This window comes from Panicum virgatum, chromosome 4K (assembly GCF_016808335.1).
Source record: "Panicum virgatum strain AP13 chromosome 4K, P.virgatum_v5, whole genome shotgun sequence".
Taxonomy (NCBI): domain Eukaryota; kingdom Viridiplantae; phylum Streptophyta; class Magnoliopsida; order Poales; family Poaceae; genus Panicum; species Panicum virgatum.
This window is the reverse complement of record NC_053139.1, coordinates 10,132,214-10,198,937: the sequence shown is the minus strand read 5'-3', so window position 1 is coordinate 10,198,937 and position 66,724 is coordinate 10,132,214. Positions and strand designations below refer to the sequence as shown.

Genomic DNA, 66,724 nt, shown 5'->3' with positions numbered 1-66,724 from the left:
CGAAGAAGTCGCTTGCGCCATCTTCTGACGATGTACCGCACCGGAAAGCCCAGCCAAGCTGAGCAGCCCGCCGCGATCCGTTGCAAGCCAAATTGTCCCATGATGCCGATGCCGCAAGCGCCGTCCTTTGACGCAATCCCACGCCGCACTAACGGTTGCCAAGCAACGCTAGCCGCCGCAGTCCGCTTCAAGCAGCAACAACCGACAAACATGCGACAACCTCCGGCCGCCACCATAGCTGCGAATGCCACCACGAGAGCTCGGTCACACCCATTTAGCTTGCCACATGACGGAAAAGCCAAACACCATCTGAAGCTGCCCATGGCCAATGGATTAGGAATACCTCAAGCCTAGATGGACCTCAGAAAACGACGCCTCCAAGGAGGACACGACGCCAAAGGCTCCGCTGTCGCTCGTCCAAGAATTGGACCGGGTTTTCACCCCGAGAGCCCCATGTAACAGGGTTGCAGCTCCAAGATGGCACCCCCAACAGGGAAACGACGCCCTAAGGCGCCGCTGTCATCTCTACCAACAAGAATGTCGGCAAGGGCTTTCGCCCATAGCTTCCAATCCGCGCTACACGTTCATGGCTTGGCACTCCTAGACCACTGACACCGCAGCCCACCTGGGACGGCTCCACCACTGCGCCTCCACAGACCATGTCACTGACCTCCACCTCCGCTGCCCTCCACCTCCGTTGCGCTCGTACTGCAGCACGCCCGCCGCCGCCACGACACTGCCGCGGCGCCCGCCATGGCCCGCACAGGCCAGCCGCCAGCACATGGTGCCACGCCCACGCCGAGGCCGCCGCCGTCTCGCCGTCGCGCCGGCCTGCTCCCCCAAGGATCCTCGCCGCCTGGAGCTCGTGCCCTCGGCGGGGCCAAGCATCCCCGCGAGGCGCGAGGCGTCCACGCTGCCACAAGCCGTCGTCTCCGGCTCGCCGTCGCCGGGGACGGGCACTCCCAGCCGCAACTCCACGCTGCCGCCACACCCTACGAGCGTGGCCCCACACTCGGTGCCGCACCACGCCGCCGCTCCACGCCAGCCTCACCTCCCCCCTTCTCTCCAACGCAGGGGACGGCCACCGCGTAGCGCCGCCCGACAGATCCAGCGGCGAGGAAGCTGGATCCGCCCATGGCCGGGTCAAATCCGCGCCGTCGTCTCCCCGGTGCACCATCCGGCCAGGGCCCCCAAGCGTCGTCCCGCCCCGGCACAGGAGAACCCCATCGGCCGCCTTGCCTCGCCGTCGCCTTCCTCGCCGACTGCCGGGCTTCCGGAGGTCCGCTCAGGTGACGGCGAGGGAGGGAAGAGGAGGTGGTTGGGTCTAGGGGCGGCGGCGCGAGGCAGCCCCCCCCCCCCCCGGTCGCTTTGCGGGAGCGACGCCGGGGGAGGGGGACCTAATAAGATTTTTTGTGAAGCCGTTTTCTAACCTCACCGGCTACCAAATAGCCCCAACTCTAAATATTCTTTTTGCACTCACTGGTCATCACTAGTAGTGTTCATCGTTCCATTTTTCATTGCAGATGCAGATCTTTCAAGAAAGATCATGCGCGGTATTGCCCTGGCATTGGAAGGGGCAATTCCACCAGTAATGTTCATCGTTCCATTTTTCGTTGCAGATCTTTCAAGAAAGATCATGCGCGGTATTGCCTTGGCATTGGGAGGGGCAATTCATGCGTTTGAAGGGGAAACAGCTGCAGACCCTTTCTGGGTGTCGAGCATCTCCAAGAGTGCCTAAAAAATAGAGTCTAAAAAAAGAGAAAATTGTCTATTTGACACTAGAAAAGATGGAGTTTGCTCATTTGATACCAGGAGATTAAAACTTGCCTATATGTTCACATCTAAAAAGTGTGTTGCCCATTTGACACTCCGTCCACTTCTGTTAGTATCTGCTGTTATAGGTGTGGGCCTGGCTGCACCAAATGACCAAAAATGCCCTTTTCTACCTAGCTTAGCAACTGTTCTTGATGATTGAGATCATGCTGATTAATAAGGCACCGTATCCTATGGAAACCAAGGCTCTTATGGAAACTTTAGAAACTCCAATCTAGACCACAGGATTCTCATCCAAGGGCTATGAGCAAAGGTGTGTTGTTTTAGCACTTAAACCACCCCCCCACCCCACCTCATCCATCCTAATCCCAATTTTTCCAAATCACCCCCTAATCAAAGTAGCGCCCAACCCACCCTCGTCGTCTCGTCAAGTCGCCGCCAGAGGCGGACGGACGCCAAACCCTCGCCGCTCGTCGCAAAACAAGGGTCTGTTCGCCTGCAGACCATACCCGGCGTCGTGAGGCCGCCGCCTACTCGTGAGCCTACGAAACGTCGTGGGGCCGCCCGTTCGCCTGCGGAACATCATGAGACAACAAGGGTCCCCGGCGTCGTGAGGCCGCCGCCCGCCCGTGAGCCTGCGGAACATCGTGAGGCCGCCTGTTCACCTACGGAACGCCGTGCGCCGCTCGTTTGCTTGCCGATGTCGTGATGCCGATGTCGCGGCGCAAGTCGACGATGTTCCAAATCAGGGCGGCGGCCTGAGATGAGGGCGGCGGCGATTTTGCATCCGCCTGCTGAAGCGTCCCCTCATAAGAGAAGACTTAAATGTGATACAAATATCAGTCCTAGGAGGCTGATAATACATTTATTACATCAGATGGTCCATCATCGTACATCTCTACGCGGTAATGGGCAGTGAAGCACCACTATCGCGAGGATAACTAAAACCCATACAACGACATTAACTACGAAGCGGTCATCAAAGTCTTGCATCATACGGAGCTTTTTGCGGGTGACCCTATCCACAGACAAGGTTGGGTGCAGGACGGAACCCCTACTCAACGTCTTCGGGAACGAAGTCTGGATCTTCCTCTGTAAAAATTAGGAAAGGGGTGAGTACAAACGTACTCAGCAAGTCCAACCACACCCACGGAGGGGGTATAAACAGAATATAATGCATATGGTAAAACAAGGATAAGGCTAGGGTTTAATTTCCGGAAAGCAATTTTTTTATGCAGGGGTTCATTTGCAAGAAAAAGGATTTTCAAAGCAACTTTCTCGCACCGAGTAACACGTAGTGTTGATCCACACAGGATCCAAGTTTTAAATTTGCTACCGGACTCCTCATCCGCCATAGCACACGGCACAACTGCTGGACAATTTTCCAAAATAACTCACGCCAACCCATCCATTACCAGAAGAAATACTAGTTGTGTGAACAAACCATAACTCGCCCAGTACCGTGGGTACGGCTATTCGAATAGATTTTAACTCTGCAGAGGTGTGCAACTTTACCCACAAGCGGGGTACCACAGCACGATCACCTTAGTGTTGGTGCAGATATGTGATTCCAAACTTGGGTGCTGTTTATATGTCGAAAATAGAAAAAGGATATGGGTCATTCGGCTGGGCTTTAGTTTTTGGACTGGTGGGGGTCGTGTTGGGCTTTAAAAACTCGAGTGGGCTGCTGGTTGGTGACATGTGCACCTGGGCCTCAAGGCCTATGAGCTTTATGTGCTCACGGGAAGGGAAACAGGGGGCAGGGAGGCCGTCGACAGTAGCGCTGCCGGCTCCCACGATGGCAGCTCGCCGGAGCTCCACCGAGATCGAGCTACGGTCCACCGTTTCCAAATCCGAGGGCATGGGGTGAGAGAGGAGAGTGAGGGGGTTCAGTTTTGGAGACTCCGGGCATGGATGACGGGGTGGAAGGTGGTCGTCCATGGGCGGCTGTTGATTGCGGCCATGGCAGTTCGTGGGGAGCTCGCTGGTCGCCGGGAGATGGAAGGGCTCGGCTTGGGCTCGCGTTCCCACGTAGCTTCTTCTACTCCGTGTCTGCTCCATTGCACTCTGCAAATTTGTACTTTTGAGTTCCTTGTTCTTTTTGTGACAGTGTCCAGAATTTTGACCGGTATCTCCTGATATCGCAGGTCTGGCTGCAAATCTATTGCCTCGGCTGGCACGTGCTCTGTCTCGGGTACCCTCAAACACCTTCTTAACTGTGAGACATGGAACACCGGGTGTATGTCTGACATTCCTTCTGGTAGCTCCAAACGGTATGCTACGGCTCCGACTTTCTTCAGAACTTGGTACGGTCCAATATACCGAGGGGCCAACTTTCCTTGTACCTGAAATCTTCGAGTTCCCCGAATAGGTGAAACCTTACGATAGACAAACTCTCCCGGGTTGAAGCTTATTTCTCGTCTCTTCTTGTCTACGTGGCTCTTCTGTCGAGACTGGGCAGCCTTCAGCTTTTCTCTAATCTCGGCCACTCTTTCTTCTGCTTCCTTTATGAGTGCGGGTTCAACCAGGGCACGTTCTCCAACTTCTGACCACATCAGAGGAGTTCTGCATTTTCTCCCATAAAGAGCTTCGAATGGTGACATGCCCAAGCTTGCTTGATAACCATTGTTGTATGAAAATTCCGCGTAGGGCAAACTCTGCTCACAATCCTTGCCATAGGTAGGGACACATGCTCTCAACATATCCTCCATAATCTGATTTACCCTTTCTGTTTGGCCATCCGTTTGTGGGTGATAGGCGGAGCTGAAATCTAATTTAGTGCCCATGGCTTTATGAAAACATTTCCAGAACCTAGAGGTGAACTAGGTCCCTCTATCTGAAATAATTTTGCTAGGAACACCATGCAGCTTTACTATATTTTCCACATAAAGCATAGCTAGTTTTTCTCCACCGTAATTGGTCCGCACGGGTATGAAATGAGCCGCTTTAGTGAGTCGGTCCACTATTACCCATATGGAGTCATGTCCTTTCTATGTTCTGGGCAAACCCACTACAAAGTCCATTCCTATCTCATCCCATTTCCAAACTGGGATAGGTAGGGGTTGCAACAATCCTGCTGGCTTCTGATGTTCGGCTTTGATCCTTTGACAAGTATCACAACGGGCGACAAACCGTGCAATATCCGCCTTCATTCCCTTCCACTAATATTTTTATTTTAAATCCATATACATCTTGGTGGATCCTGGGTGGATGGAGTAGGTCGAGTTATGGGCTTCATCCATAATTATCTGCCGGAAGTCTCCTTCCTCGGCACACAAATCCTATTTTTATACCATAAAGTTTCCTCATTATCCACTCTAAAGTCCGGTGCCTTATTTTCTCCAGTATGCATTCGATTTTCATCAAGTCCTTGTCCGAACTTTGGGCCTTTCTAATTTTATCCTCCAGAGTGGGCTGAATGCTCATTTTGCGAATGGAACCTCGAGGGACAATGTGCACATTCAACCGTGCCATTTCTTCCTGCAGATGGGCATCCTTGGGTCCATAAGATTTCCGGCTTAAGGCATCAGCTACCATATTAGCTTTGCCAGGGTGGTAATGAATTTCCACATTATAATTTTTAACCAGTTCTAACCACCTTCTTTGGTTTAAGTTCAAATCTGGCTGGGTGAAAATATACTTCAAACTCTTATGGTCGGTGTATATCTCACACTTATTTCCAATTAGATAATGTCTCCAAATCTTGAGGGCATGCACTACGGCTGCAAACTCCAGATCATGTGTTGGGTAATTCTGCTCATGAGGCCTGAGCTATCCGGAAGCATAAACAACTACCTTCCCGTCTTGCATGAGGACACATCCTAATCCTTGTCGGGATGCATCACAATAAATGATAAAATCCCGATGAATATCCGGTAGGGTCAGCACTAGGGCGGTTGTCAACCTATTATTCAATTCTTGAAAATTTCTTTCACATGACTCTGTCCAGGTGAATTTCTTATCCTTCTTGAGCAGCTCTGTCATGGGCCGGGCTATCTTGGAAAATCCTTCAATGAATCTCCGATAATACCCCGCTAATCCAAGAAAGCTTCTGATTTCACTAACATTGGTCGGTTGTTGCCAGTTGGAGACTGCTTCGACCTTCTCAGGGTCCACTGCTACTCCTTCTGTGGTCAGAATATGACCAAGGAAAGCTACTTTCTCAAGCCAGAATTCACATTTGCTGAATTTGGCATATAACTTATGTACTCTCAGCTTTTTCAATACTACTCGCAGATGTTGCTCGTGTTCCTGGACACTCTTGGAGTAAATAAGTATGTCGTCGATAAAGACTACGACAAACTTATCTAACTCGTCCATAAACACCTTGCTCATGAGATTCATGAAATAAGCAAGTGCATTGGTGAGTCCAAAAGACATCACCGTATACTCAAACTGGCCGTAACGGGTGACAAAAACTGTCTTTGGGATGTCGCTTGCTTTAATCTTGAGCTGAAAATATCCTGACCTCAGATCAATCTTGGAGAAGTACTTGGCTCTTTTTAGTTGATCGAAAAGGTCATCAATCCTGGGGAGAGGGTACTTATTCTTGATGGTAACTTCGTTCAGTGTCCGATAATCTACACACAACCTCATACTCCCATTCTTCTTCTTGACAAATAGGACTGGGGCTCCCCAAGGCGACGAGATTGGTCTGATGAAGCCAATTCGTTGTAGTTCTTCCAGTTGCTTCTTTAATTCTGCCAATTCAGAGGCTGCCATCCTATAGGATCTCTTGGCTATAGGAGAGGTTCCAGGGACAAGGTCGATGACAAATTCTATATCCCTATCTGGTGGCATTCCGGGAAGTTCTTCAGGGAAAATATCTAGGTATTCGTTTACTACCAGAACTTCTTCCAAGGACTTGGCTTCCATGCTAAACACCATTGGGTCTGGTCCACTTCCCCGGGTATGGCAGGTCACTCGTACTCCTTCTGGGTTCGTTAGGTGTACCACCTTTTCAGTACAACCTATGAGACCATTGTGCAGGCTTAACCAGTCCATTCCAAGGATCACGTCTATTCCTTTAAACTTAAGTACTACTAGGTCTGCTAGAAATTCTACCCCACTTAAATTGATCCTTACCCGTAGATAACCTAGTACTTGTTGTCACCTCCAGGTGTCCGGGTTGATAGGGGTGTTTTTAGTAGTACTGTAGGTATTTTATGCTTATCCATAAAACTTGACGATATGAATGAATGTGATGCTACAGAATCAAATAATATTGTTGCCAGATTTGAGCTGACTAGGAACTCACCAAGTACCACTCCTTGTGCACCCTGAGCCTCCTGTGCGTTGATGTGGTTGACGCGGGCTCGTCCATACGGCTGCTGGCTGTTGTTGTTGCCCTTGTTGTTGCTGCCGACGGAAACACGGTTGGCTCCGGACACTGGTGGCCTAGGCCCATTCACCGTGTTGGAGAAGGCTGATGCAGCAGGCTTGTTCTTGGCGTATGGGCAGTTGGCAATGTAATGCCCTGTCTCTCGGCAGTTGAAACAGGCCCTAGCATTATTGCTCTGCGGGGCCTTCATGGTGTTCTGGCTCCTAAACTTTGTGTTAGGGGCATGAGATCCTGTCACTTGTGACTGGGTCTTATACTGCATTGGGGCCTGAGATCTTGGTGCAGTATAGCTGGAGCTCCTTGGTTCCTGTAAGCGGTCCCGTTAGCGGGCCTTGCTTTCCAGGAACTTGCGCTTGTTTTCCTTCCTTTCTTCAGCTTTGGCCCTTTCTGTGAGGGTGGCCATGTTCATCAGAGTATTGAAGTCTGGGTATATCTAAGGGGTAAGCAAGGTCCGGAGTTCTGGGCTCAACCCCTTTTTGAATATGTCCAGCTTCTTCTCATTCTTATCCACTTCCTCTGGTGCGTAGCGAGCAAGCTCCATGAACTATACTGTTCCACGGACATGCTCCCTTGCTGCAGTGCGCGGAACTCATCCGCCTTGCGCTTCATGATAGCTGCGGGGATATTGTAGGGGCGGAACTCTTTCACAAATTCGTCCCAAGTGATGGTGGTGGCATCTTCGGCAGCGGCACAGTAATTCTCCCACCAAGCTAAGGCAGTTCCTGTGAGTTGGTGAGCTGCCAGAAGAACCTTGTCTCGGTCTTGGCATTTGAACGGCTCGAGCTTCCTTTGGATCACACGCAGCTAGTCATCTGCCTCCAATGGGTTGCTGGATCCTGCAAAGGTGGGTGGCTTGGTCCTCAAGAAGGCTGTCAGCTTGTCATTCATGGTCTGCTCTCGTGTCCGCTTGTTGATGAGGGCATTGGCTAGGGCTTAGAGTATGAGGGTCTGATTGCTTATTGCCTGTGCCAGGTCCCCGAAAGGTGGAGGAGGTGGCAGTGGCGCTTCTCCTTTGTTTCCTCCTCCGTTCTGGCTCACTTCTTGTTCTCCCTGAGGAGGGTTCTGTCCGTTGAGCGGTATTCCCGCGCCAGAGGCTGCAGGGGTCCGACTGTGGGAGCCTCTTGAATCACGTCGGGAAGCCATCTGTAGATCCGGTAGAGTCTTTGTGAGATTGGGTTTAGGATTAAGTGATGTCTAAGTTGTTTAATTCGTATTTTTGAAAAAGCAGAATCTACCTTCCGCCGAAAAGCACACTAACAACAAGCACACAAACTAGCAAGCAACAAGCACAAATAACTTTATTACTGCAAGGGGGGTACACACTGGAACAAGGCCAAACACGTACTACACGTCCAGGTACAGGGTCACACTTAAGTGTATAACTTAAGCCAGAGGGACTGGGGGCTTCTCCTAGGGTGGCTTCGGGACATGCTACTCGTGGGGCGAGCCTTCTTCTGGGGCGGAGTGTGCGAGTAGTCCTTGCTCGCCGTCCTCTAGGTTCACGTTTTCCAGGGGTTGCCCAGCAGCTTCCCCTTCTTCGGCGGTGGTAGACCCTTCAGGGTTCTCGGGCGGGGCTTGTGGGGTCCCCAAGAGTGGTCCCCATCCTATGACGGGCGTCACGAGTAGGACATGGTCTTCTCCAATTGCCGGGACTGGCGTTCCACTTCTGGTCCATTTTTGCATACGCTGGTCCCGGGCCTGCCTGAGGTTCTCCTGGGCAACCGCTTCGCTGCTGACCGCGGTTGCGGCTCTTGCCTCGGCTTGGGCTGCCCGGATCTGTTGCAGTCTTACCGCGGGCTCTGCTTTCTCGGCTCGATGGACTTGCTCCCTCAGGATGTTGGCTTGCTCGTCAAAGAGCTGATCCAAGGAGGCTAGGTAAGTAGCCACTTGGTACAGGGGGTCCTCTTCATGGCGGCATCGTTCCAGGATTCTCATGCGAGCCTCCCAAACTGGGGTTCTGATGGCCGGGGGAAAGAACCTCATCGGTGTGGGGGTGAGGTGTCCCTCGAAAATCCGGCATAGATAACAGAGTACCTTCCTAATGGCCAAGGGATAGGTGTCTTGGTGCCTAAACCCCATGGCGGTCACTCGCCATGGCTGGATGTCGGGGTAGCGGTCACTTCTGGCGATGACCAGGATCACCCTGCAGCGGAGGGTACCATGGTGCTCGTACTCTCTGCTGTAGTACCTTGGGCGTTCCAAAACACCAAGGCTCTCCAGGGCGTTGATCAAAAGGCTGGGGAAGTCAGGTGCAGCTTGGCAATTGCCTTGGGTCCATCCTTCCTCAGCCATCTGAAAACAAAGATAGGGTGAATAAACTTTGCACAAATTTTTAGGTACAAAGGGGATAGATGGTACTTATTATTACAACATGGTGGGGTACAGTTTCCATGCATACACGATTATTAGGATAGGGGTTCTAGCTTAGAGTGCTACTCCTATCATGGGGACTCTTACTCGTTATGGATAGTGCGCTTCTTTGGTGGAAGACACTGCTCCATCACATCATCTTCGGTCTGAGTACCCCTATCCCAATGGGTTTCTTCGGGTTCCTCTTCTATCCACACACCTACTCCTCTGTGAGCCTCGTGGTTTTGCCATTGGGCTTCGAGAGTGGCTAGAGAATTCTCGGCTCGTACGGCTCTTATCTGTTGTTCCTCCATTTCTTGAATTGCCTTTTCTACCCTGTGGATTTGGTGCTTCAGTTGTTCCGCCTGTTCGTGGTAGAGTTCATCCAGGCTGGTGAGGTAGATGGATAGGTGGGAGACTGTATCTTCTAGGTCTTCTTTTTCTCTCCCAAGTCCTCTCATCCGGGCAATCCATGAGCGTCCTCTTCCTTCAGTAGGCGGGAAAAATCCCATAGGAGTCCGCTGAAGATGATGCTTGTAGACCACACGCAAACGTTGCAGGGCTTTTCAGACGGCCTTTCGGTAGCTGTCTGGGAAGCGAAAGCCAGTGGTGGAGATGAACCAGGGGTCCAAGTTAGGGTAGCGGGTGCTTTTTCCCACGAAGATCATCATGTCGCACCGAAGAGTGCCCCTGGAGTCGTACTCCCGGTAGACGTATTCTGGTGGGTCCACAACTCCGACGCGTTCCAGACTGAGTAGCAATAACTTAGGAAGGCCGGGCTCTGCGTGGCAGATTCTGCCACTCCATCCATTGTCAACCATCTGGAACAGGGCAAAAATCAGCGGTGAGTGTTTGTGTGGAAAAAAGGATTAAGCAAGGAAAGTCCTAATGTGGACAGACTCGAAAAAGGGTCTCGGTCCTAGGGTCGGTGCAGATCCCAACAAAGTCATTACCCACAGCACGATCATCTTAGTGTCAGTGCAGATCCCAATAAAGTCATTACCCACCTTAGCTAGACCTGACTAGCCACCACCGAATCCATCAAGGGGTCATTGACCTATTACCGAGGTTGAACCGGGCATAAGTCACATAAAGCTTATCCCTTCTCCTTGGTCATCCGTTGCTCTCAGCTCTCTTGATGGTTATCAGACTAACTAGTGGGGTTTATGCTAAGTTGTTGCCCATATAACGGTCGAGTGGTTTGCACGATAGTGGAGTTAGGCAAGATGACACATCAACTCGGTCCTTAATTGTGATAAGATAGATATCTCCCAACCTTGCTCAACCACACAGGTACGAGCACACCATTCGGCAATTTACACAGAAATGCCATTCATCCCGTCTAAATTCATCCTTTGAAAATTCCACATTTTTTCTTCCCACACACTCACACGTTTTCCTTTTATAAAACAAGTTGTACCGTGTTTAAGGTCATATGCGTTCTAGCAGTGATTAACGTCCAAATAGATCACATTTGGACATTAATCTAGGTGGTTAAGGAATAGTTATAACAAATCAAGGGATGGCTATCCAACCATGTTTTCAGCAGTCAAAACATATGCAGTTTTGTAAAACAAGCCAATATGTTGTGTTTATAAAACTGGAACAAAATATGCATCAAAGGATGAGATTGAACTTTCCGTCTTCAAAGCCGAGCTCCTGCCCGCGGTACTCGTTCTCGGGCTCCGGCTCGCGGTACTGCTCCGCGTACTCCTCAGCGTTCTCCTCCTCAGTCACTCCGTCGGCTACGGGCGAGAATGGCACCACGACAAACAAGCACAAACATAAAATAAAATAAAATAAGCTCAAGAGGATATGAAATTTTGAGGAATATATAGTATATGTTTTTAGGAGAATTTAGGAAGAAGAATCAAGTGATTTGGAGCTCGGATGGTGAAGATATGTGATTCCAAACTTGGGTGCTGTTTATATGTCGAAAATAGAAAAAGGATATGGGTCATTCGGCTGGGCTTTAGTTTTTGGACAGGTGGGGGTCGTGTTGGGCTTTAAAAACTCGAGTGGGCTGCTGGTTGGTGACATGTGCACCTGGGCCTCAAGGCCTATGAGCTTTATGTGCTCACGGGAAGGGAAACAGGGGGCAGGGAGGCCGTCGACAGTAGCGCCGCCGGCTCCCACGGTGGCAGCTCGCCGGAGCTCCACCGAGATCGAGCTACGGTCCACCGTTTCCAAATCCGAGGGCATGGGGAGAGAGAGGAGAGTGAGGGGGTTCAGTTTTGAAGACTCCGGGCATGGGTGAGGGGGTGGAAGGTGGTCGTCCACGGGCGGCTGTTAATTGCGGCCATGGCAGTTCGTGGGGAGCTCGCTGGTCGCCGGAAGATGGAAGGTCTCGGCTTGGGGCATGTTGAGGAGAGTGTGGGGGTGCTCACCGTGGAAGAAATCAAACCAAGACGGCCTGGGAGAGGAGATCGACGCGGTGGCTTTGTTCTCGGTGGAAAACAGAGAAGCGTGAAATTGGAGCAGCAAGGAAGACGAGCAGCGGAGCTGCCCAGCTCGGCGTGCTTGGTGGTGGCGAGGCGAGCTCGTGGAGACCTCCACCTATTTATAGGCGAGGAGAGGTGGTGGAGGGGAAGGGGCAGTGGTGGCCGACCGGACGACGAGTACAGCGGCCATTAATGGCGGTGGGGCGGCTCGGCTACTTGCCGGCGTCCGCTAGCGGCGCGAGCGTCGAGGGCGACGGTGCGCAGAGGAGGACGAGCAAGTGGAGAGGCTGCAGCCAAAGGGGGCGCCGCACAGCGGCGTGCTGTGCAAGCTGCTGCTTGGGCGCGTGCGCTCGCATCGAGGCGGCACAGTCGACGGGACGGGTCGGGCAGCGGCGAGCATCCCGGCCGCGTGGTGCGCGTGGGTGCACAGGCGCGCGCTCGTGCAGCGCGTGGAGGGGGGTTGTGCTCTGCTCCGTGCTTGGCTGTGCTGCGCGTGGGAAAGTAGAGAGGAAGAGAAGAAAAAAGAAAGGAGAAGGAAAAAGAAAAAGAGAAAAAGAAAAGGAAGAAAAGAGAAAAAGAAGAAAAAGGAGAAGAGGAAAGGAGAAAAAAGAAAGGAGGCGCCGGCGGGATTCGCGGTGCCGGTCGTGAGCCGGGCGAGGTGTCGATGTGAAGCGACGCGCACGAGAAACGATGATTGATTTCGGTGTCGGTGGATCGCCGGGAAAGATTTGGGGAATCAGGATCTCGAACAGAAAAAGATTTTGGAATGATTTGAGCTCAGTGTCGAAAAAATTTTGAAAAAAAAATATTTTTAGCGAGTCATTTATTTGGGTGAATTTTCGGTATGCTACACTTGCGGCGGCGAATCGACGAGGGGGGCGGCGATTTGGCGTCCGTTCGCTTGGCCTCTGGCGGCGACTCGACGAGACACGAGCGTGGGTTGGGTGCTAAGGTGGTGATTTGAAAAAATTGAAATTAGGATGGATGAGGTGGGGGGAGTGGGGGTTAAGTGCTAAAACAGCTCATAGCCTTTGGATGAGGATTATGTGGTCTTGATCGGAATTTTTAAAGTTTTGGTCTTGATCGGAATTTTTAAAGTTTTCAAAAGAGTTTTGGTTTTCATAGCATACGATTAATAATGGATTTTCTGGTTGCTTCGTCGTCCCAAGAACTGGCGGCCAGGTTGCAAGCCGGCTTCCAGTACGGGAACAACGCTCACCTGAGCGGCACCAGGCTGCCCGCGCTCCGCCCGTGCACCCCGGCGGACCTCATCGACCCCGACCGGCCGCAGCCGTTCAGCGCCGGCATCGCGCCGCAGGTCACGGCCCCCGGCGGCGGCCACGGGCACGCGCCGTCGACCAAGGCGCTCGCGACCGTGGTCGTCGTCGCCGTGGCCCTCCTCGCGGCCACGGCGGCCGGCCTGCTCGCACTCTCGTGGCGTCGGTGCCGCACGCAGAGGGTCGCCGGGGGCTCGCCGCCCACGGCCGCCGGTGGCCCCGAGGCCGCCGCGGCGAAGGCATCGTCGGCTCGCAAGAGCGCGTCGTCAGCGCTGGCGAGCCTCGAGTACTCCAAAGCCTGGGACCCACTCGCCGACGCGCGGGGCGGCGGCGCCGCCGCGTGGCTCGGCTTCTCCGCGCGCCCGCGCCGGCCCCGCGAGACAGCAGGCCGCGACGCGCCCAAGCGCGCCTGCGCAAGCCACCCTTCTGCCGCCGCCGCCAGCCGTGGGAGCCACGCCCCGGCAGGAGCCCCTTCTCCCCACGCGCAAGCATCAGCCATGGCCGTGGAGAGAGGTAGAAGAAAGGTTGTTTTGCCACAAGACCCCTACAGTTTCTTTCTTTTATGTGTATCTTTTCATGTGTCTTGATCTTTTTGCATACAACCCCCTGTAAAGAATCTACCTTTACACTTAAACCAAGCCCGAGTGCCTCCTCGCCATGGCAACCCCTATTTCTTCACGTGTGGCCCAAAGGACATTTTGGTCATTTGATGCAGCTGGGCCCACACCTATAACAGCAGAAACCAGTAGAAGTGGACTGAGTGTCAAATGGGCAACAAAATTTTCAGATGGAGACATATAGGCAAGTTTTAATCTTTCAGTGTCAAATAAGCAAACCCCATTTTTTTCTGGTGTCAAATAGGCAATTTTCTCAAAAAAAAATACAGGTTTTAACACTTTGTCACAAATGCAAACAGTAACCGTGCCACAGTAATGTACACGAACAAATTCCGTATTTACACTAGCCATCAGCCAATCGAAACAATAGACACCCACACATTCTTGGGACAAACAAATATATATAGCTGGCCTACAGTTCGCAACATATAGAATCTTACACAAGCTACAGAAGACACCAGAGTATTTATCCTCTTAATCTCACTCCCATGCATCATGGAGTAGGGTCCAGTGGGGGGGCTCTAGATCCAAGCGATGTGCAGCAACTTGCCAGTGCACGCTTGAGAACATAAGCTAAAATGAATTACTTTACATCATGCCTCAATTCTCCGGCTCACATATATGATCTTTACAGGAAATAATATGAGTGGCATTAGCAATGGGGACGGAGGCTTAGTTTGAGAGGGCACAGTGACAATCATCTGTATATCAATTGAGTGGTATAACAAAGGGGAGAAGAATCACCTACAAAATCATCAAAAGCGAAGGATCAGCTGCGGATGATGCATAGAAATGTAGAATAGCTACAGAATATATAATACATTGCTCAGCATGACTTTCTCCTGTCAAGTTTGAATGGAATGTTCAGCCACTTCTTCCTTGGAAACCGCTCTTTTGGTTTCTTTTCGCTTGAATTATCACTGTCACTTCCATATCCCTCCAAACAGTGATCCTTCACTTTCTTTTCCTTCTGATGATGCTTATCTGCATCGTTTTTAGGCATTTTCGAATGTGATTTCGCTTTATTCCTGCTGGAACTCCGTTTCAGAGGTGGATTGTTGGTGTAGGAAGCATGGATCTCGTTCCTCTCCTTCAGAAGCTGGTCAATCTATAATAGCCCGCGAAGAGTTAGAATGTTGTTGAAAGTCATCAGTGATTACTACTACTACTGTACTACAGCAATGCCTTTAGTCTCAAGGAAGTGAAAAAATGACTTTACTAGAAAAAAATAAATGTACCGCTTGCATTTCTTCTGTGTATTTGCTGGTCATTTCGGTGAACTTTGCCAAAACCTGAAAATCTCAGTGTTTGAGAATGTTTTCTTAGAAACGACATATGCAAGGGAAGAATCTGATAAGGTTAAAACAATACAAGACAACTTGAGCACTTACCTCCCTATACTCTGACTCAAATTTGGACAGCTCAGCTCGTTTTGTGAGTATTTTTGCATCTACATTTCGTAGCATCTCCTTTTCGGCAGGGAAAGATTCGGCGGACACTACCTCTATAGTATAATTTGCACTCTTGAAGAAATTGTCACCTGAGAGAGAGGTTTAAGATGTTTCACACTGCCTCAATAAATTAGAACTGCAGCAATTATCAAAGTGATATACCATAGACAGCAAAAAAGTGCGTTCCAGGTTTCAGTTCATGTATGTCACACGGTTGAAAGCTATCCAATCTTTTAAAGAATGCACCATCAGAATCCTTTGCAGCAGCTCCCTGAAATAATTGGATCTTTTAAAGAGGAAGATCCACAAAAGGAAAACTTAGACAAGAAAACCCAACCAATCTTGTAAACTCACCAAGTTATTTTGTTCAAAACGGTACACAGGAAAGCCAAGGAAATACATTCCTGCAGCAGTAACTTTCCCAATTTTCACACTGTCTTCCTGCAACAGGCTGCACATTAGATGAAACATACTCAAGCCATAATGCATAATCTTAATAATTTATTGCTCACATCTTGGATGATGCGAAGGTCAACATTGTGGAAACATATTCTACTCATTACACAGCAGTACAGTGACTCCACCAGAATCCTCATACTTATTGGTAATATTGTAATGATCATGCTATGATGTGCCACGTCTAGAGTCATTAGAGGTAATCATACTAACACGAATAAGCTGCAAATTCATTTTCCTCACAGTAACGTATAAACAGTGGTGCTCTATTGATCAATGTGTATAGAAGACCTCAGTATGATATTATTCCTACAGCTGATTTAACTATTATACAAAAATGAGGTTTCAACATACTTATTTTCTTATTTAGTCAGAATCAGGTTAGGAACAAAAGAAAAGAAGATTCTGGTGCACATACCTGCAATGCAAGACTCAGCCCACCATTCTCTTCGAGCTCAAAATAAAGCAACTGAAATCAATGGAAGAAAATATATGAAATATAGGGATAAGGAGGTAAAAGAGATAAGTTTGGAGCAGTCCAAATAGAGGAAGGGGGGGGGGGGGATCCTTTGTGTGTTAGAAGCAGTGCATCCAATCCAAATGGTTATTCTGGAATGAGTACTCAGACCTTAATTTCTTGGTTACATACAAGGAGTATTTAGAATCACCTAGTTACATATAGTTTGATGTCCAAGACAATATCCATTTTGGAAAAATGGTGGTAACTAGTAGGTCATACCGAAGTTTATGAGCATTCATATCATATTTGAATAAAAGAACCAAGCTTAACGAAAATATGTATGTAAACAATAAAAGTAGAAACATAAAATTACGATATAGGAGAGTAACATGGGAACTTTCTCAAGTTTACTCATGGTATCATTAGCTTTGCTCAGATTTTGGATGCCTAGCAAATCCAAACTCACAAACCAGTAGGGAAACCAGTATGGGTTGCTGAAAACTACCAGAAAGCCTGCTAAGGATCATAACATTAGCTTAAAACTGGCCAAATAGCCCAGAAAATCATGCGGATAGATTTGAAAATACGATTGCATTAAGTATTAAATACTCTAGTGCCAGTGCTTTTGATTGGCAACCTGGTTGTACTAGTTAACAACTACAGTAGCTCTAAGATCAGGTTCAGATTTTCTCTTAATGAATTAATGAAATAATTTCTCAATGTTTCATTCTCCGCCCCTCTAATTTTAGCGCTATTGAGATTCATCGAGTCGCATAATCCAATGCAAGCCCAGAGTAAATAAAACATCTAACCCAAACTCTGTATGCCAGCCCATCATTAAGTTCCAACCCATTTCAGCCACTGTTGGTACAAAAAAAAATATTATGACTTGTCATTTCACAATAGGGTGTTGACCTGGTTATTCGATGATATATACAACTCCATATTAGATATAAACCTCCGAATATAGTATCTAACCAGACATATGTGTGGGATTGGATGCTAATATGTTAGTATCACAACTTCAAAACATTAAAATTTAACCAAACAGAGGACATTTATTCCGCAAGAATAAAGATACGGAACCAGTAAAGATAAATATTAGAAAAGGCAAACGAAGAATACAGGAACACAAGGACCACATTAAATGTACTTCAATACTGCAGATAAATGGGGAAAAAGGCATTTGGTTGTAAACCTTGAATTTGCTTTTATCGTTTGAGTGAACACGACAAACAAGCCCCATCTTCGCTTGTTTTTCAGTTATGTCCACAGAATAGAAATGGGCTGTTTGCTTTTCCACCTGGCCACATGCGATAATTAAGCATTTAGTTTAATATAAAAAAGGAAAAAGGAACATTGCAGACAACTGGCTCCCAACCTTTCTTTGCACCGAGTTTCCTAGCTGGAGCTGAGAAACCATAACAGAGCCATTCAATGCCTCCTCCAAAACTGTTGCTGAAACAGTTGTTTTAATTGGCACACCAAGCTTACTGCATATATTGTCAAAACACAATCAAACAATAGCAGAATACAAACTAACAATTGAAGAAATATTGTATTATTTAGAAGCTTTACCTAAAAAGAGCTGCAAACACAGTGTTTACAGTATTGAGACTCGATAAGTCCAGCTCCAACTCCTGACTATCGTTTTCAATTGCCTGAGGGAAACACAAAAAATGACCCCAAAACTCAAATAAAAGGCGTAAAACACTCCATGCTGCGTGAATTACCTCAAACCCTGATGTATCGTACTGCCGCCTCTTATCAGGATCTGACAGGATGTTGTAGGAGAATGTGACTTCTTGGAACCTATCAGATGCGACAGGGTCATCCCCATTCTTGTCCGGATGGTACCTGCCGCAATTTCCCGGAAGAAACAGCAAAATGAGCGGTTCAATCCTACATCAGGGTACTGCTGCGCAGACTGCAGAACTAATGTTCAGACGAAAATGGCTCGCAAGTCGCAACTGATGAAACGGGTAACCGAAAGTGCCGAAACATAACTGGAAACTCCACTTAAAAGTGCACACGCAACTCAGGCGACATAATTCGCCAAAAATGTAACTGGTTTCGCGCAAAATCCAAACAAAATATTTCCAGCGAACTCCTCACGAGACGGGGGAAACCAACAAAAGCAACACAGGTGCCTAAATCTGAGCGGGAAGTGACTGCCTTACTTGAGCGCCATGCGTCGGAAGGCGCTCTTGATCTCCTGGTCGGTGGCGCTGCGGCCCACCCCGAGCACCTCGTACGGGTCCCTCCTCTGCGCCGCTCCACCCGCGGCCGCCGCCGCCGCAGCGGAGGCGGCCGAGTCGCCCTTCTCCGACTTGAACGACCCGAACCTGGACCCCGCCATGTCCGCCCCCTCCTCCTCACCTCACAGCAGCGGCAGCTGCAACGAGACCTCAAACCCCCCCCGTACAGCAGCCGCAGCGCCCTCGGATCTCGCCGCGGCGGGGCGTCCAGAACCACAGGCTCCCGCCCGCGGCCCCTCCCGAGCGCCCGCGGCGGCTGCTGCAACGTAGGCTACAGTTGCGTCATGAGCCTCCTCCCCTCGTCGGAGCCCCGGCGGCGGCGGCGGCGGAGCGCTCAACTAGTCGTTGAGGCCGAGGGACTCGGGACGGGAGGAAGCCACGCGAGGTGAGGTGGCCGCCGAGTTGAAGACGGAGCTGGAGGTGAGGTGGGCCGGTGGGGGAGGTGGCATATTAGGTGTACCTCGTGGCGGGGCCCACGGCGCAGTGGGCGCTGGTGGCGAACTCCGCCACGCTGGGCCTCGTACTAGTGGATGGGGGCGACGGCGACGGCGACGGTCCGGATCCGCTCTGCCCGGGAGCGGTGGTTAAACTGAGCGGTAGGATGGTGACGGTGGGCCCCGCGAGGAGCGCACGTGAATGGCAGTTGGCCACTGTCTTGTGGGGTCCGGATGTCAGCGAGAATTAACTACCGCGCCGGGATAGCTGGTTGGTGGTGACAGGTGGGCCCGGAGCCCTTGGATTAAGCTGGTGGACCCCACAGGCAGTGGCTGTCCCTACACCAAGCTGCTGTTGCACACCACCATGGCACCATATGATCTTTTTGTTTACGTGGAGTGTAATTTTGTATGCAATCAGGAGCTTCCAGCTCTTTTTTTTTTATCATATCATATCACTTGGCGTTGTCTGCACTTGCACGGCTGCGTTGCACCTGACCTGAATTTGGGGATTCTTGGGAAACAGACAGGGCCAAACAAAAAGAAAAGACTTTTCCAAAAGAAAATGAGAAGAAAAGACAACGTAAAGCGCCTTGTCTCCATTAGTTTTATTTTCTCAGACATTCTGAAGCAGCAGAACTGCAACTACCATTAAAGAATCATCTCAGAAGTGGTCTGGCAGCACTTTCTTCAGTTGATGCTATGCTCGACACTGGAAGCAAAGATGATATTAGTGGATCGTGATTCATGAGCGGCTAAAGATTCACTCCAAAATACAAAAGTGGCGGTTACTTCTTGGAGAGAGGTCAAAAAGCGTTGGACTTTCACACCAGATGTTCCCAGCAACACAAGGCTCTAGGATTTTAACCTGTGATAGTGCATTACATTAAAGCACAACAAAACTTCTAGCTGCAGCCGGTGATGCCGGTAGTTAAGCTTCATGTGAGCATGAAGCAAGCCGCCTGGCCAATCAGATCACATGGCAGCATGGTATGGCACGTTGCTCTGCTTCAATTCAAAGTATGAAGTACGAAATGTCCATCAATGGTCCACATCCTGTCCATCCAAAGCTCCCAAGTTTCCACAGTTGAACTCAAGTGCATTCATCCGCTTCAACTCTTCAAGCAGGTGGGATGGGAAGGCTCAGCTTAAGCTTGCAACCATCAAAACACAGCAGAACCTTTTGGACAGTGTCAGCGAATGCCTGCTCTGAAAATCACAAGCCACCCCATCAGGCACTAGAGACCGCGTGCATTAGAAACTTGGGAGGGACCATGTGCATACAATAGGTTGGGTCTACACTGTTTGCCATTTTCTTCACGGTGTAACCAGCATGATATCTTTTGGTAAGTCACTAGTGCCATCATTCTGTTTCTCGTTGGAACTTCTCTAGCCGGTTGTATGTTTTGATAAGTAGATAATCTCCAATTCTCCATTCTTCTGCTTCTCGTTGGAATTTCTTAGTTGGAAGCAATGAGTTTGCAAATAGCCCAATACCATTGAGCTGGAAGCTCCCCAATGGCAAAACCTGAAACATCAGGATGAAACTATCCATTCTGCTTTTCATTTTTTTAGAGGAAAACCATTCTGCTTTTCATTTAACCTCAGCTTTGCAAAATCCTTGTGCTGCTAGCGCTGTTGGAAGGTTTTGCAACCCATTATCAAAGCACCAACAGCCATTAATGATGCCTGCAGAGGAAAAGAACATGCCAGGAAATGGTTCAACACAATATCACAATATGCAACAGTTAGGTATAAACTTTCATATTGTGATAGCATGGGACACATTATTTTCCTTCTACACTGCCCACAATAAAGAAAAAGGGACCATAAGGCCCAAGCACCAACAGCTAGACAGAGAAGTTCCCACAAATGAAAAAGGAAAGAAAAGAAAACTAGACAGAGAAGATTGAGGTCGCAGATAAAATCAACACAGTCAAAAGCTCAGCTACTTCTCAACTCCTTTTAAGATGCAAAACTGGTAGCGCAATTTGTTAAGCAAGAACAATTTCTATCATTTCCTTTGCAGAATAATAAGAAAGTATGAAGCAACCACTTTGATAAAAAAAAATCCATGCCTATATTAGCCGCTTCTATAAGTGCAGACGTGCAGCAGAACTGCTACACTTACGAAATGTCAATGTAGAACAGTCAGCATTTGTTCAGTTTTGTAAAGAAAATAAGTAAATAACTCGTTAAGCGGAGTAACTTATATCAGAATGGGTGATCAGACAAGAGTTAACAGTAACAGAGAATATCCACTTGAGATATGAAATTTCACGAATTTCATAAAGGGAGCAATGTTGTTATAGTCACAAACCTCAAACTACTGCTGAAGCTTTTCACCAACACAATAGTAACTTGCTAGTGGACAGGCAGCATTGGGAACCTTGCTTTTCTCACCTCCCATCTTTTTGGCACATGTTTGGCAAAGCTTCCCATGAGTTACAATAAGACAATTCAAATCAAATTTCAGATCATCTGGGATTTTATTATTTAGATGAATGTATGCCTTCTCCCTGCTAGCTGTTACAGGAACCCAACCCATAGCCTTTGTAATGCGAAGTACCTATTTGCAGAAATATATTAGCTGTTACATATACATGATACACACTGAACTGGGGTCTACATTAGATATGACAATGATAACTGAAAAATGAATATTCACTTACATGAGTATCTACTGGGAAATCATCTTTCTGAAGATAGAACATCAGCACGCACGCCACCTGCCATACGACAGATATTTAGAAAATGCATGAATATGTGCTTGCTTACTCCAGCAGCCTACCATGACAGGAAATCATCCAACTAAAAAGAATGCATTAGCCAGCTCATGGCACATCACAAGAAGATTGTGGATCACAGAAATATATAAGTAAAACATTGCTTTCACTAGTTTCAACAAGTATGTTTGAGTTCATTCATCATGGGGCTATAAACTTTAAAACGCTGCCACTGACAACACGGGAAACTAACTAGCGTTATTTAAGAACAAAAAGTTTAAAGTAGCAGTGTACTCTGAACCTTTAACAAGGTACACATCATCAGCTGAAAACTCAGCCACCTGTTTTGGTTAGACATTCAATGCAAGACAAAATTGGCTGTTGGTGGCAACCACCAGCCACAGCAGTAGTTGTCCAAGTGTTTAACCAATCCAACATAAATTGCTTCTGTAAGGTGCAAGGCTACTTTCCCTTTTCTCAAATAAGATACTATTTTTTAACAGCAAAAATTTCAATCACAAGAAGCTGAAATATACTGTCCTGAGTTTTTACTCTTTTAGCACTATATCATCAAAATTATTGCTCTTATGTGCATTTGTAGCCTTCACAGCTTCACTGAAAACATGTAGATCAAGCTAAATAGGCTGCAAGAATATGCAAAAAAAAAGGACAAATGGAACATCCAGCATTGCCCTTCCATCATTATCTCGTGTCTCTCATCATTCACCAGCTAACCACTACGTAGTATATTTCAAACTTCAGTAACATCTCATCAGGTCATATTTTACATCAAATCAAATGATGCGAAACATTTTATGTAGAAAATCATTTAATTGTTTCGAACTGTTTCCTGTGCAGAGCACAAAGTCCAAACACATACAAAAACAACTCCAGCAGCTTAGGACAAGGGATACAGTATCAGCAACAAGCTTCTGGTCACCTGTTTCTGTTAGCCATTCATTGCAATATGAAATTGATTGTCAGTGGCACCAGCCACATCAATATTTGAGTTCAACCAATACATATATCGGATATCGCTTCCATAAAGGCACAGAGCTCCTTTAAAGATTTGAGATTTGCTAATCCTTTTGCACATTTGCAGAAAATACATTAAGATTTGTTGCATGATTATTTTCATAGATTAGGAGCATCTGATACTACATTCTTAGTGCCCTTTATCACCTCACTACACGGAGAAACTAAGGGCAACTTTAACGTATAATCGTGAAGGACGAACTATACTATGACAGATCAGATGGTGCTAGCTTGGTCGGTTTTGCTCCAGCGTTTAGCAAAGCCTAGCACCTCCTGCGGGACCCAAATGGGAAAGAAAAATAATCCGTCAGCTAGTTTTTTCTTGGACTTTGTGCCACTAGCAGGTTACTATGCGAGAAGAGAATATTTGTTTAATCTTAGCTCCGGGTGCTGAATTTGGCCACCGATGCTATGAATTTCTAGCTTAGCACCACTGCTCCAACTTTGCCCCCAGTTCATCTGCATTCTCTCTCCTCGAAGCACCTTCTTAGAATACACGTTAAAGCTGCCCTAAGTCTCACTTGGGGCAGATGGGAATAGGGCCAATAGAAATAACTTATGGGAGTAAATTGAGTCCAAGTTTTTCTGAGGGGTCAAATGGACAAAATGGATTGTTCTGGTAATAAAATAGACTTTCCCATAAAAAATAATGGGAATTTGCGTTTATATTTTATATATATTTTAGGAAAATTTATGGCATCAGAACTACTCCTTTTATCCGCATTCGCGATCTTCCCAACAGAAAAGCACATAATTGAAGTTAAATGCCCAGAGAAAAGACCTGCATCGCCCTTCAGATTGCCACCTCGTGCCTCTCATTACTCATTGGCTAACAACTCGCGCTCAAAGTTGAAGGTTCAGCAACTCTCACCAGTCCCCCTTTACAACAAATCGAAAGCAATGTCTTGCTTCACCCATGGCACGCACCAACCCTTTGAACAGCAAAATCAGTTCACTGAAAACTGAAAAGAGCAAGAAAGATGTCAGACTCACGGTCTTCGGCCCGATCCCTTTGAAATGCGACAGCTCCCTCTTCACCTCATCCACCGACAGTTCCCGCAGGTACTCGAGGCAAATCTTGCCCCTCCGCTCCCTCACGCCCCTCAGCATCGCCCGTATCCTCGCCGCCTTCGTCGCCGCCAGCCCGCCGCACCGGATGGCGTCCTCCAGCCTCGTCCCCTCCTCGTCCACCACCTCCAGAACAAATCGGAAAGGATAAAAGAGACATTCAGTCTCCGGAGGCTGTAGAACCTTCACGAAGGTGGGGCTAGTGATGGGCAGCTGTCAACTGGCAGGTAGCAAGCTAGTAAGCAGCAACACGCACCTGGTCCCAGGAGGGGAATGCGGCCTTGAGGGAGGCGAAGGCGCGGCGGGAGATGGCCTCGGTGGTGTTCTGGGAGAGGAGGGTGGTGACGAGCCCGTCGAGGACGGTGGGGGGCGGAGGCGGCGGAGAGTCACCGCTGCCACCGAGGCGGAGGCGGCGGAAGGGCGCGAACTCCTCGGGGAAGCCGTGGAACCCGAGCAGCGCGTCGCGGACGGCCAGGCACTGCGCCGGGGAAGGGGAGGCGTGGGTGGGGTAGGGTTCCGGCGAGGCGTCGCGCGCCGCCGGCGAGGCCGGAGCCTTCCGCTTGGGCTTCCGGGGCATCGTGGGAAAAACGAAAAGAGCGGTTGCTGCGGCGGCGGTCGCCGGCGCCGCCGAGTTGGTGGGAGAAGTTAGTGTGGAAGTGGGCTGGGCCGGGCTTTCGTTTGAGCCTGTAGTGAAGTGAGCCCTGGACCACGATGTGTTATGGGCCCAACCCACCCACTCTTAAAAAAAAAATCAGCCAAGCCGTGCTGCTTTTCCAGCGCACTCGAAAAGATATCGCATTGCACTTATTACACATGATGATGATGCCCTTTTGCACTGCTCGATAAAATCCTCCCTTTTCTCATCCAGAAAATGAGAAGGGAAATGTGTTTGAAAGTTGCATTTGCCATCCTTGTTATGTCCTGAATTTTCTCTGCATATATAATATAATTAGGCGTATAGCCCGCGCATTTGCGCGGTTAGTATTGAAAATTCAAAAATTTGCATGTCGTTGTATCCTTATTTAAAGGTTATACTATTTTTTTACCGTACATCATCATGTTCATTATCGTATGTCTTATTGTTGATTAAAATAATTTAACTATGATCTAACTATAATAATAATTTGATTTATTTTGCTTTAATAATATTATGCAGATAATTATTCTTATTTTTATTTATTTTGATTGATTGTTATTAGCTTTATTAGTTTTTATTAACAGTATATATTTGTAACTGATACGTAGCTAAATGGTATTTTATATTTAATTTTTCATAATGGCATTGGTGGGTGATTTTTAGTTAGTCACAGGGCATTTTAGGTTAATTTTTATCGTAATGGCAGTGGTGGGTAATTTTTATTTTTTTTATTTTTCTCCGATTAATGTGGAAATGTCTTGATCTTAAGAGTGAATGTGAATGCTCCGTTTATTGGCTAAATAATAAGATAATAGATGTTTTTTTAGGGTCAACAGGGGGAGAGCATCCCCACCTGATTCATTTCCATTATGCACTTGGACCTGGAGCTCTCCATTCGACGAGGAAGAGGAGATGTTCAGTGTGCGTACTGCGTACAATACAAATAAAGCTACTTATATGTGTGAGTAACCGCGCTCTGAACAACCGTATGCGCTGAAGAGTTACATGCACAAACAACCCATTTGACCTCCAGTCCTCCACTCTCTAATGTAGTAATGTGTATGGTGCACACAGTGTTAATTATGAATGAGCTTTAGCTTCCCGATTCTTGACTTTGGCCACAAGGATGTACTAGGGGACAAGTACAACAGTGCAGACAACTACTGTTTTTTTTTATCTCAAACAGACATCTGAACAGATAACTTGTACAATAGACTATCTGTTTGGTTGTCTGTAGGATGATTAATTTATTCTTTGACACAAACTCATGGTGATCTAGTACATAATTGATCTTTGTAATCATTTTAGTGCACATATGAGAGAATGCACAATACATTCAAATAATTAGTATGACTTTTAATAGAAAAATGGAGCGCAAAAAAGGAGTGCCCTCACCACATGCTGCTACAACACTGATCCTCACCACATGCTGCTTTTCACAGAAAAAGGAGCAGCAAAAAACATCGGATCAAATCATGTTGCATAGCTTGATGTTAATAGAAATATATTTAACATGTTTTAGTTCATTGATAAAGCTTCCTCACCAATATAACTCAATTTTTTCATCACACATCTTGATAAACCAAAAGAGTCCGTATTTCTGCAGAAATATAGTCAAGGCTATTTGATTAGCTCAATTGGCAGCGACAAACAATCAAACACATGGTGTGCATCCTGTCCACTGGCAGCGACAAACAATCAAACACATGGTGTGCATCTTGTCCACCGGCAGCTTAAAGAAAGCAAGGAAGAAACTAGTAATCAACCAACTGAGCAGGTAGGGAATATGCTCATGAACAATTAGATGGATCATGAACAAAACGTACTGAGTCTTTTTATTGGAAAATACCACACTAATCGACTCCAACCAGTTACTAGACGAAGCACACAGCTTCGCATATTGCTGTAAGCAACAAAACTTCAGTCATTGCCACAAGAAAAAAAAACTGACTAAAAACATAAGCACACATTCCGTTCTTCTTGTTTTTTTCCTCCCTGAAGTGAACAGGCGGCGGCGAACTGGGGAGAGTCCAAGAATTGGACACGGAGCTACTAGAATCCTCTCTCTGGTTCGAACTTGGAAGGGGGAGGCGAGGGATGGGGTCCCTCTGCTGTGCTGCCTGCGCTACCCGGATGACGGCACGGCGGCGCCGCCCGTCTGCTGCTTCTGCCTGCCAGGTTCTTGCAGAGCTGGGGCACATGCATCTTATGCCCGAGGCCCGCTGGCGACTGCTTGAGCTGGATCCGGAACACGGTCGCCGGCGACGCCTTCTGCCATCCTCCGCCCACCCCACCGCCTGCTGCTGCTGCTGCTGCTGCTCTACCGAGGCCGGGGGGAAAGAAAAGAGGGGGAGCGAGGGGTGCGCGGGACCTCTGCTCTGCCGACCGGAGGAGGAGGAAGATGGCGCGAACGGATTCCCCCACGTGCGCAGCGGATCCGCCCCTCTGTCGACGAGCCGCGGCGAGTCATACAGTGGTGGCGCTCGTCGTTGATTCGCCTCGGAGCACGCGAGGGAGCCGGCGACGAACGATACGACGGCACCGTTCTCTCTCTTCACTAATTGCTTGCCGCGGAGGGGTTTTCTGAAAAAAAAACTCTGCATGTCGACGAGGTCGTCTCACCGACGTCACCGTTGTATTTGAGAATTGAGATATGCACTTCGCTACAGTTGTTACAACTGCCAGACAGTAGGAGATGTAACGAAAATCCCAACTGAACGTTTTGCTGTCAAACTGGAGAGAAGTTCGGTAGTGGGTGCCTGGGTGGCCAATGATGACAATGTTCCTTAGCTTCCCCACATTACCTAGCATTGGGAGCCTGAAGAAATTTTGGGTAAGCTTCACATCCTTTTTTTTTTGAACAGTACGCATATATATTAAGATGCAAGGAGACCATACAAGTACGCGTACATGGGCGAACACAGCAAAGGATACAGGGGAAACAACCCAACTACACAGAAGCCCCTAGAAACAAGGAGAAGAAACGCAAAGAAATCCTTCGAGGCCTCTGCATTCTCCAGGACCGCTGCCCATCGCCAGATTCCTCCGCCGCCGAAGTCACCGGAAGAAGCTCGTGATGGTAGCCGTCCGCCGCAGACCGAGACAAGCGCCATCGCACCAAGGCTTAGAAGTGAGCCGCAAAAGATGTCCGCCATAGATGGGAACACAAACACCGAGCAAGAACATCGGCCGGGGACGCACCCCACGCCATCTCGGCCCTGGATCTGAGCTCGTCGCCCGAAGCCACTGCAAAGAGTGGCCAGATCCACATACCTGTCAACCGCAGCACCCTCACCACTGCATCCCAAGAGCCGCGTCGTCGTCGACACCTTCGCCGCCGGAAAGCTGGACACCGACGGATGAACCCACCACAACCTCACAGGACAAACCAAGAAAAGGTACTGACCCGGCGCATCCTGGAGGAGCAAAATCCTCTCCGCCGCACCACCATCCCCGATGGCCAACGGAAGGAACAGCAGCCGCAAGGGAGAAAACACCACCACCTTCATCCGAACACGAACGAAATCGGCAGCTTCTCTCCCTCGGCAAACCCTAGACCTAGATACACACATACCTAGTCTATATACAGCCGCACGTCGATTCCCCAGCCTCCCTGCCTCTCCGACGCCATACTGGACGCTGGAGAGGAAAGGGGGCAGCGGAATCGCCGCCGGAAATCGAAATCGCCTCGCTTTCGCCCTTTTCGCCCCTCTCTGCACTGTAGCAAGGGGAAGGGAAGGGAAGCTTCACATCCTTGCGTACCTGTTTATGCAACAAACAAATACGTCATTGTTCACAACTGCTAGCTCGCTGCTGTTGCAAAGTATCCTGGACTTGGAGACAGGCGCTACAATTCTATTCAGAGCACAGCCCCAGAATTCAGAAACCGCTCACTCATTCAGGCATGGATCCATATCGGCACGACGACACGTCGGATCAGAAATATTCAGATATATTTTATGCACGCGCCGGCAAGCGACAGATTGCAGAATCTTTCGCTGGTTGAGGGGGGAGGGGAAAAAAGATTGGCAATATTCAGAAATATTCAGATATAATTAATTAAGGCAGCCTTAGTACCGATTCCGTTACGTTATTAATAATCTACTGGCAGAACCAGCAACACTCTTGTCAACTGCAATCGATGAGGACGTGATGCGTCGACGACAATGCAGATTAAATAAACAAATCCGAATTTCAAAAAAAACAAAACAAATCCGGCCTGCACGATACTTACGCCATGCTACAGAGGACTGACAAGGCAATTGTTTATTTGTGCTAATCCGTGGTACGTTCATTCAGACAACGCATTCTCTAATTCTCTGTCTCGCTTTTCTCAGATAACGTAGGCTGATGCTGATCGGTCGATGGGCGCCCTGTGACCCGATCCACCACTGACACCAGCAGCCGTTCGCCGGTGAGGTCACTGCTGATTTGAACAGGGCATGCAGCGGTTGAAGGTTTCCAACAGCAGCCGTTTGGATCTCTTCAGAGTACTACGTTTTCAGCTCCTCCAATTATGTGCAGCTCATTGCTCACTGTGTTCAGAGATCTAACCTAGCTAGCTCTAACCCTACTGCGGGCCTGTTTGGGAGCGGGCATGAAAATCGCGATGCGTATAAGCCCAACGCAGCACCGAGACAGCTTCTGCGATTTTCGCACGCACAGTTCATTTCTCGGCATTTTGCGTTGCTAGCGGCCGGCGTACGCGCGGGCCATTCGGCGGGATTATTCCACATATTGGGCTCATAAGCGACGCTGGCGCGGTCCCAACCAGGCCCTGCAGCTGGTAGCAGGTCTTGGCCATCGCCGTGCCTCCATTGCAAGTGAAGTTATCATGAAAAGATGACACTGCCACAGTGTGATGACTGATGAGCAAAGCATGCATCTAGCTAGCTATTGGCTCAAGGTTGCTTAGAATCGGAACTGACCTGCTTGGAGCACTAGCATTGAGATAACCATCCTCATTTCACAGTTTCACACTGTGTGCAGGCTGGGGATTCCACTTTCCTTGCCTTCCAAAAGGGTTATGCCTACCCGGCCTGAAAGTAGATTCCATTCCAGCGTGTGCTTTGCTTGCCTGAAATCTTGGCCTAGCTTGCTTTGTTAATTTGTCCTGGCGGCAAACCGTGGCATATGCCCCGGACCATCTGTTCGTGCCTGGAAAGTATGGCTAAATAAATTTTAAGCATACTTTATTTTTGTTTCTGATAAAAATAGTAGAACTTTTGATCCGTCCCAGTAATCCACGGCCAAAAAGAGATGGAGAAAAGAAAAAGCTCGTCTGAAATCTAATGGAATTTGTTTGACCTGTTTGGACATCACTATATGGATAGATGCTTCTTCTCTCCATGGGCTGGATCGGACGTGCCTTGCATGCCACGAGCTGCCTGCAACTGTCAGCAAAATTCGGGGGCGATGAGTCGACGACAATTGACAACGACCTCTCATGCACTTTTTGCACTGCTTATGCTTAAGATACTAGTTTTAAGGTCTGGAAGCAAACTGTTGTTAGGGTTTGGGATGTCCACAGCCAAGTGGGTACGTGCATCGAATAATCGAGCTTTCCAGTTATGAAAAGCGAAGCGGTGCGTTTTTGAAATCATAGTCAAATCACAGAATTTGCATCCTATACATGTCAGAGACAGCTGTCCGGTTCTGCCGATGGATGGAATGGAAATCCATGGTGATGCATGCTTTCACCTGTGGGACCGTAGGAATGGCGGCAAGATTTAAAAAAAAACATATAACCATCTTGACATATACATCGTATATGTTGCCCTTTAACTATTTTGGTTTTGCAGTAATAAAAAATTAAAGAATCAATAATTTCACAAAACAAAGTACAACTATTATTAGCATCTAAGTATAATAAAACTACATACAGTTAACTACATGTGCCCGCGGTTTCGCAAACCTACAAAGTCTACAAAATTCTGTATGGCCCCACCTGGAAGCCACACAACCCAACATACGGGTCTATTCGTAACGTTAGCGGCTGACATGTGGGTCTATTAATCTAAAACAAATGCATCAAGTAATTAGTTTTGTAAAACTGACCCTAGAAGTTGTAGTTCCTTTATAGCTAGGCCTAAATGATTATATGTAGTTTTGTGAAATTACTCAAAACTTAACTATCTCATCATGCCCCCACTTGTGAGTCTAGTACTATGTTGCATGTATAACTAATGGGCCCATGATGTTTGTTTCTGCTTTAATGATAAAAGTGTCAAAAGTATATAGTTCATTTTTTTTCAATACGATACATTACCATTTTTTACAACATGTGTTAGAATAGTTGTAGGTGTTTGAAATTTCATAGATTAATGGCTTTAGACATCACCGTCGCAAGGGCCCACAAGTAAGTGGGAAATAGAAACCGATCGCAATCATGAACTGCCAGTCCGCCACTAAACGCTGTGCTAGGTTCTGGATGGCTGGATGTGCCTCAAACTGTAAATTTGGTAGAGATTTTTCTTGTTCTTTTCCGTAACTTCCAATTTTACTTGATCGCATCGCATGGGGATGTTGAACCGTCGCCAGTAGCGCGTAGAGGTGGCGAGTGACGACTCGGGCTAAAAAACCCCACGACTCGAGCAACTGCCAGATCACACGCAGCAGGGACAGGTGAGGCGGCGCTCTCGACGACTTCACGCCGAGCCCATGGCGACGGGCACCGGCCGGCCCTGGTGGGCGCCGCCGCCGTTCCCCACCCCGCCGTCGTCGTTCACGGCCGACCCGCCGGAGGAGTTCCTCTGCCCGATCTCGGGCTCGCTGATGGCGGACCCGGTCGTCGTGCCGCCGGGCCAGACCTTCGAGCGCGCCTGCATCCAGGCCTGCGCCGCGCTCGCCTTCTCCCCACCCGCCGTCGCCGCCGACCTCGCCGCGTCCGCCTCCTCGTCGACCCCGCTCGTGCTCGTCCCCAACGTCGCGCTCCGCACCGCCATCCTCAACTGGTGCGACCGCCTCGGGCTGCCGCACCCGGCCCCGCTGCCGCCGGCCACCGCCCACGACATCGTCCGCCGCCTCATGCCGCCGCAGAGCGAGGACCCGAGCTCCAAGTCGCAGCGGTCGCAGGGACAGGCCGCCGCCTCGGCCCGGGTTAGGAGGCAGAGCGTCGACGGCTTCGTGCAGGAACCCAGCTCCAGGCAGAGGGGTGACGCTCTGGAGGAAGAGATCATGGCCGTGCTCGGGGCGGAGGGCGCCACCCCCGCGGAGCAGGCGTCGGCGTTGGCGTCGCTGCGGCAGGCGACGCGGGAGAACAAGGAGGTGAGGAGGCAGCTCTGCACGCCGCGCCTCCTCGCGGCGCTGCGCCCGATGCTGCTCTCGGCCGACGCCGGCGTCCAGGTCAACGCCGCGGCGGCGGTGGTCAACCTGTCGCTGGAGCCCGAGAACAAGGTGCGGATCGTGCGGTCCGGCGCGGTGTCGCCGCTCGTCGACGTGCTCCGCGGCGGCCACCCGGAGGCGCGCGACCACGCCGCGGGCGCCGTGTACAGCCTCGCCGTGGAGGACGAGAACCGCGCCGCCATCGGCGTGCTGGGCGCGATCCCGCCGCTGCTGGAGCTGTTCGCCGGCGCCGCCGCGGGGTACCGCGCGCGGCGCGAGGCCGGGATGGCGCTCTACCACGTCTCCCTCTCCGGGATGAACCGGTCCAAGATCGCGCGCGCGCCGGGCGCCGTGCGGACGCTCCTCGCGGCCGCGGAGGCGCGGGACCGCAGCAGTGAGGCCGACGCCGCCGCGCTGCGGAGACTGGCCGTGATGGTCCTGGCGAACCTGGCCGGCTGCCCCGACGGGCGCGCCGCCCTGATGGACGGCGGCGCGGTGGCCGCGGTCGTCAGGCTGATGCTCAGCGGCTCCGCCGCGCCGGGGAGCGCGGAGGAGGAGTACTGCATATCGACGCTGTACGGGATGAGCCGAGGCAGCATGAGGTTCCGGGGGCTCGCGCGCGCGGCGGGAGTCGAGGCGGCGCTGCAGTCGGTGGCCGAGGGCGGCGGCGGCGTGGGCCGGGACATGGCGAGGCGCACGCTGCGGGCCATGCGTGGGGAGGACGACGACGCCCCGGTCACGGCCACCGGGCTGCTCGGGCGGCAGTGGGACGACGGGAGCGTCGTTTCGGAGGGGCTCGTGTCCATCCGCCGGCCGCCGCACCGGAGCAACTACGCCGGGCCGTCCGGGTCAAACACGACCCAGTTCTGAAAAGTCAAAGTCCTCGTTTCTGCAAGCCGTCTTCTCCTCGTTTCATGATGAAGTCTTTGCCTCTCTTGGTGGAACTGTATTTGGCTACCATGCAGAAAAATATTGCATGGTCCTTGTGTTGTATAAACTGTAAGGTTGATTCTTTTGTTTGATTTAAAATGTAATTTTATTGGATTTGTGCAGTTCTTTGGGTCTGAATTATGAAAAAGTGTAACTGAGATTAGAGAAAAGATTATATTATGGTTCTGTGACACTAATGTCATATTGACTTTATGCAAATCTAAGCCCTATTTGGATTTTGGAACACGATTCAAGCAGGAACAAGGCTGCCTCCACTGCATCGTGTGGCTCACAGGTGCTCTGAAGGAGCCAACAATGTTCAAGTTCAAGAACAAACATTATCTTCACAGAATACTTCGTATTGCCGCATTGGCAATGGTCTGTTATGACTATGAAAGGCTCAAAGATTAAGTTGATTCCATCACTTGAAATGTTGGTCTATTTCTTTTTCAAAAAAATGTTGGTCTATTGGCCGTGACGACACGAGATCAGAAGTCAACTCTTGCTATGTTCTCGTAAGGGACAACAAAACTTAAAAATATTCTGTACTTATGTAGAAATTCAGAGAAGCGTAAGGATAACACTACAATACTTTCAATGCAACCATTTTCCATTAAAGTTCATATTTCAAGATAACAGTTTCGAGCAAGTTTCAGCCAAAAAGTTTCATAGAGGTTTATCAGCATCTCCAAGAGTTTTAAAGAACTTTCAAGTGAGTTTCATCAGCATATTATGACCCCAGAAAATGCCCGGTTTGATCAGTCAAATCTTGGAAATTGTAGGATCCATATCATATCAAGAATACATACTGCACACAAAAATAGTTTCTTTTTTCCCCAAGAAATTGCTCACGAAGATGTGGTGGAAAACAATATCAATAACCACAATAAGTTTATTCAGTGCACAGAGATGTCTTTACAATTTACATTATGTACGGTATGCATTTCATCTTTAAGAGCATACACAAACCAGATACTGATCGGTGAAGCATTCTTTGTTTATGATGACATCACTGATTGCTGGTTCCTGCATAGATCGAATATATGTTAAACAAAATGGTTCTGCAGCAATGCAGAACTACGAATTGACTTGTATTAGAGCAGATACAAAGCATAAGCTCAGATTTTTAAGGTCTTGCATGCTCACCTTCCGAATTCAAGGTACTGGGAGGGGGATATGGGTTTAGGACCGCCAAACCAATCAATCAAAAATATGTTTTCAATTTCCAATTTGAAGATCTTGAAATCATGGTTCTTTGGCCAATCTACCAAAGAAAAAAATTTGGTAATTGAGATAAGAGATCAAATCAATAACCTCTCTGCATACTGCATGATTGAAGTATGAATTTACCTTTCATTTCAGGATGTTTGGTGAAAAGTGCTGACTTGGCCAAATCTGCTTCAGATGACTGCAGGTCAACCAACTTCAACTGCAAAAGACAGTAAACTTCATATCACGATTTTACCTTTTACAATAAAGGTATAACATAGTGGCTTCTACAACACATAATAATTAGTAAACGCTTAAAGTGTCAATGCTCATTACGGAAGGGTATTAAAAGAAGGTCTTGCTTGCTCGTCTACTGATTGCTAATTCGATAAATCCATGTTATGATGATTTATTACTCCTTTACTCCGCATCCTTCCTAAGAGACAGTTTCAGCAACATAGCTCGGAAGACTAAACAAAAAAAATTACAGACATAAGAGATTACAACAGAGCTTTTTGTTTGTATTATTATGGAAATTCGCAGCATCAAGTTCCTACCAATATAAGAGTTTGCTATTCCTAATGTATTCAATTTTACCTTCCTTTTTTGAGAAAGTATCCCCGCTCTTTTTCCTAGTAATATATATCATGATCCAATATAAACGTTTAACAGTGGGAACACACAAGCTTCTACAAGTCGCAGCTTATAACCCAACGATATAACGGTGCCAAAGACTACGACAATGCATTTTCAATTCTGTCAGTAAGTATTTATCCCACAGAAACTTTAGTTGCGACAATTCAAAGTTAGACAAATCAGAAATAGAGCATTTTAAGTTATCTCTCCACCAACTCCAAGCAAAATATTCTACAGGGAAAATAAGCTGCAAGTGAACAATCATCTAATCATGGCTGTAATTTGTTAGTACCTTTCCAGTAAGAGTAAGTTTTGAACAAGTGGGGTTTTCAGGATCAATCTTCCCACATGTCCCAAGAGGGAACTCGCTCAGGGTGAAGGAGGTCCTTTCATCCTCCAGTGCATCCCTTGCAGTGGGATCCAGAGTTGTCAGGTAGAAGTATGGAATTCCATGACCCTCACCCGGTAGCCCATCACTATATGAAACTACATTGCTGTATACTCAAGAAGGCATGTATCAAGTTAATAAACCAGAAGAGAGTATATATGTTGGCAGTTTGCAGTACTGAGACAAGAAGAAATACCCAAAAGGAGCCCCGTTTAGGTCACTTGATATTGTGCTGCAAAAGAAATGATCAGGTTTTAGTGAATGACCAACTAAATAGGTTATTGATCTACAACGATCTCTGAGACTCAGAGCAATAAACGGATTTGAGCAATCAATATAAAATTACAGTTCTACAGCGGAAGCTAAGATTTGACTAATATTCTGACATTAGTTATGTGACACCCTACGAATATGTTCTTTTTTTGAACCTACGATATCCCCCATTTCCTTTACAAGAACCTAAATACCAGTAGTTCGTACAGCAAAAGAAGGGGGGGGGGGGGTGTGGAATGATAGGCAGCGGATAACCGGTCCAAGTTCGAGGGGGAATGAGGTTTGACCTTCAAGCCTCAGGCACCCCAACTACTAGGAATATATTAATTGTGAGCTCTCTTTAGCCAATTTACAAATCAGGCTAGTGATTTACTCAAAATCTTCATCTTTAAGGGCAAATCGTGTCATTTGACTGTCAAATCAATCTTTAAACTTTCGACGTCTGAACAGGACTCCAACCTCCAAAGCAAGCAATAACATGGTGCCGAGCAATCAGTACGTATTCTCAGGACTTGCTGGCACTAGCTAGGAATTCTGACTTCAAAGCAACAAATTTACCCTATCTAAGCAATTGTAGCTCCCAACTTCCCATCCGACCAAAACAACACATGCTGCTACCTCAAAAGGCACACCCGTTGCTAAGGAACTAGCTACGGCACCGAATCGCAGCGGTGAAATAAGAGAAGGCGGGTTTGGGCGGAGCTGGATCGGACCTGAGGACACCCCACGTGTTCCGTGCGGCGAGCCACCTAGCAGTGGCGGTGGCCTCGGAGGGGGCAGGCTTGTCGGCGACGATTGGGCGGGCGGCTGAGACCGGAGCAGGCGCCGGTAGCCGGAGGACGAGGAGGGCGGCGGCGAGGACGAAGCGAGCAGGGGGCAGCATCGCGATTTCTTGGTTTGGCTGTCGCGATTTCTTGGTAAATCGTGGCGGGGTGGGACTGGGTGTTGAGCTTGATTCCCCCCGTTGCGGATGTGGACAGGATCGGAGCAGCCAGACACGAAGCTGGACTCGGCTGCAGCGGGAAATGTTTAATTTATTAGTGAAAATCGTAAAAATAAATCTTTTTTGCGTGGAAATAATATTGATTGATTTTTGCGAGTACAAATCAATCAACATGTTACTTGGAGTTTGAAATTCTCTCCTATAAGTCGTTTTGCTATAAATGCACACATTCTATACTATACTTTTGCTCTGTTGCCAAAGACTTATTCACCATGCTATGTGTTTTTTCTTGTTGAAAAGCTATGAAATCCCCAAATAAGTATTGGTATAGTCCTATGAGTGTCTCACTTTGATAAAAGAATACATTGATAGAACCAGCCAAATTAACGAAAAATGGGCTGGGTGGGCTATGCAACATAATTAAGTAGGGGGGAAATCCGGTTTACATCCTTCAACTATCGCAAAAATTCGATTTCCAACCTTTAACTACGAAACCGGACAACATAAGCCATCCAACTGTCAAAACCGGGCAAATTTGGCCCCTGAGATGGTTTTGAAGGTGGTTTTTCACTTTGTAAGAATTAAAATATTCAATTTTACACTAAAAAATTTATAAGTAATTCATTTTAAGTCAAAAAATTATGAAATGGGTATCAAAAATTTTCGAAAAATATAACATATCTATTGTCACATGACTTATAAGCTATTCAAATCTAATTTTTCTATGTTCATAATATTTAGTTGCTTGCAGTTATGCCTATTATTTTTAATAACTAAGATTCAAATGGAGCAATAATAGATATGTTACATTTTTAGAAAAATTTTGGTACTAGTTTCATATTTTTCTGATTTAAAGTGAATTAGTTTTGATTTTTTAGATCTAATTAGATTTATTTAATTTTTTTAGAAAATACAAAACCACCCTAAAGGCCAAATTTGCCCGATTTTGACAATTGGATAACCTATGTTGTCTGGTTTCGTAGTTGAAGGTTAAAAATCAGACTTTTGCGATAGTTCGAGGGTGAAAATTGGACTTTTCACTTAAGTAGGGTATGGGCATTTGCAACAAAATATTTGTGGGGGAACTAAACAAATGACAAGGTGTTTTTGTATTTGCAAATTGTTTTTAATTCAGATTTGCTGAACTTCGGAATCCACTGGTGAAAAGCTTCAAGGCATGTTTTGGTTTACAACTTTTGCTATATTTGTTTTAACCCTCATAAAAGTCATGCCATAACCCCACATAAAAAAAATACAGGGACTTCAGGAGAGACACACAAATGAAAGTTGGAAAGTTTTGTAAGAGGTTAGGCCCCATGTTACAAGTCCTCCGAATTTCATATGGATTCTACCAATTTTCGTAAATTCTAGAGAACTCGAAAAGTAGTAGAAGCTCGAAAATCTAAGGGAACCGGGCCCTTTTTCTCGTAGCTAAAGAAGCTCAACTATTGTATACAGTTTTGGGTTTGGGTCCATACTTTAGAAGACAATATAGGCACGACAGTGCCAAGCTTGTTCGTTTGCATGACTACACGTTTTTAAAAGGGTAAAGTCTGTTTTTCAATCCTGAACTATCACGATCGTCCGATTTTGATCTTTGAACTGTAAAACCGGACATCCTACACCTCGAACTAACGAAACCGTTCAAAAAACAACCCTAGACTCAGCCTAAGGCGGTTTTGCTACAATATAATTTTTTAATTTCTAGAATTCACACCTCTCTCAATTAAATAATGGAGAAAGTATTGTTAATATTGTCTAAAAATCATGATATTTTGCTAGGAGATAAAACAAGAGACAAGGAATCTATTTTGGCTAGATGTGATACATTAGACATAATGGAATTTGAATTATAAAATTTTAAAAATGGGTAGAATTCAAAATTCCTTGAATTTTTAGGTCAGCTAAACCTTTGCTAAAAATGCATTAAAAATATGATAATTCATAGTTTTTTATTTATTTTAATAATTTATTTTTTGTTGGTCCAAGTTTTCTTGAATTCCTTCATAACGCTCAAATTTGAATCAAATTTGATTCCTCAAATTTTAATTTGTGAATTTTCTATAGAACTTGGGACAATAAAAAGTACCTTATTAAACTAAATAAAAAATTATGTATTATCATATTTTTAATTAATTTTTATCAAAGGTTTATGTTCCCTAAAAAATTTGAGGAATTTTGAATTCTACCTATTTTTAAAATTTTATAATTCAAATTCCAATATGTCTAATGTATCACGTCTCGGCAAAATAGATTCCTTGTCTCTTGTTCTACCTCTCAGCAAAATATCATGATTTTTAGACAACATTAACTATGCTTTCTCTATTATTTAATCGAGAGAGGTGTGAAATTCTAGAAATTCGAAAATTGTACTGTAGCAAAACCGTCTTAGTCTGAGTCCAGGGTTGTTTTTCGAACGGTTTCGTTAGTTCGAGGTGTAGGATGTCCGGTTTCGCAGTTCAAGGACCAAAATCGGACGATCGTGATAATTTAGGATTAAAAAACGAATGTTACCCTTTTTAAAAATACCGAATCGGTCAGCTCGAAGAGTATTCATCTTCACACACAGGTACACCTCTACGGCACTCGTAAGCAGGAAACGGTCACTCTCCAAATCTTCACGTCACAGTCCAGCGATCCGCTGCAGACATGAGCTGCAGAGCAGCAGCACCCGTCGCACGGGCCGTCGTCGTGATCACCTCCCGGTTTCCTCACCAACGCCAAGCTCTTCACCGCTCCGGCATGGCTGTCCAGCACTGCCAGACAGGTGTAGGTTGAGCCCGCCTCTGCCGCTCCCCTCCTCCACACCCTCACCGTCCTGTCCGCCGAGCCACTGCACACCACGTCCCCGGCGGCGGCCAGGCACAGCACGGCCTTCGTGTGGCCCCTGAGCGTGGCGGCGGCGGCGGCCGCCACGCCACCGCCCGCGCAGCACTCCCACACCACGACGCACCGGTCGCACGCGCCGGAGTACAGCACCGTCCCGCCCACGCCGAGCGCCAGCGCGTTCACCGCCGCCGTGTGGCGCTCCATGGTGCCGGCCAGCGAGAGCTTCCTCTGCCCTGGGCGGCGCCGCCACGCCCTGACCGTCCCGTCGGCCGAGCCGGTGAACACGTGCCCGTCGGCCGACGCGGCCACGGCGTTGATGGCGTCGCCGTGCGCCGCCGCGACGGACTGGGCGCAGCGGAGGCTCGGCAGCCGCCACACCTTGAGGCTCCGGTCCCACGACACGGAGTACATCTCCGCGCCGTCCGGGGACAGCGCGAGCGCGGCGACCGCGTCGGCGTGGTGCACCCAGGTGCGCTTCCGGTGCCGCCGGACCTCCACGTAGCTGCCGGGGAACAGGAACGTGCGCAGGCGGTCGGCGGCGGTCGGCAGGACGGTGCGCAGGGCGAGGTGGCCGTTCCTCCGGGCGGCGGGATGCCACACCCTGATCTTGCCGTCCTGGTGCGAGCTGACGAGGCCGCCGTTGCCGGTGGCGATGACACACTTTATGGAACTGTTGGTGACTGCAACCGTAGAGCTGGACTGCTCGGCTCGTTGTGCGTCCATGGCCATGTCCAGCGGCCACAGCCTGAGGTGGCCATCCGACGAGGCTATGTAGAGCGAGTCACCATCGACGGCGAGGCTGGAGACATAGGATGAGTTACCTTTGAGAGTGGCAATGCACTGGTAGAGGCATGGGCTCAGGCTTGGGTTCGGGGAGTGCTGCAAGGAAGGGTGACTCGATTGCGACGAGAATGAAATGGTTTGTTCCGTCTCAGACACATCATGGCCTTGGTTTTTTTGCCTACTACAACTCATGGAAAACCAGTTATTATAGACAAGAGCTCACTGCTGCAAACTTGCAACCTGCACATGGAAGCATAGAAAGAAGGTTGTGATAACTGATAAACATTAGTAAGACATTGGGTTATCTTTATAGTGAATGACCTGAAAGATGAGGTCACAGTGCAGAAAGCCCAGCTGACAGGTACATGAGTAGGGGAAAAGACAGTCTAGAGTGCTTTAGATTCTGGGGACAAGACTCTTGGTAAAACGTCTGTGTCAGCACGGCTGCATTCAAAGAGAAAATTATGCGCCTATACCAACTAGCTTTCACTGGATAATTCATAGCGACTTTCTAACAGGTAAAGGTGAACTCATGCCCTCATTGTTTCTAGCAGAGAAACTGTTTTAGGATCTGTCAAAAAATGCAGATACACACCTGATGCGGGTTCACCTTGCCGTGTTGGGAATACATTCAGCTTCCTTTTCTTTCTCGGCTTCTTCCTCCCACTTTCCAGCATGCATATTTTTCCACCAAAAGTGAGCTTGCAATGATCACTTGGGTGTAATTTGATATGATCTCCATATGCAGCTCGTTTCAGAAAGATTCAACAGTTTGATTTTGCTGCAGTGATATACTTTTGCAAACATGGTAGAAGATAAACCTATGCTTTGCTATCATATCGAGATGTTTAACTCTGAAAAGCCCCATTACTAATGTAGCTGAACACTGGGCACCTCCGTAATGCAAGTATGCAACCGAACAGCTACTTAGTGAGGCACATCAATATGACAATTATCTCAACTCAAACAGGTTTAGGTAAAAAACGGTTATGTCATGCAACGATATGGGGACCGTTTATCAATTCCCATTTACAGTTGAGGTACAATTCAACAGAACATTTGGACATAAACTTGTTAAGAACATAGGATTGGTGTTTCCTTCAAGAATATTGACGAAATTGTATTGCCAAAGCTCATAGCCTCAGTTTCACTAAGAAACCGTTGCATAAAGCACTCAGCCACGGAAATGAAGCAAAAAAATAAAAAAAAATAAAGTAGTTCTGCCCTAAAAATCAAAATAATTCTCAAATGTGCATATCTGAGAAACAAGATTAGATACTTTAAATTCCTCAAAACCAGATTTCAGCTGTTTTAAGGTCTTCAGTCTAGTAAAAACTGTGCTATCAAGAAGCAAAGATAAAAATAAATATCCTGTCTGTGAGAAGAATAGAATTACACTAGCTCGGGGGGACCCCACTTGAGATGCCCAATCGATATGTCACAGCGCAGGAAGCAGACAGACACTAAACATGTTGCATTATCCATTACTTATCATCAAGGACCAAAAGACATGATGCAACAGCAACAGAGATAAGATAGACACTGTTAAAGCTAGTACAGGAAAGCTTACTGTGTTAACAGATAAAGAAGCTGTGCATTCTCACTCTCTTAAAATATTGAATTCTCACTTCATAAACAAAACAGAGCTCATGGAAGGAGAGGAGAAGAGATGTATGAAATTAATTTTAGCCACCAGCATGATCAGCTTTACCAAATATGAAAGGTGTAGGTGTAGATCTACTGATCAGAACAAATAGACATGATGATTTCAAGATCTTGAGGCTATTATAGCCATAAAAAGTGAATAAAAGATTAAGAATGTTGTCAACTGGTTCACACACATGTGCATGCACATAACATTTATGCACATGATGATAAACTAATGCACTCAGTTCCAGGATATATTTAACTACAAAGTTCAAGTGAGTATATGGAGCCTTTCAGAATAAAAGATTAAGAATGTTGTCAACTGGTTCACACACATGTGCATGCACATAACATTTATGCACATGATGATAAACTAATGCACTCAGTTCCAGGATATATTTAACTACAAAGTTCAAGTGAGTATATGGAGCCTTTCAGAAGCACTCAGACAAGATTGATCCCCGAAATAAGACCATAATCCTTGTCGAACCAACTCAGCTCCTATGTTAACTTTTACATCATGAAAGTTAACATAAGATTTGATCCTTAGAGACACCAAGTCTACCAAACTAAGAAAGGTATTATAAGTTCAAAGGGCAGAAATGCAGAAAACAGTAAACAGCAACTGAAGCCAAAGACCAACAATGGAAACCAACAATCAGTCATTTAAGAACAACCTACCATGCCACTTGGGACTTGAGAATTGATCTTGGACTGATCATTCAGCAGAACTACCTTCCAAATGTGAGACACTAACTTTGTAGCCTTCTGGTTTTTCAAAAAAGCCACAGTTGATCCAGCTTGGCTCATAGCATGTAAATTCTCTCAATGAAAGCAACAGAAATGACGCAGACAACACAGTGTTATAGAAGGGCCTCCTTTCTGCCTACCTCTCCCCTCTTTTTTCTCCGTCCATGAATCATTATGTAGTTGTAGGACAACCATGCTAGACAACTTACAGCAGATAAGCCACATGACTGGTGGTACAAATTAGCCATGGCCTATCGGTAGCCGGTTGAAATTTGTAAATTGCTTGTGATAAATCAAGACTAAATGATGGTGATCCAGAAGAATCCAATATTTTCATCAATTGTGATCCTACTTCAAATCATTCCCTTTGTTTTTTTCTGCACTAATCTATCCACATACATGAAATTATCTGTAAGCCAATTTGCTTACTGGATTGAAATAACACTTTGTTTCACTGCAGTTTGATCTGACTGCAAGTAAATTATCAAATTGATGTGGTCAATCAAAAGATTCTTCTTTCTTGGTGCATGATACAGTGGCAAAGTCCTCGTCTCCCAAAATTAAAAGAAAATCCATACCAGGATACTCTACGCACCTGCATATGTGTATAGATATTTCTGGATAAGAGAGCTTTCCTGACAGAACCTGATTTTAGTTTGACTGCTAAATAGTCAGACACTTTTTGCAAGATTGTCATCATAGTCTACCGTTCTGTTCACAGAACTAAAGTAACTCAGTTCAAGACTAATTTTCGCGTTTCATTCCTGTGAAACTTTCTCAAACTTCATCAATTTTAGAAGGTTGAAGGACACTTACTAAACACAGATGTATCTAGTTTTTAAGACTGAGTATTATAATTGGCTTAACACACATGGTTCCATTGTCTGTTAATGGATCTATATCTGAAACTTTGGTTTTCTCTGAAATTGTTATACTCGATTCCTTTCTTGTATGATTCAGCAATGATGATGAGATATATCTTTGTACCTCAAACACGGTGGGACATAGGAGCCATAAAATCCTGTAGACGTCTAAGCAAAACAACCAAGCATTGCTAAGGAATAGAAACAAAGAAAGAAGACTATCATTAACATAGTTTGTAAATCATAAGCATCATGCTCCCATGCTCATGCAGTTTGTTTACCAGAAAAATAAAAAAGAAGCATGGTGAAACACAGGAAAAGGACCCCGCGTCGCTCCTAGCGGGCGACTCGGGCGGCACCCGAGCCGCCGCCGCCGCGAGCCCCCTCCCCCGTCCCTCCTACTCGCCGCCGCTCGAGCAGGCCAGCGGAAGCCCGCTCGGCTGCAGGGACAGCGGCGGCGAGGCCGCTTTTTCCTCTTCCCGAGTCCTGCGGGGGCACTTCGAGTTCTGCTCCCCATGGCGGTTGTCGGCCTACAGCCGAACTCGGCAACTCCGAGGCCAGATCCGGCGCCCCCGAGGGTGGATCCGGTGACCCCCTGGCCGGATCTACGCGGAGTGGTGGCGGCGGCGGCTTCCACCACGCGGGAGCATCCGTCGCGGCGCGTGGCCGGTTTCCGCGTGGTCGCTGGCGGCCGGATCCGGCGCCCCCGGGCCCGGATGTACGTTGTGGAGCCCCCCGACGCCCCTGAGCGGCGGCGGCGGCGGCATCACCCACGCGGGGGTGTCCGTCGTGGGGCGCGGACGGGTGCCATGGTGGCCGGCGGCCACCTCTGTTGTGGTTGCGGCCGCGGCTCGTGGCAAACACGGCATCACGATTGGTGAGCGGGCGCTCCGATTGGCCTACTGGCGGCGGGGGTGCTGTGCCGGCGGCGGTGGTCGGCGACAGCCTCGACGTGCGGCGGTGTGATGCGAGCAGTGGAGCCAAGGTCCAGCCCCATGTGCTGCCTGACCGGAGGGGTGCCCGACGCAGCTGTGCGGCTACTGCGTGCAACCGGCGCGTTGATGGCCCTCTGAAGAGGCTTCTGTGGGGTGACGGGACAACGGCATTGGTCTTTGTGAGCCCTCGACAGAATGAGGGCGACCCTGCTCGGCCATGGCGTGCTGCTCTCCATCCATAGCGGTGCCGTGTCAAGCGGGTTCTTCGGAGGAAACTCTGCCCAGATGCTGGGCGGGCAGCGGCAGCAGCGCTGATGTCGCGTTCGCCATGGAGGCGCTGTCCAGAAGACCTGCTTCGACGGGGTGGTGCGACTCGCTGGCGAAAGCCAATCTTGGTTCTTCTCAACCAGCGACGACGTCGACGCCTGCGGGTGCCGATTTCCTCCATGGAGGCGTTGTCGTTGCGACTCCCGCACCACCTTTATCCATCCATATGCCACATTTTCGCCCTTATGCAAGGGCTTGGTTTTGTTATCTGTGGGTTAGGCCACATTTCCGCCCTTATGCTAGGGCACCGTGTTGATTTTTGTGTGGTTTGCCACACCTTTGCCCTTGTGCTGGGGCATGGCGCCGATCTGAGATCTAGTTTAGCTAGGTAGACGCGCCGATGTAAGGTTTTGTCTCGTTTTCCGTAAAAACGAGGCCTTTGATCCGTGGTCTGCCACACTTTGAATGGAATTCAGGTGGGGGATTCTCTCCCCTTCCGGTGACCCTTCAAAAAAAGAAGAAGAAGCATATAATACATTATTCAAACTAGTAGTGCAATGGACAAGTTATGGATGTCAAATCAACGATGGAGAGAATTCATGTATTTAACAAGCATGGCATCCAGTGGCGGACCTGCGACCTGGGCTGCCGGGGCTGCAGCCTTGTTCTTGGTCAAAATCTCCATGTCCATGGTAGCTTAACTTAAAAAATGCAGTGTTTTAACTAGCTTAGTCCGGGGTGTAGTCCAATCCTGGGTCCACCCCTGATGGATCCTGGGTCCACCCCTGATGGCATCATATATCAATGATAGAGAGAATATCATATACTTCAAAACATGGATCATGCATTCCGGGCAGTTCTGCAGGCAATCCTCATGCATTCATAGCTGAACTATGAAGCCTTGGTCCTGCACGAAAAACAGAAATCACAAAAGAAGAAAGGATAACTTTGCCAAACATTGGCAGCAAATAAAACTTAAAATACCTTTGCAATCCCACATACAGCTTCAGAAGCCAGATAAATTGACATGATGAACCCCTCTGAATCTGATTATCAATAGATTTTGATTTTTTTGGAAGGCACAACCCACAAGGCCAGAATTCAGACAAGAATGCAAATGCAGTTCGCATCACCCTAAATGCTTCAGAAACTACATACCTAGGCTGCTAGGCATCACAACTTCCTGTAGACCTGTACACAAATGTTTAACAGCCCATGAGCCCAATGTCCCCTTCACCCACAGGGATATGTTCCACCTTGTCAGAGCTTTCCTTAAGCCTATGTTCTAAGGTCAGCAATGTCACCTGTCACATTGTGTATATTGCATGTGCTGAGAATACCAACAGGTGCCACCATGGACATGATCCCAACACTCATACCAGGTCACCAGTATTCACAGGCAGCTGTTGCCTGCACATCAGATTTGAGCAAATGTGCATGCCAAGTTTTGGCAGTGGCAGACTGGCAGTTGCCTCTCTGAGGGGTTTCAGCAAACTGCAATATCAGATTCTTAGACTAAGGATACCCATTTCATGTGAAGAAAAGCCATGAGTTGGAATTTGGGCTTTCTCAGTGAGATGTGCCATAGTGGAAGAAGAGGCTGATAAAGGAGTGGAAAGGATTTGGCCAATTCCAATGCTTATTATACCAGCCAACTTGCTTCAAAATTCTCAGTGCATCTCATTATGGTTTAATAGAAGGAATGCATTGGTTTGTTCATTAGATAAATGCAACTCAGAACATATATCATTACGCTGAAGAACTTAACAAAATACAAAAAGTACTAAACAAGCAAAATGATAAGTGCCAACGATTTAGACTAGTAGGTTGAGAGAGCACATTGCTCTCAAAGTGGAACATGGGTTAACTTTATTTTTCAAAGATCTATCTGAACCCAACAAATTACAATATTGTACAGATGTTAACTCTATTGTATGAAGATCAAACTAAGCAAGATATCCTTCCACATAGACAGTGAACAACCATTAACCAAGCATCAAAAAGTGAAGACTCTATTGAAATGAGGTACAGAAACACACAAACATTATGGCACATCGTTCTGCAGCTCCTGTCGATGTCCTCCTCCACTGCAACAATCTACAGCAAAAGCACCCCAATTCCAGCACCATCACTCGGAACCAGGAGCGTGCAGCGGGATCTCGTCATGGGACTCCACCCCATTCGCCACTGGTGCCGGCGTGGTGGTACTCCCTTCATCTTCCTTCTCCTCATCCGAATCTAGTGTGAACTGCGACATGATCGGCATCCCCTCCATCTGCACCTCCTTGCCCAGGATCCTGTACCCGCTGGGCGGCCGGTTCGCCCTGGATAGGACGGCCGCGTACGTGGCCGCGCCAGCGATCACGAGGAGCGCAAGGTGTCCGTTGAACTGCAGCGTGGCAACAGACCGCGCGCGGTGGTAGTCCTCGTGGGTGCGGCACTTGATGGTGTAGTCCGCGCGGCTGGCCGCGTGGAGCGCGCAGCCCTGCGCGATGGCGCTGGTGAAGAAGGAGAAGCCCATCTGCACCATCCACGTGCCCTGCAGCGCGAGCCCCGCCGCGCGGGCGAGCCGCGGGGCGGCCTCCCCGGGGCGGTGCGCGGCGAGCAGCGTGGCGGCGAGGCAGAGAGCGATGGGGACGAGGAGCAGGTCGAAGTAGCGGTTCTCGATCCCGGCGGCGGTGGACGGGCGGCGGTGCGCGAAGAGCAGCAGCTCCTGCGCGAAGGCCGCGGCGAGGAGGAGGTCGAGGAGCGGGAGGGGCAGCGGGGCGGCGAGCGGCACCAAGGGCGCGAGGGAGTAGAGGAGGAAGAGCGCGGAGGCGGCGAGCGTGGGGAGGGAGAGGTGGTGCGCGGAGACGAGCGCCGAGAGGAGGCAGAGCGCGGAAAGCGCCGCGGCGACGAGGTGCCGGAGGTGCAGCGGCGTGGCGAGGCGGCGCGGGAGGAGACGCAGCGGCGGCGGCGGGGCGCGGAGGGGCAGGGACTCGAGCGCGGCCAGGGCCAGGAAGCCCAGCCCGGCGCCCGAGTAGGCGAGGAGGCCCGGCATCGGGCGGGTGGGGGTGGGGGTGGGCTCGCCGCGCGCCGCGCCGGTGGTCGTGGTCGTTGCCGGTGCGGGCGGGGTGTGCTGCTGCTGCGCCTGCGCGGCGGCGGATCTGAGGGGCGGGGAGGCGAAGGGGGCCTGGCCCGGTTGGCGGCGAGCACTTGTCCTTGGATCAGTTGGCGATCGGCGATCGCATCGCGGGGGAGTGGCAGTGTGGCACGACTCCAGCGGTTGGGTTGGGTGGTTGGTCGGTTGGCGTCGCGCGGCTTGCGACCGGAGGCCGGCCGGCTCGGTCGACGACTTGCGCGTGTCGCTTCCGGGTGGGGCCCGGCTATCAGCTGGGTCGCTTCCGAGATACTACTACGTTTCTCAGGAATACGTTTTCCCAGCGAAAACACGGAAACCACGGCACAAACCCCATCCAAAGCCCCGCACCTAGGTAGCGCCGCCGGCACGCCGCCACCGCCGCCGCGCGCGCGCGCGAGAAATGTCGCTCTGCTGCTGCAGCACCGCCGCCGGCCGCGGCTTCCTCCTCCCAAGCATCCTCCTGAGCCAGCGCCACCTGCCCCGACACCCCCTCCTCAACCTCCGCACCACCGCGGCCGTCGCCCCTGCCGCCGCCGCCGCCAGCATCTCCTCCCTCTCGGCGCAGCAGCAGCGCCAGGTCTCCGTCTACGTGGAAGCTCTCCTCGACTGGAACCAGGTCCGTCCCGAGGCCCCCGAGCTCCGCCGCCGCTACTGGCCGAGTCCCTACGCACGAAGCGTCTGCCACCGCGAGGCGCGGGGCCCCGTGCCTGCCTTGTGCCGCCTCTCACGCTCTCGAATCTGTTTCAGAGGATGAACCTCACCGCCGTCACCGACGAGGCCGAGGTCATGACGCGCCACGTGGAGGACTCCCTCGCCGTGCTGGCCCCGCTGGAGCGTGCGTACCGCGCCCGCTCCACCGCCGGCGGCCGCGGCACCGACGGCGTCAGCCTTATCGACGTCGGTTCCGGGGCCGGGCTGCCGGGCCTTATCCTCGCCGTTGTGAGGCCAAGTAAGCACTTCGCTCTCTCTAGCAGATAATACTGCTGGTTGGTTGTGGCTGTGGCTGTTGCTGTGGCCGGTGCTGATTTGCCGTGAGAAAAATACTGTTGGCTGGTGGTTGGTGCTGATTTGGTGTGAGAGAAAAGTTATGTTGCTAGTTGCCAGCAGAATATAAGTGGTGGCGCTGCGAAAACCTTGCACCTTGCGTTTCTCTGGCTGCTGCAATGTGGATTCGTGCTGTTGGTTTCAGGCTGGAGATTTACACTGCTGGAGTCGATGAAGAAGCGGTGCACGTTTCTGGAGCATGCCACTGAGGCCATGGGACTGTCAAATGTGGATGTGGTGTGTGACCGGGCGGAGGTAGGTTGGCTTTAAGCTCCAGGGATTTGCTGTATATACAAGTGTATATTATGAATTCATCACAAACTGTATAGGAAGAATTGCGATTGTTTAAGGAAATAGTTGCCTTTTGTTTCTCTACTCCAGTTAGTTTTCTAACTCTGTGATGCTGATTTACCAAGGTGACGACAACACCTTAAGGAGACACGTTTCTGCGTATTTCTGGGTGAATAGAGATAAACTTTTAACAGATTTGATTTCTGATATTTACCATGAAACTAGCCATTGTAAGCTTGAGTTGCTGTCTAGGATCTACATTACCAAGTGTATAGAAATTTCTATCCATGCTATTTATGACCATTTTACTTGCATGGCTTTATAGGACAGAATGTTGGCCAAAGTCTTGATTACAGAGAAGCATACGATATAGCAGCTGCAAGAGCCGTCGCAGAACTGAAAGTTCTGGGTATGTGATATTTGAATTCCTGTTACAGGACCTGTTATTGAAAATTTATCTAGATTTCTCTTTTGCAGCGGAATACTGCCTTCCATTGGTTCGTGTTGGTGGTTTGTTCATAGCTGCAAAAGGACATGATCCCCATGTAAGTCTTGGATTTGCCTATTTTACTTGCTGTCTGATACCAGTGTATGCCCCATGGAACATAAGAACATAGTTTCCATGAGTATGTAGTGCTGGCTTGCTCTAGTTGCATGCTGTTTAATCTAATTTCACATTTTCTTGACAGGAAGAAATAAAAAATGCTAAAAGCGCTGTAAAGAAATTGGGTGCTTCCATGCTCGAATTGTGTAATGGTACAATATTCCTCTCCTGCTTTGATGTTTAATTGTTTATAGAAGGCATTGCACTAATTATTTTTTACTCTGCATATATAAGAATTTTTATTCTGTCTTAACCTGAACTGTAGAAGTGAGAGTTTGTTCCTTCTCTTACTAAATGGCGTCTCACGACTCACCCTTAGTAAAGTTTCTCAGAATTAGATAATATTGATGTATTGTAGTCTTATTTCTGTTTTGCATATTTTTAATACCTATTGCGATTTCAGCAAACAATTGTCGACCTGATTCCTTCATAATTCTCATGAATATAATTATTTTGCTGCTATGTCTTGCGCATCCAGCCTTTCAGATTGTGATAAACATAGAATTCCTGGTAACATGCTAAGCCTCTGTTTCTTTTCAGTTGAATCAATGGGACCTCATGGTCAGCGGACAGCTGTCATATACTTTAAAGAACGAGCTACGCCAAGAAAATACCCGCGCCTTCCTGGTAGGAGTATTTCCCATGTGCCCATCATGAAAAGCATCTTTTGTTGGGAATTTTCTAATCGCTGAAGCTGAAACGTTCCATTGGTTGCGTCCAGGCACTCCTTCCAAAATGCCATTATGAGAAGCGTGTTATTGTTGGTGCAGACTGTTGACCAAGCAACTGCTAAAATCTGAAAATCACAGCTGATGTATTTCAGAGGTCATCAATGTCTTTGTTAGAAGCATGACAGTGTAATTGTGCTACCTTGGAATCATATCCTCCCTCTACGGTTTTGGATAACTAATCAGCCTGTCCTACTCGTGGTATATTTAAAATGGAGGGTGTGTAGATTCTAACAGGATTCAGCAACTGAGCTCGATTAACTGAGATTGAAAAGTTTATTGGTTTTCCTGAAATGTCTGAACTGGAAATTTTCAAGTAGCGCAGTATATTGAGGTACCAATTCCATCAAACTCAATTCCTTTCATGACTTGTTTCTCGTGGACAGTTTGTAATTCTGCTGAAAGAAACAGAATTGGGTAAAAAAAATTTGAACCTAGGATTAGGTAATTCTTGAATAAGTAGCTAGCAAATGAGACATTTAGGATACATGTTGTGGTATCTATATATCCTATATAGATAGCACCCACTAACTATTTCTCTCTTCATACAAGATGTCCACATCATTCTCCACTAAGTGTCCCACTAACTTTCAACTACCTTATTAATTACAAAAAATGTTCATGTCATCTCTACAATATGCAATACTTTTAATCTTTAATTAACTAAAATAAAATCATATACATACGCTATTTTTCATCACATATTCTTCTATAATGTGATCAAATATTCTATTGGTGTTTCTTCTTTTAGCTTATCGTTTTTTACGAGATTCAATAAACAAGAAAATGTCCATATGATCTCTACTATATGCAATACTTTTAATCTTTAATCTATTAACATAAATTCATATACATACTCTATTTTTGCAATACTTTTAATCTTTAATCTATTAACGTAAAGACTCATATACATACTCTATTTCTTTGAGCACCTATTCTTTTATAATGTGATCAAATATTCTATTGACGTTAGTTTATCGATTTCTACTAGATCTTGATAAAAAATAACATGCAAGTAAAATTCATATAAACTATATAGCCTATATAGATGATACCTACTAAAGTCATTAACTATATTTCTCTTAACATGTAAGTTATCCACATCATATAGGAATCTATTATATCAAATGCTACATCAACATCCACTAGGGCCATCTATTTAAGTTTTCCATCGATTTTTTTTTGTGAATGTTGCCATGCAATCATCTTAATTTTTCTATTTTCAAATTTCACGTTAAATTTAAGAAATCCCGCAGCAACGTGCGGGGTATCACCTAGTACTAATGGTAGTTGTTGGGCCAAGACACGGCGCCGTAGTCTTCAACTGCTGCAGCTTCTAGTTGTAGAGATGCAAGTGGGTATCCAATGGTGTTTTATGAGTCAACTAAATAATTATGATGGCATGCTATTCTAGTTTATTTCTGCTCCTAAATTAATTACGCAATATGCCATCCTAGTTCATTTTATAAAAGTTTTGTGTCGACACAATGACCCAAAATAAATATAACTTAACTTGCATCCCTACCTAGTTGTTCTATGCCATCACCACCCCCCCCCCCCCCCCCCCCCCCATATTTCAATGACCCTTTCTGGTTCATTTCTAGTTGGACTAGGGCCAACTCGAAAGAATTTATTGTCACCTGCTGATAACATTATCAAAACGCTAATTGCGGCAGCGCGCGCGTGCACATCAGCACATGGGGTGCTTTCATTGCCCTCTCCTAAACATCCCTCTTTGCCTGCCTGCCTGTAGCCCTGTACCGAGTACCAACTTGCCAAAGCCGACGCTATACTATTCTAACCAAAGAGGAGCAAGTGTGAATCGACCTTCTCAGGAACAAGTCACCAACACAACAAACACGGGACTTGTTCCCCAGCTTTGACCAAACCAAACTCGCCAATGATCAAGCTACAGAAAAGACGGGCTCTCTTGTCCTAGCCGTCCCTTGCCGGCTGACCAAGTAGTCGTCGTTGGACCAACACCCTTCAAATTTAAACGTCGGCGAGCTGTGCCGCCTCATCCATTCTCACTCGTACCTCCAATTCCTTTCTCCCCGGACGACGACGACGACAATGGCCAGTGCCCCCTCTTCTCTCCTCGTCCTGCTCGCCGCCATGGCGGTGGCCGCACTCGCCGTGGCGCCAGCCTCGTCGGCGGCGGACCTGCCATCCGGCTTCGCGTCCATTGCATCCAAGATCCCCAACCCGTGGTCAGCCTTCAAGAACCTCACCGGCTGCCACTTCGGCGAGGAGCAGCAGGGCCTCGCCAAGCTCAAGGGCTACCTCTCCCACTTCGGCTACCTCCCCGAGTCGCCGGGGTTCGACGACATATTCGACGCCGACCTGGAGGAGGCCATCAAGGTGTACCAGCGCAACTTCGGCCTCAACATCACCGGCGCGATGGACGCGCCGACGGTGGCCCAGATGATGGCGCCGCGGTGCGGCGTCGCGGACGTCGTCAACGGCACCTCCACCATGGGCGGCGCCTCGTCGTCGTCGCACGCCCACGGCCGGAACCTCTACACCTACTTCCCGGGAGCCCCGAGGTGGCCGCGCTCCAGGCGGAGCCTCCGGTACGCCATCGCGCAGACCGCCGGGACAACCATCAACCGGGCGGCGCTGAGCCGGGTGTTCGCGCGCGCCTTCTCGCGGTGGTCGGCGGCCACGACGCTCAACTTCACGGAGACCGCGTCGGAGCAGGACGCCGACATCACCATCGGGTTCTACGCGGGGGACCACGGCGACGGCGAGGCGTTCGACGGGCCGCTGGGCACGCTGGCGCACGCCTTCTCCCCGACGGACGGGCGGTTCCATCTGGACGCCGCCGAGTCGTGGGTGGCCGCCGGCGACGTGTCCCGGGCGTCCTCGGCCGCCGCCGTGGACCTCGAGTCCGTGGCCGTGCACGAGATCGGGCACCTCCTCGGGCTGGGCCACTCGTCGGAGCCCGGCGCCATCATGTACCCGACCATCACGTCGCGCACCAGGAAGGTGGACCTCGCCGCGGACGACGTCGTGGGCATCCAGAGCCTGTACGGTGGCAACCCAAACTTCAAGGGCGTCGCGCCGCCGGCCACGAGCAGCCGGGAGATGGACAGCGCCGCCGGCGCGCGCTCCCGGCCGTGGAGCGCGCTGGTGGCCGTCGTCGTGGCCGTGGCCGCCGGGCTCGCGGTAGCGTTGTAGTGAGCGGGCAGATTTTCTGTCGGCGTTGACCGTTCTACTCTGCTCTTTCACTTTTTATTACCTTCAGCTGATTCGGATGGTAGAGTAGAATTTGTTTCTCTTGGGGGGTAATTCTTGCGTAGATCAGTGGATATACATTTGTAATTTACTACTTGTTACATGGTAGACACATGGATTATAGATTTATAGAATCTAATCCAATTGGGATTAAAAAAAATCATGTGATCTGGCACTTCCTTTTTGTTGATGCTCGAGTTTGGAGGGTTGCTGTGAGACCGCGATCAGCGTAGAATGGGTCCGGCCGTGTGGGACAACGCGTCGTCCATTTGCAGCCTGTGTTTCTTGTGCGATTCGATCTCTGGGGGGTGTCAAGCGAGACGAAATATTTGGAGGATATGAGCTCCATCTCGCTGCAATTTTTTTTTACTCGGTTAGCCTCACTTGCTCACTTATTCGTTGTTGGAATGCTGACAGTTTGGCTCGTCACGGTTTTCAACCAGCTTGAGCACTGCTCGCTATGTGACCAAAGCAAGGAGAGAGTGTGCAACACTTCACGTGTGTTCACAAAGAAGGAATGAGGGTCTATCCTTTCCGTTCAGGGACAGTTTCGAGATCCGCGATGGTATATACTATACTGCGACAGATTATGGTCTGACAATATTGTTGCCTCCCTCTACGTTCCATTATATGTGTTGGCGCAAAAATCAGACTGTTAATAGTTTGGTATATGGTATACTCCAGTTTCTGTTCCTGTATTGCAACGAATAAAAGATTCTACCGATTCAAAACAAATAGTGACCTCTTCTCTACTCAAAATCATTTGAACGTGTCACTCCCTCTCATCTCCTTTTGTTCATTTTCCTCTCTCCCACTCTTCATCTCTCTTCTTTGAACCTGCGCGGCGATACAGATCCAGCAGCACCAAGGCCAGATCTAAAAGCGTTGTTATCAGATCTAGTGCAGCCGTTGGAATCACCGGACGACTACCAAACATGTTGTAAAAATAAATCATATATGTTGGAAACACATTTAGTAGAGATAAGATCTTGTCGTTTCGGCCAGGATAGAAACTATACTAGCCCGCGCGAGTAAAATCCATTTTTCCACAAAGAAATGTCTCGCTCTCATTGCCATTATTGCTATCATTATTTGTTGTGTCTAAGGTGCTAGACCGGTTGGTTAAGTCACTCTGGTGGCACTTCACAGGTTGCGGGTTCGGGGGTTCGAATTCCAATCGGGGCGAATTTTCACACCGCATTTTTTGCTTTTTAATCCTTTTGCAAAAGAATTTTCCATTTAGACCCCTGACGACGCGTCTTTGGACTCAAAGGATCGGCGCCATGATCTATGGCGCCGAGATAACACGTTATGGTGTCGAGTTGTGTGTACCTATTACGCGTGGCAGCTGAGGTGGCACAGACGTGGCAGGACACTCGGCGCCAAGATCTGTGGCGCCGAGCTCCCTGCCATAACGCCGCCCCTCCTGTCTCTCTGGCCTCTCTTTCCCTGCTGTAGATGGACACCAGCCGCTCGTGCCTGACGTCTGCCATAACGCCGCCCCTCCTGTCTCTCTGGCCTCTCTTTCCCTACTGTAGATGGACACCAGCCGCTCGTGCCTGACATGCTTGGTGTTAGGACCTGCTCCGTCTGCGGCAGGATCTGTGGCGTGCTTGGTTTCACATGTTGGCCAGAGTTGTTTTTGGGCGCGTTTAGTTTCCAAACAAAAAATTTTTGGTTGTCAAATCAACAATTAACCAGATGTCGGGAGGACTTTTCGGACACTAATTAACAAACTAATTTCAGAACTCACCTGGAAACCGCGAGACGAATCTTTTGAGGCCTTTGACCGCATCATTAGCACAATGAGTTACTGTAGCACTTATGGCTAATCATGCACTAATTAGGCTCAAAAGATTCATCTCGTCGTGTACATCCAAACTGTATAATTAGTTTTGTTGTTTAACTACATTTAGTACTCCATACACATGTCCAAAGAGAGAGGCACAAATTTCGAGGTGAAATTTTTTGGAACTAAACGCGTAGCAAAAGCTCGGCTATCTGCTCTGCGACATGCTTGGTTTCAGGATCTGCTGGATTGATCATTGATTCGCTAAAACAACTCTGGCCGCAAGCAGGTCTAGCGGAACCTCGCTACAAAAACTAGGATACCAACTTTTCTTCTATACTGTTGCAATATCAACTTATTAAACACTATTGAAATGTCAGTATATTTGCATGCCAGTTTACAAGAACTTGGTCAATGGATTTAAATCATCAACCAACAGACACATATAAACACAAATAATCACAGAACAAGGCCTTTTTGTTTTAATAGGAAAAAGAAAGCTACAATCTTTTATCAAATGGAAAACACAAGATGTGTGATATCCAATGAGCTCCACAACTCCTCTCCACAGATTCTGTCCTGCAGATTCATTAAGATAGTTAGACAAAGCTACACAGAAAACTATTTCAACTAATATACAAGAGTGAAAGCACTCACAATCATGTGGGCAGCAAAAGTACCTATATAGATAGATTATGTTAGTGTCATGCATCTCTACAAATTATCATGCCAATTGATGTCGTTTACAGCCTTGATTCAGTCATGGGCCTGCATGGATAGGATGACAGGGATGGATGAAAATTAACTGAAACTGCTGCACTCTGGATGCATACATCACTAGGAACATGCAGTGTTTCAGATGTTTCTGCTGCACAATGTAGTGTGAGTTTCTGACGAACCTTTGCGCACAATTGTCAGCACGCCTCATGCCCACCAGGAGAGCCCCTGCATTTTAATCTTCAGAAACAATGTCACCACCAAAGACCAACAATTTGTCACCTTAATTTGCCATGGTGTCTCAAGATGGAACGGAACACTGAATGATGGCACTCCTTAACTTGCTGCATACAGAGAAAACATTCAATTTGTCTTTTAACAAACGGTGTTTCGTCATCATTCAGAACTGCTCACTGAACTTGCCGCATACAGAGAAAACATTCAATTGCAAACTGAACTAAGTTCACAGCCTACAATTGAAACCAGATCACAATGTAACCAGGCTCAAAAGCGATACCTGGAGATGTAATACTTGGCCCCTCTCTCCACCGCAGGCTCGCCGTCGGCGTCAACCCCGCCCCCCGCGACCTGGTCCATGCGGCCGCGCCGGTGGCAGCCGAAGCAAGTAGAGGCGGAAGGCGACACCCTCAAACGGGTGGAGGTGGGGGCGACGAGCGCCGGCATGGTGCGCGCCGGCGATTGGGGGCAGTGAGCGCCGGTCTGGTGTGCGGCCGGCGAGCGGCGGCCGGGCTGCGCGCGCGGAGGATGGGAGGGTGGCGACTGCCGGCCGGCTGCGCGCGCGGAGGAGGCGAGGTCAGCGAGTGCCGACCGGCTGCGCAAGCGGAGGAGGAGGCAAGAGCAGGCGGGCGACGAAAGAGAGGCCAGAGAGACAGGAGGGGCGGCGTTATGGCAGGGAGCTCGGCGCCACAGGCGCCGGGATTTGCGGTGCCGAGTGTCCTGCCATTTCTGTGCCACCTCAGCTGCCACGCGTAATAGGTGCACACAACTCGGCGTCATTATTTATGACGCCGAGACGTGTTATCTCGGCGTCATAGATCATGGCGCCGACCCTTTGGGTCCAAAGACGCTATTTGTTTCGCTAGGAGTCTAAATAGAAAATTCTTTTACAAAAAAGATTAAAAAGCAAAAATGCAGATTTTCACATACAGGTAAAATACTTCCTCGTTGTGCTCGCCACGAGGCTAGGCCGTATCGGGCATGGATCAGGGTTCGGAAGAGTTTCTCGACCGGAGGTCGTCACGAGGCTAGGCCGTATCGGGCATAGATCAGGGTTTGGAAGAGTTTCTCGACCGGAAGAAGCTTTGCGTTCAGCCACCGATCGAATTTTTTTTATCATTATTCGTGGTAGGGTTCACAAAGAAGTGTCCATTCATCATTGCAACACCTACTCCAGATGATGGCTTCACCTTGTGGTGGTGCCAAGCTTTGCAGCAAGACCCTAAACAGTAGCGACTAGCGAGAGCCACCAGGTCCAGGGCTCTACCCTGTTGATTGTGTTGGTGTCATAATGGGCAAGGAAATCGTAGAAAATGGTTGTGTATTCGTCTGGTTTCAGCATTGTCTTGCAACAAGAGATTGGAAATGAGGCTAAGTGCCTGTTTAGCACAGCTTTGCTCCATGAATGCTAGATACCTTAATAGCTAATAGCATATGGCAGGCCATATGTAATTAACATCACCTAAATGCACAACTCTCCTACATATCCGAGGATAAAATTAAATAGTTCCTGACTACTCCCTCCATTCCCAAAAGACTATTCTCTTAGAAAAATTTAGACAAGTTACTCATCCTAAGAAATAGTCATAGGCAGTGTTTGTTTCCACGGACTTTTTTTAAAGTCTATGTCACATCAAAAGAAATCTTACTATTTTGGAGTATCAAATAAATCTGTTTATAATTTTTTTGAAAGCCAAGTACTAATTCGCGAGATGAATCTAATGAGCCTAATTAATTCATAATTTGCTACAGCGATGCTACAGTAACCATCCACTAATCATGAATTAATATAACTCATTAAATTCGTCTCGCAGTTTAGTTACAGGTTCTGCAGTTAGTTTTATAATTAACCTTTATTTAATACTTTTAAATATTAATATCCTCTTTGATATGACATGGACTAAAGTTTAACTCCTGAAACCAAACAACCTCTTATTTTTGTGACATCTCGCCTCAGAGCTTAATAGGATTAATAGCATACTCATACCAACAAGCTGCAATTTCTTTTTCCGAAAGCTTATCTCCAAAGAACTCTGTGGTTAAGCGTGCTTGGCCTGGAGCAATTTCAGGATAGATGACCAATCGGAAAGTTTTTCCGGGTGTCGCACGAGTGAGGACAAAGTATGCAAGAAAAACTTGTGCTGGTTTGTGAAGGCAGTCTATATCCTAAAAAAATTTCAAATGTAAGAGGCGGGATGTTACAATTACCCTCTAATTAGTCTAACAATTATGACTAAAAACTGTATTATTTATTTAATTTTCTAGATCCTCAATAAGGATAATCTTAGTGAGAGTGTCATGAACATTAATTTTGCTGGCATGCCAGCCTCATTATGAAGAGAGAGGAGTGGGAGTGTTATGAAATGTGAGAGGAGTGTCATCAACCATGACACTCTTTCGGCTCAATTATCTAGTTTATTGTCTTGGTAACTGTGCCGATGACACTCCCACTGAGACTGACCTAACAATGCATGTGTAATGAAATTAGAAAAGTAGAATCTATTGATTAGCTCTATTCACTTTTCAATATAATTTTTTTCATAGTACTTGACATTACTTTAAATATCCTACTGTAAGCTAAACAAACACTATTTACGAGATAAATTTTAGAGGCTAAAATATTTTTTTGAACGGAGGTAGTACTTATTTTCCTTTGAACTGTAGTTTTCTGGATTTGGCGGTAATCCAGATTCTCTAGATTGTTGGGAACAAAACTTGATAGCCTGGCCCAACCCAACCCAATTCGTTCTCACCAAGGCCGGGTAACGGGGTGGGCCACCACACCATCTTTAGTTGGATAATTTGAAACGGAACTTCTCCCTCCGTTCCCAAAAATAAATGGATAATTTGAAACGGAACTACTCCCTCCGTTCCCAAAAAAATAAATACTAACACGGAAATCAATATTAAATGCAAAATTATAAAAAATATTATTTGTCTTTTGTGATGAGTGGACGAGATGTTAGTTGTCTTTTGTGAGAATGTTACGAAAATTATCTTGTCTTTTGTGGTAGTTGGGTCAAAATTAGTATTTTTATGAGACTGATTTTGAACTCTAGAATTACATTTATTTTGGAACGGATGGAATACGAAAGAGCAAAATTGAACTAGGCACAGCACATTCATACATAAAATAAACATTCATGTATACTAGTATGCCCTTTCTTTGCTTTTTTTTAACCATGCATAGTATGCCCGTATGCGCTATGTGCCGAAGAAATAAAAGATGTAATTATACTTTGTGCGGACCTTTCTTTTTACAGGTTTACACATAAGTATTCACAGTAGTTAGACGGCGTACGAGCAAAGCGTATATTTTTGTGCGCAGTAGCATACTAGCGGAAGAGGGAGTGAAATCCGCCCCTACTATATTCCTCTGTCCTAAATTTCTTTTCCGAGCGGGACGTGGCATGTTCACCTATAGACAGGACAGGGGAGGAGCTAATGGTGGAGGGGCTCACCTACCACCGTTGGGCCTATAGAGTCTCTCTTAAGCTTCTTCTATAATTTTGGTGTGAGGTTGGAGTTCTCTACAGTTAATGTCTACCGGTGAAAATGAGCCTCCCCTAAAAATTGTCCTGTATCCGCCACTGCGTACAGAACATGAGCCTCACACCTCTCAGAATGATCATTTGTCTGTCCACCTTCCTGGTTACGCACGGGAGAGTGTGCGTCGACGGACCGCCATGGGCGGCGGCGCCATGGGCTTTCGGCTGCCTGCCCCCACTCTCCGCTGATTCGACTCGCCAATTGCCGGCCACCGACCACCGCCCCCGCTGGCGTCGTCGCCCGGGAATCGGATCTCTTCGTCCTTTCCATTCGAAAAAGAATGTGCCGAGCGGGAGGGACGAGAGTCTTCCGGGAGACCCCGTTCCGAGGTAGTCCCTGACACGCGGGCCGCCGTCACCCCCGGGCCCCACGCGTCGGCGCCTCCGCGGCCGGAAGCTTCTTCGGGGATTCTTCCCCCGGCGAGCGCCGCAGCCGCTGCGCGCGTGGTCAGCGCGTCCCGTCACCACCAGCCAGCTCCCAAGTCGCGGTGGCCCGCCAAGACACGCTTCTTTCTAGAACGCGCCGTCGCGTAGGCATCATGCGTGACCGCGCCCCGCGCCGCCTCTCGATTTCCTCCCCCGAGCTGTCGACGGCGACCCGCGCGCCTCCCGCTCGCTATAAAGATCGCTCCCCGGAGCCGGAGCCGGACACCGCGAGAGCGGAAATCCACCGCCCGCTCCTTGGTTCCCGAGGGAGAGTTTCGAGTTTCTTGGCTGGGCGGCGGCAGGCAGGCATGCAGCGGAGCAGCTCGTTCGGGGCGTCGTGGGCGGACCAGTGGGACACCGGCGGCGACCCGAGCCCGAGGGAGCCGCGCGACCGCGGCCGCGGCCGCGCGGGTAAGGCCGGCGGCGGCGTGGGGGAGAAGACCAAGGCGGCCGCGGCGACCGGGCTCAGGAAGGTGAAGGAGGGCACGGCGCACGGGTTCCAGTGGATCAAGGACAAGTGCCAGAAGAAGAGCGCCAGCGGCGGCGGCGGCGGCAAGAAGCAGCAGGGATCAGAGGTCGCCGGGTACTGACGAGACGACCTGTGCCCGGTCGACCTGCCATGGCTCGCCGCCGTTGATCCCTGCGTGATCGTCACAGCTTTCCCCAGAGAAGGCATGTTAGAAACAGAAAAGATTTAATTGGTAGGTGTGTGCATAGGTTTGGTTATGCGTTCGTCGCGGACTCGCGGTGATCTCGCCGCTGCTGCGCTTGTGCAGTTCGTCGTGCCTGTGGCGTCTGCTAGAGTTACAGAATTTGATCGTGTTGCTGTTTTAGCTTTATAATCCATGTATATAAAGGGGTTTTATGTGTATTTTCGTCGTGTTTGATTGTTGCCCTGGGCTTCTGCTTATAAGCTTATTGCTTGTGTGATTCGAGGGCTTAATTTCCTGGTCTGATTTGGGTCAGGGCTTTCAAGCTTCAACCATGACGACTTTGTTTCGTTTTTCTTAAAGAAACTTTGTTCAGTTTTTTTAAAGAAACTTTTTTCAGTTTATTTTTTTCTTCTAAAAAAACAGAGCTGCGTTTCTTTGTGTCAAGAAGAAGATAGTCTTTTACAACGACGCGAAGTATTGTAAACTCTTGCAAAATACTAGGGCATGACTTTGTACAGTTTAAGACGGCGAATAAATTGGTGTGCTAGCTAGTACTCTCTCATTTCAAAATACATGTTATTTTAATATTTTTTAGATTCGTTCGCTATGTATTAAGATATAATATATGATTACATGCATAACGAAATTATGAAACAAAAAAACTAAAACGACATACATTTTGGAATGGAGAGAGTACTAACTTGGGGACTAAATCACGTTTCAACCATAACAGCTTTCGAGTTTCAACCATGAAGACTTTGTTCAGTTTAGGGCCTTAGTGCTTTCTACCAAATTCCTCTCAAACTAAATCACACACATAACAAAATAAAAAAAGGACCTAAAACATTTCGCATTAGATTTTGCTACTTTACGCGTTGCAACCACTACCACGTGATTCACACGTGTCATGCGTATATTCTGTATGAGTATGTACTTGTGTTATAAAATGAGAAAAAACAGAGTATGTGTTCAGCATATTTTTCTCTGAAGGATTATAAGTAGACTATGCCTATGAACAAGTGTCTCACACTCTCACCTCTCACACAACAGAACACACCTGAAGTTCCGAACTACACAGCTCAATCTCAAGTCTGAAAACAAAGCACACCTGATTACCTGAACTATCCCTGAAACCACCGTGAAAGAAACATCAAGATCGAACAGCAAATCCACCAGATCCTACTTCCCTGATGCATTTTTGCTGCTGTAGAACTTGCACAAGTGCGTGAAGATGACAAAGCTGATGAAGCACAGCAGAGCCAAGAACCAGTAGTAGTTATCGAGGCGCGCCTCCCGGGGGTCGTCGGAGAACCACCCCTTGGAGTTACCGGGCCTCGCCGTGGCCACCTCGAGCACGGTGATCAGGAGCGCGCCGAGGAATCCCCCGACGCCGAAGACGCTGAGGTAGAGCCCGATGCTGATCGTCTTCATGGACGCCGGCACCTGCGTGTAGAAGAACTCCTGCATCCCCACCACCGTGAACACGTCGGAGACGCCCAGCAGGACGTACTGCGGCAGCAGCCAGAAGATCTTGAGCCGGGCGGCTCCCCCGGCGGACACGCGGAGCCGCCACGACTCGACGAGCGCGGCGATGGCCATGGCCACGACGGAGAGGACCATGCCGACGCCGATCCGCTGGAGCACGGTGATGCCGTCGCTGCGCCGGGTGACGGCGTTGATCAGCGGGATGATCACCCGGTCGTACATGGGCACGAGCAGGATGATGGAGACGGTGATCGAGCTCTGGAGCATCGCCGGCGGGATCACGAAGGCGCCCCGGCCGACGCCGACCGTGTGGTCCATCAGCATGCCCTGCTTCGTGAAGAACGTCATCGGCTGCTGGAAGATCACCGCGAAGATGAGCAGGATGGCCCAGATCGGCAGCAGGCCGAGGATGACCTTGCCCACGCTCGGCGCCGCCTCGTCCACGGCCTCCTTCCCATCGGCCGGTTCAGCTTTCAGTGGCTTCTCTTGCAACCTGCAACATTCCACAAGTCGCATTGCACGATTACTAACTAGTTGCGAGAAAAAAAAACATTTCCTATGATTACAACAAAAGATTAAACGATCACATACTCTAGCTCAGACATGGTGCCGCCATTGTCGTCCTCCTTGGACGGCAGGCTGATCTTTCGACCTGCGAACGACTTGAGGAACTTGCAGATGCCGCTCGGAGACGACGGCTTGCCGCCGCCGGCGCCCTTGGGCGGCGTCTGCCTGTAGAGAGGTGTGCAGCAGAAGAAGGCGGCGACGGACAGGGCCATGACCCCGCTGGGGATGGCGAAGCCGAGCACCCAGCCGAAGTTGTCCTGGACGTAGGACATGGTGGAGTTCCCCAGCAGGCTGCCGCTGCAGATGCCGAAGTACCACCACTGGAAGAACATGCTCTTCACCTTGCCCTTCTCCTCCGCCGTCAGGCCCGGCTCGGCGTCGTCGTCGTCCCCGATGCCGAGCTGGTCGGCGCCGAAGGCTTGCAGCGTGGGCTGGTACCCGCCTTGCCCGACAGCCATCAGGTAGAGCGGGATGAACAGCGTGGGGCGCGGCATCCGTGGGCGCAGCAGTGCCCACACGGTGAGGGCGACCATCCCCTGCAAGGATCGGAGCAGCATCAGTGGAAAGCAGCCAGTAATCTATTACTACTTAAGCTATTTTTTTGAACGGAAAAAGGCACCTAGTAAGTGATAATGTTTTTTTAATTTGCAAGGCAATTCGTTTTCTTGGCCATTTGAAGCCATTAGCCATGAAACAGTGAAATGGCTGGTCCTTTTTTGGTATGTCATTCTGTTGCCACCGAACTGTTCTTTGTAGCACTACTCTGTTGTCTCTTCCCTGAATCATCAGAAACTACAACAAATATCGGTACTTGTAAAATTGCAATAGCACCTGTCTCTGAAGGGATTTTAGATGTAATACCAACAAAATTACTATCATCATGTCATTCAGCTCCTACATTCTTTAATGAAAGAAAATCCACTTAGTTGACAACAATGTTAACATTGTCATGTACTGAATTATGCTTCTTCAAGTGTGCTGGGCATTTCTAAGTGATGAGATAGTGATATGCCTGCTGTTTATTGAGTAGTATGTTATTTTGTTGCCACTGAACTGTTCTTTCTTTGCACTGTGTAGTCTCTGTCCTGCATCATCTGAAACTACACCAACAGCTTAAATTTTTGACGTGTGTACATTTCGCTCTGTCCTCCTGAGCATGTATGTTGCCTTTCCTGAGTCCTGACTACAATTACAAGGCTTAGGATCTCTTCAGATTAAAGAATTTGCCACTCATATTAGTTCCAGAATGACTAGGTTCAGAAATAGAGAGTTTAACTGATTCTCTACATTAATCCCGGAAGTTGCCGATTGGTACCAGAAATAAGAACTAAATGCCGTCAGATACCAAACAACAAACAACACTGAACACACCAAAAAACGGAGTCTCTGAGGCTTCGCCGGCCGGCATCAAAGATGGCAGAGGAGAGAGATTAGCAGGCAGGAAACGGTGGACTGACTCACCAGGACGTAGAGCAAGGAGGAGGCGGCGAGGGTGGAGTAGCGGTCCCAGTAGGAGTCGGTCAGGATGGAGCTAAGCAGCGGCAGCATGAAGCTTACCCCTGTCCAGGTGACGACGCTCTTAGCCGCCGCCGCGGTGCTCATCCCCACGACGCCGGTGAGGTACGTCACCAGGTTCGACCCCATCCCCTTGTTCGCGAACCTCTCCACGCCGGCCATCACTGCCACACCACAACCGTCAGCGCCGATCGGCTCATCACCGCCAATCGCATTGCTTCAGGAGGAGAGCTCGCATTACCTATGACCAGGACGCATGGCCGGCTCAGCGCCACCTTCGTCGCCGACGATTCCTTCTCCGACGACGACATGGCCGTCGCGCCGCCGCGGCGAGCGAGCGAGAGAGAGACAAGGCTCGCTGACAGTACGCCTGACACTGACGCCCCGCTCGCCTTCTGCTGCCGGTCACGTACTTATAGCAGCGGCGACCGACCGACCGGCTCCGACGAGCCAATGCAATGCAAGCCGACGGGCGAGGCGATCGACGACGGCCGCAGACACGCCACCTCTATTACACATCGCGCACTCGGAGTCGGAGCGATTAAACCAACGCGAAAAAGCTATGAATGGGACGACGGCGACGGCGACGACGACGGTCTCCTCTGGGGCTACGTTTCTCCGGCCGAAGTGGAATCCACCGCTGCCAGCACAAGTAGTGACCGGAACAACTTGGCCGCTCGTCCCAGCTTTTCTAGGGGAAAACAAAAGAAAGGGGTTCCATTGCTCAGGAGGATGGAGATGCCCCCCCCCCCCCCCCCCCCCCCTTGCGTGGCGATGGTGGCTTCTCCACAAGAAGGGCAAAGGAGGAGCGACCCCCTTCTGTGCAAAACCCACACCATTGGCAGGAAAAGCTTAGAAATTGACCCCCTTTTTTCAGGATCTGCGGGCTCGTGTGCAAACATAAATGTTCCATAGCTAGTATTTACATATTCATTCAGGGATTTCTTGTGAAAACATAAATGTTCCAACTTTGGAGTGTTGTCTGATTATCTGATTGAGCGATGCTGTCGACGTCTGGGGATCCCTATTTGCGGGTGAACACGGCCTCGGTTTCTTCAGCTGCTCCATTGCATTCTTGCGATTGTGCCCATGAATCAGAATCCACTAGCCAGCATCATCATCTAGCGAAGTTTACGTGTGCAGGTTCAGAATCATTGATGAGTTTCCGTTCTTGTAATGGAAATGGGGCTCATCTTGTGTCGAAAAAAAAGAAAGAATCATCGATGGGTTTTCCCAAGAAGGCACACTACTGGCCTGAAATGGTATTCTGAAACTGGCACTTCCTGGTTGAAAATATTAGGACTTATTATGATGATATCCGGTGACAAGCGGTCGCTTTTTCCACAAACTTAGAGCATTCTGTTGATTGACGTCTCCTGGACCATTCCAAACAGTTTCCCAATTGTGCATGGGCGGGACAAAACGGGCAACGGCGTCCTGCTTTGAAGAACCTTTTGCAGTTAGCTCTCTTTCTTAAATTAAAGAAACCTCAAATCTTAGTAACAACTAACAACACTGTCTTGTGAGGATGGCATGGACAAATTTAGTCTCTCCATGAAAAATATGATGTGTAAATCACGATCGAAATTTAACGAAGGCGCAGAAATTATAATCAGCAGGAGCCTGTTCACACTATCTAATCGACTATGTCGGGTGGTAAATCCAGCCGGGTGGCAGAATGCACCCGCCTAAGCCCTGATGGAGAATGAACTCGGGGGTAGCTAGGATTAGTCCGATCTAGATGCAAGAACACGATGAACACAGAAGGTTTTGGAGTGGTTCGGGCCGCCGGAGCGTAATACCCTACATCCACTGTGTGTTGTATTCTTTGTGCTCTCTGAGCCCGAGAGGGAGGATATGTTCAGAGTGTTCTGAGAGTTGTGACCCAGTTGTCTTGGTTTTGTGGATTTGAACCTCGTTTTCTACCGTGCGTGCTCTCCCTTTTATAAGCCCAAGGGGAGCAGTACACTGAGCGGGACCCCGACAGGTGGGCCCGGCGATGTATTATAAACTACACTTTGGCCTTCAATGCCTCAGATCCGGAGATCTTGTCGTCGGCTTCCGTGCGTAGCTTCTGACCAGGGATGGTCTTGAGCTGTTCTGTCGGAGTAGAGTCTAGCCTCTGCAGCCGCGCGTCGAGATCATGATGAAGCGCCGAAGTACTGACTCAGTCTGCTGTAGCAGCGTGCACTGTTGCTTCAGTTAGTAGCTGGTTATCATGACTCGTCGCCCATGCGCGCGGCGCTGAGACACTGCTGCGTGCCTCGGTAATAGACGAGCCGCCTTGGAAATAGGCGGGCTTACCGTGTTGTCATGTCACGCATGTCCAACCCGTGAGTGGACATCTGATGCCCTGCTCTGGCAGCGCACGCCTCAACCACCATCATTTAATGCGGCAGGAGGGCTAGCTTCAGGCGGAAGACTCGCGCCTGTGGGACAAGTGGCAGCACCGGACCCAGGGGTCGGTGGCCGCACCCACAGGGGGACGTGGCGGCTCCGGACCCCTGCCTGAGCGGGGAGCGGAGGTCCGGAGGTCCGCGCCTGTGGGACACGTGGCGGCACCGGACCCGGGGGTCGGTGGCTGCGCCCACAGGGGCACGTGGCGGCTCCGGACCCCTGCCCTAGCGGGTAGCGGAGGTCCCGAGGCTTGCGCCTGGTTGGCT

General features: G+C 48.6%; 11 protein-coding genes and 1 long non-coding RNA gene across 15 annotated transcripts; 5 read left to right on the top strand and 7 right to left on the bottom strand.

Moving 5' to 3' along the window:
- The first annotated feature begins 13,042 nt into the window (after positions 1–13,042).
- On the top strand, positions 13,043–13,768 carry LOC120701867. Its single transcript, XM_039985675.1, has one exon. It carries the CDS (start codon positions 13,043–13,045, stop codon positions 13,766–13,768), a length of 726 nt encoding a protein of 241 aa, XP_039841609.1.
- Positions 13,769–14,086: 318 nt separating this feature from the next.
- On the bottom strand, positions 14,087–18,848 carry LOC120703026 (chaperone protein dnaJ 16-like). The gene is made up of 12 exons (XM_039987036.1): positions 18,346–18,848; positions 17,899–18,022; positions 17,744–17,826; positions 17,547–17,658; positions 17,364–17,468; positions 16,124–16,174; positions 15,604–15,690; positions 15,412–15,520; positions 15,190–15,338; positions 15,037–15,090; positions 14,620–14,906; positions 14,087–14,542 (listed from the first exon to the last, which is right to left on the bottom strand). Exons 1-11 carry the CDS (start codon positions 18,522–18,524, stop codon positions 14,625–14,627), a joined length of 1,335 nt encoding a protein of 444 aa, XP_039842970.1. The 5' UTR covers positions 18,525–18,848; the 3' UTR covers positions 14,087–14,542; positions 14,620–14,624.
- A 717-nt stretch (positions 18,849–19,565) lies between these two features.
- Positions 19,566–24,325, bottom strand: LOC120703027 (putative DNA glycosylase At3g47830). Its single transcript, XM_039987037.1, has 5 exons — positions 23,943–24,325; positions 23,612–23,812; positions 21,530–21,586; positions 21,178–21,426; positions 19,566–20,546 (listed from the first exon to the last, which is right to left on the bottom strand). Exons 1-4 carry the CDS (start codon positions 24,261–24,263, stop codon positions 21,184–21,186), a joined length of 822 nt encoding a protein of 273 aa, XP_039842971.1. The 5' UTR covers positions 24,264–24,325; the 3' UTR covers positions 19,566–20,546; positions 21,178–21,183.
- Positions 24,326–30,825: 6,500 nt separating this feature from the next.
- On the top strand, positions 30,826–32,795 carry LOC120703024 (U-box domain-containing protein 39-like). The gene has a single exon (XM_039987034.1). The coding sequence runs from the start codon at positions 30,984–30,986 to the stop codon at positions 32,514–32,516; it is 1,533 nt and encodes a 510-aa protein (XP_039842968.1). The 5' UTR covers positions 30,826–30,983; the 3' UTR covers positions 32,517–32,795.
- A 590-nt stretch (positions 32,796–33,385) lies between these two features.
- LOC120703025 (protein CREG1-like) lies at positions 33,386–36,089 on the bottom strand. Its single transcript, XM_039987035.1, has 6 exons — positions 35,796–36,089; positions 35,006–35,041; positions 34,714–34,915; positions 33,927–34,005; positions 33,723–33,840; positions 33,386–33,602 (listed from the first exon to the last, which is right to left on the bottom strand). Exons 1-6 carry the CDS (start codon positions 35,963–35,965, stop codon positions 33,575–33,577), a joined length of 633 nt encoding a protein of 210 aa, XP_039842969.1. The 5' UTR covers positions 35,966–36,089; the 3' UTR covers positions 33,386–33,574.
- Positions 36,090–38,493: 2,404 nt separating this feature from the next.
- Positions 38,494–45,779, bottom strand: LOC120703019 (protein JINGUBANG-like). Of its 3 annotated transcripts, XM_039987025.1 has the most exons (5): positions 45,084–45,779; positions 44,733–45,006; positions 40,233–44,604; positions 39,959–40,081; positions 38,494–39,877 (listed from the first exon to the last, which is right to left on the bottom strand). In XM_039987025.1, exon 5 carries the CDS (start codon positions 39,827–39,829, stop codon positions 38,603–38,605), a length of 1,227 nt encoding a protein of 408 aa, XP_039842959.1. In that variant the 5' UTR covers positions 39,830–39,877; positions 39,959–40,081; positions 40,233–44,604; positions 44,733–45,006; positions 45,084–45,779; the 3' UTR covers positions 38,494–38,602. The 3 variants fall into 3 exon arrangements, with proteins under 3 accessions (XP_039842959.1, XP_039842960.1, XP_039842961.1); XM_039987026.1 differs by lacking the exon at positions 39,959–40,081; XM_039987027.1 differs by lacking the exons at positions 40,233–44,604; positions 44,733–45,006; positions 45,084–45,779 and having other exon boundaries at positions 39,959–40,188.
- Positions 45,780–45,926: 147 nt separating this feature from the next.
- On the bottom strand, positions 45,927–47,354 carry LOC120703022. The gene has a single exon (XM_039987029.1). The coding sequence runs from the start codon at positions 47,137–47,139 to the stop codon at positions 46,228–46,230; it is 912 nt and encodes a 303-aa protein (XP_039842963.1). The 5' UTR covers positions 47,140–47,354; the 3' UTR covers positions 45,927–46,227.
- Positions 47,355–47,478: 124 nt separating this feature from the next.
- On the top strand, positions 47,479–50,196 carry LOC120703023 (ribosomal RNA small subunit methyltransferase G-like). Of its 2 annotated transcripts, none has more exons than XM_039987031.1 (8): positions 47,479–47,836; positions 47,968–48,169; positions 48,410–48,519; positions 48,886–48,964; positions 49,036–49,100; positions 49,245–49,311; positions 49,700–49,786; positions 49,881–50,196. In XM_039987031.1, the coding sequence occupies exons 1-8, from the start codon at positions 47,621–47,623 to the stop codon at positions 49,904–49,906; spliced, it is 852 nt and encodes a 283-aa protein (XP_039842965.1). In that variant the 5' UTR covers positions 47,479–47,620; the 3' UTR covers positions 49,907–50,196. The 2 variants fall into 2 exon arrangements, with proteins under 2 accessions (XP_039842965.1, XP_039842964.1); XM_039987030.1 differs by having other exon boundaries at positions 49,033–49,100.
- A 1,268-nt stretch (positions 50,197–51,464) lies between these two features.
- Positions 51,465–53,299, top strand: LOC120703020 (metalloendoproteinase 2-MMP-like). The gene has a single exon (XM_039987028.1). The coding sequence runs from the start codon at positions 51,961–51,963 to the stop codon at positions 53,065–53,067; it is 1,107 nt and encodes a 368-aa protein (XP_039842962.1). The 5' UTR covers positions 51,465–51,960; the 3' UTR covers positions 53,068–53,299.
- A 2,010-nt stretch (positions 53,300–55,309) lies between these two features.
- On the bottom strand, positions 55,310–56,331 carry LOC120705039. The gene is made up of 3 exons (XR_005687757.1): positions 56,148–56,331; positions 55,813–55,974; positions 55,310–55,681 (listed from the first exon to the last, which is right to left on the bottom strand). It is a non-coding gene; the product is annotated as an uncharacterized LOC120705039 (long non-coding RNA).
- Positions 56,332–59,929: 3,598 nt separating this feature from the next.
- LOC120703018 lies at positions 59,930–60,733 on the top strand. Its single transcript, XM_039987024.1, has one exon. The coding sequence runs from the start codon at positions 59,955–59,957 to the stop codon at positions 60,429–60,431; it is 477 nt and encodes a 158-aa protein (XP_039842958.1). The 5' UTR covers positions 59,930–59,954; the 3' UTR covers positions 60,432–60,733.
- A 675-nt stretch (positions 60,734–61,408) lies between these two features.
- LOC120703017 (protein NRT1/ PTR FAMILY 5.8-like) lies at positions 61,409–64,626 on the bottom strand. The gene is made up of 4 exons (XM_039987023.1): positions 64,303–64,626; positions 64,008–64,225; positions 62,571–63,082; positions 61,409–62,472 (listed from the first exon to the last, which is right to left on the bottom strand). Exons 1-4 carry the CDS (start codon positions 64,370–64,372, stop codon positions 61,674–61,676), a joined length of 1,599 nt encoding a protein of 532 aa, XP_039842957.1. The 5' UTR covers positions 64,373–64,626; the 3' UTR covers positions 61,409–61,673.
- Positions 64,627–66,724: the final 2,098 nt, after the last annotated feature.

Excerpts from the sequence above, each read along its gene's own strand:
- LOC120701867 (XM_039985675.1), top strand. The coding sequence starts at position 13,043 with ATGGATTTTCTGGTTGCTTCGTCGTCCCAAGAACTGGCGGCCAGGTTG.
- LOC120703026 (XM_039987036.1), bottom strand. The coding sequence starts at position 18,524 with ATGGCGGGGTCCAGGTTCGGGTCGTTCAAGTCGGAGAAGGGCGACTCG. Across the intron at positions 15,339-15,411 it reads GCACTTTTTTGCTGTCTATG|GTGACAATTTCTTCAAGAGT; the intron begins GTATATCACTTT and ends CCTCTCTCTCAG. Across the intron at positions 14,907-15,036 it reads ACACAGAAGAAATGCAAGCG|ATTGACCAGCTTCTGAAGGA; the intron begins GTACATTTATTT and ends GGGCTATTATAG.
- LOC120703027 (XM_039987037.1), bottom strand. The coding sequence starts at position 24,263 with ATGCCCCGGAAGCCCAAGCGGAAGGCTCCGGCCTCGCCGGCGGCGCGC. Across the intron at positions 21,587-23,611 it reads AAGGGATCGGGCCGAAGACC|GTGGCGTGCGTGCTGATGTT; the intron begins GTGAGTCTGACA and ends GTCGTATGGCAG. Across the intron at positions 21,427-21,529 it reads ATTTCCCAGTAGATACTCAT|GTACTTCGCATTACAAAGGC; the intron begins GTAAGTGAATAT and ends TTCTGCAAATAG.
- LOC120703024 (XM_039987034.1), top strand. The coding sequence starts at position 30,984 with ATGGCGACGGGCACCGGCCGGCCCTGGTGGGCGCCGCCGCCGTTCCCC.
- LOC120703025 (XM_039987035.1), bottom strand. The coding sequence starts at position 35,965 with ATGCTGCCCCCTGCTCGCTTCGTCCTCGCCGCCGCCCTCCTCGTCCTC. Across the intron at positions 33,841-33,926 it reads CAAACATCCTGAAATGAAAG|ATTGGCCAAAGAACCATGAT; the intron begins GTAAATTCATAC and ends TTTCTTTGGTAG. Across the intron at positions 33,603-33,722 it reads CAGTACCTTGAATTCGGAAG|GAACCAGCAATCAGTGATGT; the intron begins GTGAGCATGCAA and ends CGATCTATGCAG.
- LOC120703019 (XM_039987025.1), bottom strand. The coding sequence starts at position 39,829 with ATGAGTTGTAGTAGGCAAAAAAACCAAGGCCATGATGTGTCTGAGACG.
- LOC120703022 (XM_039987029.1), bottom strand. The coding sequence starts at position 47,139 with ATGCCGGGCCTCCTCGCCTACTCGGGCGCCGGGCTGGGCTTCCTGGCC.
- LOC120703023 (XM_039987030.1), top strand. The coding sequence starts at position 47,621 with ATGTCGCTCTGCTGCTGCAGCACCGCCGCCGGCCGCGGCTTCCTCCTC. Across the intron at positions 48,170-48,409 it reads CCTCGCCGTTGTGAGGCCAA|GCTGGAGATTTACACTGCTG; the intron begins GTAAGCACTTCG and ends TGTTGGTTTCAG. Across the intron at positions 48,965-49,032 it reads CGCAGAACTGAAAGTTCTGG|CGGAATACTGCCTTCCATTG; the intron begins GTATGTGATATT and ends TCTCTTTTGCAG.
- LOC120703020 (XM_039987028.1), top strand. The coding sequence starts at position 51,961 with ATGGCCAGTGCCCCCTCTTCTCTCCTCGTCCTGCTCGCCGCCATGGCG.
- LOC120703018 (XM_039987024.1), top strand. The coding sequence starts at position 59,955 with ATGCGTGACCGCGCCCCGCGCCGCCTCTCGATTTCCTCCCCCGAGCTG.
- LOC120703017 (XM_039987023.1), bottom strand. The coding sequence starts at position 64,372 with ATGTCGTCGTCGGAGAAGGAATCGTCGGCGACGAAGGTGGCGCTGAGC. Across the intron at positions 63,083-64,007 it reads CCTCCTTGCTCTACGTCCTG|GGGATGGTCGCCCTCACCGT; the intron begins GTGAGTCAGTCC and ends CGATCCTTGCAG. Across the intron at positions 62,473-62,570 it reads GGCACCATGTCTGAGCTAGA|GTTGCAAGAGAAGCCACTGA; the intron begins GTATGTGATCGT and ends GGAATGTTGCAG.